The sequence below is a fragment of the Pelodiscus sinensis genome, chromosome 3, assembly GCF_049634645.1.
Source record: "Pelodiscus sinensis isolate JC-2024 chromosome 3, ASM4963464v1, whole genome shotgun sequence".
NCBI classification, from domain to species: Eukaryota; Metazoa; Chordata; order Testudines; family Trionychidae; genus Pelodiscus; species Pelodiscus sinensis.
Genome location: NC_134713.1, coordinates 73,932,155 through 74,004,243, shown reverse-complemented (window position 1 = coordinate 74,004,243; position 72,089 = coordinate 73,932,155). Strand labels below are relative to the sequence as shown.

The 72,089-nt window shown below is 40.3% G+C and overlaps 1 long non-coding RNA gene across 1 annotated transcript; it reads left to right on the top strand.

Annotated features, from left to right (window-relative positions):
- The first annotated feature begins 28,298 nt into the window (after positions 1 to 28,298).
- LOC142827841 (uncharacterized) lies at positions 28,299 to 56,061 on the top strand. Its single transcript, XR_012902611.1, has 3 exons — positions 28,299 to 34,747; positions 41,706 to 41,785; positions 52,434 to 56,061. It is a non-coding gene; the product is annotated as an uncharacterized LOC142827841 (long non-coding RNA).
- Positions 56,062 to 72,089: the final 16,028 nt, after the last annotated feature.

The following is a 72,089-nucleotide window of genomic DNA, read 5'->3' as shown; positions in this document are numbered from 1 at the left end:
TTCAAGCTTTAAGGTTTCTTTGTTTATTAGTTTTCAGGCTTTTATGTTTAACTGAGAGTTTCAAGTTACCGGTAAGTAAAATTCCAAGTTAGCTCTGTAGCTTCTCCTAATCTATGCACTCCTGTTCCAGAATTGAGGATCCTGGACGAGAACCCTTTTAGAATGACAGATGACAGGCTAGTTCTTTGTCTTTTACCACTGGGTTTTCAAGAAAGGGTGAGAGGATATTAATCAAAAGCTTTATAGAATATCACATGTGTCTCTAGAACAATATTATTGCATTTGTAACTCTGATTATTCTACAATTAGTTTACTATTTGAGTTCCAACCCATGTATTTCAGTAAAATCCTTTAAGGACACATTTTTCTCAGTGTGACTATCATCACACCCCCACAGATCCTTGCATGCTCTTTGCTGCATGATTGTCGGACAAAAACTTTATTATCTTCTGATCAAATTACCTGGTGAACTTATAACCCATGCTATCCACATTAATAAAATTAACTTTCTAAAATCAGGCAACAGTTTTCAAATTTCAGAGTTCTTTGGATAAACTTCATGAATTTTTTCCTGTGAGATATATAGTGGCCTGAAAATTTCAGGATAAGAAACAATGTGTGTTTTGAAAAAAAATTGAATGGATGAAAATTACCAAGCAACTTGAGCTGAACAGGAAAATACTTACATCAACTGAAATTCCTTCTTTTATCTACAGTGTAAATTTATGTCTTTAATGAATTTCCCATGTAAGGGGCCCTGTACTGACCTCCTGCAACTATTGTGCAGCATAGAGGCACAATTATTCTGATCGGCTGTAGACAGTGTATGCTGCTGCCTGTGCGAGGCAGTTGTACAGACCTTGCAGCAAGTGTGTGCAAAGACAGCAACTGTTCCTGGCTCCAGCACATAGCCATAAGCATGGAAAGGATACATCCTTCCTTTCTTCCATCTTGCGCAGCCATGCAGGAGTGGGCACCATCTCAGTTTCTTCATCTGTCAACTTGAAGAACCAGGCTATTTTTCTCTTGTAGTTAAGATTGTGTTAAGCTTGAAGTGAAGCATGGCTAGACAGTGGCCGGCTGAAGCAGCACATTGGTAGCAGCAATTCACCCGTGTTTTTTCCATTCAATTAAATAACAAAAGCTGCTTGGTGCCCCATTCGCATTTCACTATACCACAGCCATTTACCACATATGGCACCGTTTGCAAGGGTGACCCTGTGAGCTGGTTATTGTTGGAGGCTTTACAAGTTAGGTTTAAAAAGTGGTTGTGATTGCTATTTCACTCCTGTAGAGTTTATAAATGGATCCTCACAATGTGGAATGTCACATCTTGAGTACTGTGCTTGTAGTTCTTGTGGTGGTGATAGTCACCACAATTGATTTAAGAATGATAAATGCACTTGCAAACTGCTGATTTTGAGTTCTCCTTCAGTGGACAAGATAAATACTTAGAGCATTGTCACAACCTTAATAATATGTACTAAACTGACAGTGGCTAAATGTTTGGATTGCTCCTGTTCCTTCTTTTACCACAGGAATATTTATCACTATTAGCATATATTGGCAAGGTAAAGTGTCTAGTGGAAAATGTTTTATGTGAGTATCGAATACGCTCTTATAGTTGAGGACTTTTATGATTATCTATCAAATCCTACTATGCCTATTACCATGCTATCTGTGGGTATGTCTACACTAGAAAGTTAGTTCGAACTAACGGACGTTAGTTCGAACTAACTTTCCTATGCGCTACACTAGCGCTCCGCTAGTTCGAATTTGAATCGAACTAGCGGAGCGCTTAGTTCGAACTAGGTAAACCTCATTTTACGAGGACTAACGCCTAGTTCGAACTAGCTAGTTCGAACTAAGGGCTGTGTAGCCCTTTAGTTCGAACTAGTGGGAGGCTAGCCCTCCCCAGGTTTCCCTGGTGGCCACTCTGGCCAACACCAGGGAAACTCTATGCCCCCCTCCCGGCCCCGGACCCCTTAAAGGGGCACGGGCTGGCTACGGTGCCCGTGCCAGGTGCAAGCCTGCCAGCACCCAGCTAGCAGACCCTGCACCTGGCACGGCACAGAGCCACCCACCCGATGCCCCCCAGCCCACCCCCTCTTGCCGGGACCAGGCTGGCGGCTCCCGGGAGCTTGCCCTGGACCGCAAGAGGCGGGCACCTTCCTGGGCTAGTGCGGACATCGTGGACCTCGTCCACGATCTCCGCACTAGGCACAGGAAAGTGGCCGTCTAGGGCAGGAGAGCTGCCAGCCTGGCCACCCAGGACCAGGTGTGCATGAAAATCAAGGGGGTCCACTGAGACCCCCGACCCTGAGCCCTGAGCTTACAATGGCCGTCCTGGGTCAGACCAAAGGTCCATCTAGCCCAGTAGCCTGTCTGCCCACAGCGGCCAACCCTAGGGACCCTGGAGGGGATGGACCGAAGACAATGACCAAGCCATTTGTCTCGTGCCATCCCTCTCCAGCCTTCCACAAACTTTGGGCAGGGACACCACTCCTACCCTCTGGCTAATAGGACTCCATGGACCCAACCTCCATGACTTGATCTCACTTCCCTTTAAACTCTGTTCTAGTTGTAGCCTTCACAGCCTCCTGCAGCAAGGAGTTCCACAGGTTAACTATTTGCTTTGTCAAGAACAACTTTCTCTTACTAGTTTGAAGCCTGCTACCCATTCCTTTCCTTTGGTGTCCTCTAGTCCTTCTTTATGGGAACTCAGGAAGAACTTTTCTGAATGCACCCTCTCCATCCAACCCCTGCTTTTAGAGACCTCTATCCTGTCCCCCCTCCGTCTCCTCTTTTCTAAGCTGAACAGTCCCAGTCTCTGTAGCCTCTCTTCATATGGGACCTGTTCCCAACCCCTGATCATGTTAGTTGCCCTCCCCTCTCCCAGCCTTTCTCTTCCCCTCTCCCACCTCCTTTTCCCAGTCTCCCCCAGTTTTTTTCAATAAAGACAGAGTCAATGTTGGAAGAAACGTTATCTTTATTTTGTACATCAATAAGAAGGGGGGCTAGGGAAGGGCAAGTGGAAGGAGGTGAGGGAGGAATGGGGTACGAGCCCCCGATGGGGAGGACTGGGCTGGCTCTGCGGGCTTCTGGGGGTGGAAGCTCTCCTGCAGCCCCCCAATTACTCCCTCTCCCCAGATGGCAGCCTGCGGCAAGTGCAGCCGGGCTGATGGCCGAGTGGTGTGATGTGCCCAGTGTGGGCACTCAGGGCACTCCAAGCCAGAACTTCTTTGCAAGCGGGGCACCCCTTAGAACTGTGTGTCCGGGGTGGGGGTCGGGACCCTTTAAGCGCAGCCCTCGGCTAGCCTGAGACAGTATCTCCATGCTCTAAGTCCTCCTTTTATGCCCTGCCGGCACTGCTTCCGGCCATCATTAAGCCCTGTTCAGAGTCCACTCAATGTGGACTTACTAGTTCGAACTAGCAAAACGCTAGTTCGAACTAGTTTTTAGTTCTAGATGCGTTAGTTCGAACTAGCTTAGTTCGAATTAACTAATTCGAACTAAGTTAGTTCGAACTAGCGCTGTAGTGTAGACGTACCCTGGGTGCTCAATACAAACATCTTTACTACTACGATGGCAATCTTTGCTTTTGTTTACATTACTGCATATCACGAATCATTTGGTATGGCAGACAAATTCCAAGGAAGAATGTTGCGGATCATTTTGCAACATTTCTCACTACTTCCATGAGTTTTGCATTATGTTCTAAATGACTATGTCTAGACTGCAGGCTTCTTTCAGAAGAAGCTTTTTCTGGACTGCATAGGGCAAGGTAGTTTTTGAGGTATTCACAGTGAGGGATAAATCTTGGTGGTTCATTGGATGTGGTTTGGACCTGATGATGTGTTGTTTGGTTATCATGTTATGAATAGACATATGCAATGTTCACATCACAGTAAAATTTATGAATGAATCTGCTTAGTAGGGGTCAGATTGGGAAGAAAAAAAGATTGTGGAGATGTTCAAAATATTCATGCATCTGTCAGAGCTCCACCGGTGTCCTTGGCCTTCTCCTCCCATCAATGATGCTTTAATATGCTCACAGGCTCTGACATTTTCTTTGGCTCTTCTTTATGGAGCCAGGGTCTGAGACTGGAGAGGGAGGAAGCATCACTCTCTCATGGCACCACATGAGATAATGCTCACAGTAAATCTATGATTTGCCCTCTCTTCTCTTTTTCTATATGAGGGATGAAATAGTTAAAATGTTGACATTCATATGATCATGGGGCATCTCAGTTAATGAGTGAATGGGATAGCACATACCTCTCAGAGTTAGTTTTCTAGGATTCTGAAGCTTCACTAATAATTACATTTACATAACTAATATGGTTTTATTTTTAATAGATTAACACTGTACATTGAATAACAAAGTCTACATCAACACTTAAGGAAATTAATATATTTTTCAGGGCGTTTTAGGTGGGAAAAAGACTGTGTGCTGCACTATTGGCATCTCCTCCCATTTTATTAGTGAAAACATATGTGAGCTGATGAACACGGTAGCTGGCTGAAGTGTGCCTCATAAGGAAGTGCTTGACATTTCCAGTTTGGAAACCTATTATTTGAATGTGAATAGGTTTGTTTGCTTCTTAATTTGTCAGCATGGGTTGTGCAATTATGGTTTAGAAACAAATTTTGAAAAGTTGCTTTCTTGCTTCATGTTGTTTAACAAGAATAATTGTTGGTATTTATGCTGGCTGTTTACCACATTGTTTTATTTTAACTATTCCAAATCCAGGCAGAACAGAGCTATTACAGCTGTTAACTGCCATGTGACATATAGGAGTTGATAGATAACCAAACAAGTAAACCACAGCTCTTGGATTGGTGAGCACTATTATACAAATACTGTAAAAATTGTTCCTCTAAAGTATTTTTTATTTTTCATGTTGAATTGCATACTATATTATTATTATTCATTATGTCACATTCAATAGCATATCAAATCTAGTCAATTTGGCTATGTCTAGACTTCAGGTTTTTTCCAGGATACCAGAGGTATCCTGGAAAAACCCTGCCGCATCCAGGGAACATGTCTGCTCTTCTACTTTTTTTTGGAGAAGAACAGATGCACTCTTTCAGAAGCCCTGTCTTCCTCTTCCCACAAGGAAGAAGAGCTCTTCCAAAAGAGGAGGTTTTTCAAAAATTTGTCCCGGTATAGACAGGCCTCTTCTGACAAAACTATTGGAAAAAGGTTAGCAAATTGTGGAGCACAATTTACATACTTTTTTTCGATAAAACATTGTAGTCTAGATGTAGCCTTTGACATGAAAATTCAGCCATAGAATGAGTATTCAACAACATAGCACTTTTTAAATTGAGACTAGATTAGGGATTCTTAGACAGTTTAAGAATATTCACAACATCCTCTGACAAGATCCACAGGTTGACTGTGCATTGTGTAAAGAATTACTTACTTTTGTTTATTTGCTTTAGACCTGCTATCTATCAATTTCATTTCATGACCCCAGATCTTGTGTTATAGGAAGGAGTAAATAACTCTCCTTTTTTGAACCCTGTTAGTGTCTTGGCCTTTATAACATCCTTCGGTAAAGAGTTCCACAAATACCTCCTTTTGCTTGTTTTAAACTTGCTGACTGTTAATGTCATTTGATAACCTCTAGTTCTTGTATTGTGAGAAGGAGTAAATAACAGTTTTTTATTTACTTTTGCCATACCAGTTATTATCTTTCAGACCTCTATCATATCCCCCCTTAATCATTTCATTTACATGCAGAAAAGTCACTGGCTTTTTAATCCCTCCTCATATGGCAGCTGTTCCATGCCACTAATAATTTTTCCAGTTCCGCTATATCATTTTTGAGATGAGGCAACCACATCTGCACACAGTACTCAAGATGTGGGCATACCATGGATTTACATACAGGTAATAAGATTGGAAGGCACCCATGTCCTCTCACTATTCTGTATCCTGGCTCACCGATAGCAGCTGACTGTCCATTTATTTTACTCCCACTGCTGCTCTAAACCACTGGGCCATTTCCCTGCAGCCCTGACCCAACTACGCCATTACCTCAGGGCTCTGCCCTATTTGCAATGAGCTGTCTACAGTGAGCTAACTGCAGAACTGCTGCTCTTCCAGCCAGCCAGTCATCTGAACTTCGTTTCTCGAGCTCCACACAGCAACTAAACTTGCTCTGGCCCAGCAGCTATCCTTATACTAGTTTGCTGGACTTTATCAACTGCTTCCCAGACACACTAGGCAACCCTCTCTACTGCCCTTTTCTGGGGTGTGCTGTGGTAGGACCTCAAGGGGCTTTAGGACCTAATCCACCCCAGCATAAGACCCCATAAGGCAATTTCAATCCCATCCTGTGAGGCCCACAATCACCCACACCAATTCTCATAGAAGAGTCTCTATTTTTGAAACATCATAGTGAGGCCAGGAAGTACTGGTTCTCCTTTGCTTCAAAGTCACAGTTATCTGTCAAAATAAGCAAACAGACTAGAATAATAGTGTCAGGTTTACATTTTTATAACTTTTTTCTTTCAAAGTATACATGAAGCAACTTTTTCTAGGTACTGACATCAGTGTACAAGCAGAAGGGCACAAGGAAAGTTTCTCTGCTGTTCCACAATCATTGAAAAGCTGTGCAATATTTCTCAGTCTGATGCAAGAACAATATAAGGCTGATCTTGCACTTTTGGGGGGTTTAGTCCTTTCATGAACATGAGGCAGTGAAACTGTGACCGAGGGGGTAGAAGCTGCACATTCTTAACAGGTGGTGTAATCATTTCCTTGACCAGCACCTGTGGGAGGCTGTTCAGGTGTTTCATCCTCTCCCCATCCTTCACAGCAGGACTGAACTCAATAGCCAAAGGAGAGTCTTTTAGCTGTCTAACTAATTCTGAAATTTAGTTGTTAAAGCAGAAAGTATAAAATATGTGGGTAGATACAAATAAGAACATAAGAATGGCCATATTGGATCAGACCAAAGGTCCATCCAGCCCAGTATCCTATCTGCTAACAGTGGCCAATGCCAGGTGTCCCAGAGGGAGTGAATCAAACAGGTAATGATCAAGCAATCTCTTTCCTGCTATCCATCTCCACCATCTGACAAACAGAGGCTAGGGACACCATTCCTTACCCATACTGACTAATAGTCATTTATGGACTTAACCTCCATGGATTTATCTAGTCTCTTTTAAACCCTGTTATAATCCTAGCCTTCAGAACCGCCTCGGGCAAGGATTTCCACAGATTGACTATGTGCTGTGTGAAGAAGAACTTCCTTTTATTTGTTTTAAACCTGCTGCCCATTAGTTTATTTGGTGGTCTTTAGTTCTTGTATTATGGGAACAAGTAAATAACTTTTCCTTATTCACTTTCTCCAGATCACTCATGATTTTATATACCTCTATCATATCCCCCCTTAGACTCCTCTTTTCCAAGCTGAAAAGTCCCAGTCTCTTTAATCTCTCTTCATATGGGACCCGTTCCAAGCCCCTAATCATTTTAATTGCCCTTCTCTGAACCTTTTCTAATGTCAGTATATCTTTTTTGGAGATGAGGAGACCACATCTGTATGCAGTATTCAAAATGTGGGCGTACCATGGATTTATATAAGGGCAATAAGATATTCTGCATCTTATTCTCTATCCCTTTTTTAATAATTCCTAACATCTTGTTTGCTTTTTTGACTGCCGCGGCACAACTGCGTGGAAATCTGCAGAGAACTATCCACGATGACTGATTTGTTTGTAGCTAAATTAGCCCCCATCATATTATATGTATAGCTGGGGTTATTTTTTCCAATGTGCAGTACTTTACATTTATCCACATGACATTTCATTTGCCATTTTGTTGCCCAGTCACTTAGATTGGTGAGATCTTTTTGAAGATCTTCACCATCTGCTTTGGTCTTAATTACCTTGAGCAGTTTAGTATTGTCTGCAAACTTTGCCACCGCACTGTTTACCCCTTTCTCCAGATCATTTATGAATATGTTGACTAGGATTGGTTCTAAGACTGACCCTTGGGGAACACCACTAGTTACCCCTCTCCATTCTGAAAATTAACCATTTATTCCTACCCTTTCTTTCCTGTCTTTTAAACAGTTCTCAGTCCCTGAAAGGATCTTCTTTCTTATCCCATAAAAACTTAATTTATACAAGGTAAGGGACCTTGTCAAAAGCTTTCTGGAAATCTAAATACACTATATCTACTGGATCCCCCTTGTCCACATGCTTGTTGACCCCTTCAAAGAACTCTAATAGAGTAATAAGACATGATTTCCCTTTATAGGAACCATGTTGACTTTTGCCCAACAAATTATGTTCTTCTATGTGTCTGACAATTTTATTCTTTACTATTGTTTCAACTAATTTGCCCGGTGCTGACGTTAGACTTACCGGTCTGTAATTGCTGGGATCGCCTTTAGAGCCCTTTTTAAATATTGGAGTTACATTAGCTATCTTCTAGTCATTGGGTACAGAAGCTGATTTAAAGGATAAGTTACAAACTATAGTTAATAGTTTTGCAATTTCACATTTGAGTTCTTTCAGAACTCTTGGGTGAATGCCATCTGGTCCCGTTGACTTGTTACTGTTACGTTTATCAATTAATTCCAAATCCTCTTCTAATGACACTTCAATCTGTGACAAGTCCTCAGATTTCTCACCTACAAAGGACTGGTCAGGTCTGGGAATCTCCCTAACAGCCTCAGCTGTGAAGACTGAAGCAAAGAATTCATTTAGTTTCTCCGCAATGACTTTATCATCTTTTAGTGCTCCTTTTGTATCTCGATTTTCCAGGGGCCTCAATGATTGTTTAGCCGGCTTCCTGCTTCTGATGTTCTTAAAAAACATTTTGTTATTACCTTTTGAGTTTTTGGTTAGCTGTTCTTCAAACTCCTTTTTGGCTTTTCTTATTACATTTTTACACTTAATTTGGCAGTGTTTATGCTCCTTTCTATTTATCTCACTAGGATTTGACTTCCAATTTTTAAAAGATGTCTTTTTATCTCTGATGTTTGTGAAACACTGGGACAGAGGGAGACGTACTTAGCATCACAGCTAAACACAGTTTTCATAAAGACAATATTTTACCAAAAGAAGCAAGTAAATAAGGATCGGAAATGCAATTCAAATGCTAACTTTGGAAGGAAAGTAAATCCATCCATCATCCTTTTCATGTATGTTACCTGTTATAAATTATGTCACTGTTAAATATAATCTGCTATTCCATCCCAACCATTATTTACATATCCCGATTGCTCATTTATAAAAGTCACGTTTATTCGTCACTTTTATTTGAAATGCAATTTAGTCAAAGGCATAAAACACAGATAAGAAGCTAGCTTGAAATATAGGAGTGCTTAAGCTAAATGAATTAGAATTAAAGGGATGAAGAAAAATAAACCCACAACATTTTCTTCACCCTACTCACTTCTGAGACAGCCCAAAAAGTGTTTTAAAAATTCAGATGCAATGTGAATACTAGTGGACATTAGCACTGGGGAACACAGACTTGGACCAGGTGGGGTGGGGCTTTCACTCTGCACTCCTGGAAGAGGAGGAAGAGGTGGGGCTGAGGTAGCCAGCCTTGAGTGCTCCTTGGAGCACATCACTCTGCCCCCTCAAAGCCCTCAGAGCTACCCGGAGTGTGCCATATAAGGTTCCAACAGCAATTTAAAGAAGCATCAGTGACCAGGAGCCTCAGGCTCCTTTGAATCCCTTGGACATGGGATAATTGTCTCCTTTGCCCCAGCCCTACTCATTTTAGCCTTTTCTAAGGAATGACAGACACACTAGGGGTAAGTCTACACAGCAGTGTTATTTCAGAATAACTTTTGTTATTCCAAAATAACACAGTCCATGTCTACACTACAAACAGTTATTTTGACATGACATTGAAATAACGTCGAGCTGGAGGATTTCTTACTCTTGACTCCTGAAACCCTCATTATATGAGGAGTAAGGGAAGTCAGAGGAAGAGAGCTCTTTCTCAGATTTTCTGCTGTGTAGACAGCACAAAACCCAAAATAAGCTATTTCGATTTAAGCTACACAGTTGACGTAGCTAAAGTCGCATAGCTTATATCGGCTTTAGCTCTGCTGTATAGACATGCCCTGGAAAAGCTTTTTTTTTTTTAAAGTGTTTTTTAAGATCACACTTTGGTATAATATTGTACAAAATAAAATTATTTTCAGAACTGAAATCATAACATCCAATGCAACTAAATAAATGTGTTCCTATTATCCAGCTACACATTTAACATTCAGCCCAATCTAGCTCCCAGTGAGAAGACTCTCCTTAGACTTCTGAAAAACCTGGATTTGATTAATAGAATATGCTCCTGAGAGATATTCAGATATCATGGAGTTTAGCATAATAAAACTGAGAGCAAAAGAGATATTGAACAAGTCACTGGGTGTCCATTTTGGAGCCTGTTGTCAATTAAATGTATTATTAGTTTTTCAACAAATTCAAAAACATGGGGTTTGCAGATTCACACTGATCCATACAATCATGTTCATTAACATCTCTTTCCACTACTATCTGTACTTATTTGCCTTCCATACACAGCTTCTAATAATTCATTTCCCCTCTTAGTTTAAACAATTGACAGTCTTGTAAATAGCGTCAGAGGGGTAGCCTAGTTAGTCTGTAACAGGAAAAACTTAAAAAACAATAGACTAGAAGCACCTTGAAGACTAACAAACCATGTATCATGAGCTTTCCTGGGCAGAGTTCATTTCATCAGATGACAAAAGTGTTAGAAGTCCAGATCCAAGAATAAATAACGGAAGGAGGGAAAGGGAGGGGGAGAAGGAAAAAAAGAGAAAGAAAAGGAGGGGAGGAAGAAAAAAGCGATACAGTGAGTAGATAAGCTTCAGAGGGGTAGCTGAGTTAGTCTGTAACAGGAAAAACTTAAAAAACAACAAAAAGGGGTCTTGTTTACATGACAAGGTAGTGCATAGCAAGCCAGGGTCTGAACCTACAACACACTAGTTTGCTGTGCACTAGATTGCCAAGTGAACCCTGTTACCACAACACTACACATTTTATAGTCTGTTTTGATGTACTCAGTCCACTGAGGTAGCTAAATCTCTAAGGATGCAGATAGATGTCTAGTGGATTTTTTGAAAATGCTTAAGTAGAGTAGGTGACAAAGGAGTCCAGCACTTTGCCTACTTAAACACCTAACAGAATTTACATAACCATGCATTTATATGTTTAGGCATCTGACCCCTATGGACTAGCTAAACATTTCTATTTTTTCTATGAGACATGACCAGTGTTTCATTTTTTTACACTCATGTGCAGAATAAAATTTGTTGTGTGCATCGAGGCAAATAGAGGTGTGCACCAACAGTAGACATGTATGCTGCCAGAGGTGGGTGCTGTGGATGCTCTGCTAATCAGCTGGACAGAACCAGAATCTCTTCTAGGTGGCCACCCAAGTACTCATTTTACAGGAAACACTGGATCTGACACTTATACATTTGAAATTGGTGGCAAAACTGTTATGCTATTAATTAAAACTTAAAGAGGCCAGATTTACTCTAGAGAGTCTATGGCTTTAGTATTGCCAACCCCAAGCATTCAAAAGTCTGTCCCCAAAAATCACAAGATTCTTTTTTAATAATAAATGATAAGTCTTTATATGTAGGTCTTTTTATTTGTTTTCTTTCTCTTTTCTTAGCCTTTAGCAGTCACATTTTCATGCTTTTGCTTATGTTTATGCCAGCCTGCTTTCTTCAGGCAAAGCACCTGCTAAGGATTTGAAATAAACACTGCATAATCAGGAGAATGTGAGAGTCATGCTTTTTCTTTTCTTTTGACTTTCATCAGCATGAGTAGCCATGCTGAAAAGAGAACTAAAATTTATTAGTAAATTGTACCCGGTTCTGTGGCCACTGTTAAGTGCCATGTTCTTTTCATTGTGTGCACACTTAGAAATAAATGAATATCAGGATTTCATAGTGGAAAGACAATTATTTTATAGGGTCAATCCAGTTCCCATTTCCATGTAGCTGAGATTCCATCAGTACCCAAACTGCTGCATTTTTGTGGTCAAATGTGGGGGGGCTAGAGGATGCATGTGGTATGCCATAACTAGGCTCAGGGATTCACTGGTGCATAGATTCTCTCATCCTCTCCACCATGGAGATAATTCAAAAGATCATGAAGAGTCTATACCAGCAATTGATTTGAATTGGCTTTTCTGTGCAGCTCCACATCTATCCTGTGGCCTAGGATTCTTCCAATTTGCCTCTTGAGCATCTGTTCAGACCCCAGTCCAACAGTTTGGGCCAGGGACTGGGGTTTGTACAATACATTATAGATAACATTTACAAATTGACTTACCCACCTGCATCCCAATGAAAATCAATAAGACTTGGGTTCCTAAACCACTTAATTTTTTTTTGAAAAATATGTATGCATATGTATGCATGATTCACACAAGTACAGGCAAACACAAATCAGATACCTTCATGTGCAAATGGATAGCTCTTAACATTTTTGATAGGATTCTCAAATACATAAGGAAATAAGGCCAAAAGCCCAGACTCTCAAAAGTATTTAGATGCTTAACTCTCATTGATATCAGTCACATGGGCATTTGAAAAGCCCACCCTACATATTTACATTTCACAGACCTTACCCTTTTGATTATTCTCTCATTGTATATTCAATGTGGTACATTCGGTGGCCTGGTACAAGATGCACAGTTGTAAATCTTGAAAAGATTTCACTGTTTGAATGTGATTTCTAAGTGGGATATTTAAGGATGCTCATTAAGTTAATGATTAGGGAGGGAGAGGAGAATTCTAAATTATCTGTTACCACTAAAAAAAGAGGCCTTGGAGTCACTGTGGACAGAGCTTTGAAAACATCCAGGTTATGTCTACACTACCACCCTAGTTCGAACTAGGGTGGTTAATGTAGTCAATCAAAGTTACAAATGAAGCCAGGGATTTAAATATCCCGGGCTTCATTTGCATCTTGCCGGGTGCCGCCATTTTTAAATCCCAGGTAGTTCGGACTCCGTGCCCGCAGCTACACGTGGCACGGAGTAGGTAGTTCGAATTAGGCTTTCTACCGTTACTCGTGGAATGGAACAAGGTGTAACAGTAGTTCGAATTAGAAAGCCTAATTCGAACTACCTACTCCGTGCCGCGTGTAGCCGCGGGCACGGAGTCCGAACTACCAGGGATTTAAAAATGGCGGCGCCCGGCAAGATGCAAATGAAGCCCGGGATATTTAAATCCCGGGCTTCATTTGTAACTTCGATTGACTACATTAACCACCCTAGTTCGAACTAGGGTGGTAGTGTAGACATACCCTCACTCAATGTACAGCAGCAGTCAAAAAAACAATCAGAAGTTGGGAATCATTTGGAACAGAAAATAGGATATTGCTTCTCTATTAATCAATAGTAAATCCACATCTTGAATACTGTTTGCAGATCTGGTTGCCCCATCTCAAAAAGATATATTGGAATTAGAAAAAGTTCAGAAAAGAACAACAAAAATGATTTTGGATATGGAAAGCTGCCATATGAGGATGGATTAAAAGACAGGAAATTCAGCTTGCCAAAGAGATGACTAAAGGGGATATGATAAGGGTCTATAAAAAAATAACTGGTATGGAGAAAGTAAAGAAGGAACTGTTATTTACTTCTCACAATAAGAACTAGGGGTTATCAAATGACATGAATAGTCAACAAGTTTAAAACAAACAAAAGGAAGTATTTATGGGACTCTTTTCCAGAGGATGTTGTGAAGGCCAAGACACTAACAGCATTCAAAAAAACCCAACAACAACACCTAGATAAATTCAATGGCTATTAGCCAGGGTAGATAGGGAAGCAAAACCATGCTTTGAAATATCCCTAGCCTCTATTTGCTAGAAGTTGGAAATGGATGATTGCCTCTTCTGTTCATTCCCTCTGGAGCACCTGCCACTGCCCACTATCAGAAAACAGAATACTGGGCTAGATGGATCATTAGTCTGACCCAGTATGGCCATTCTTATGTGTATTATACTTTTTCCATTGACTTTACTATGCTAGGGTTAGGCTCATAGGGACTGACACTACGTAGAGATCAAGTGAAGCAGTCACTCTAGGCTATTGGAAATAAAGTCTACGCTAGAAAAAAACGGCTGGAATTGATTGGATTTTGTGTGATTTTGGATTTTTTGTGACCTAAGCTTACTGAATCAATGTAAAACAATTTCTCTTGACTTAAGAGGTCTTTTTAGTTGTTATTTGTTTTATCATAGAACCTAAGAAACTTAATTGTGGACCAGTACCCGATTTTGCAAAGCACTGTACAAACACTGAACAAAGACACAACCCTTGCCATAAACAGCTTACCATCTCATTACAAAACAAGAGACAACAGGCTCTTAGTGTTGGGAAGGGGCTATAATTTGGGGTGGGAAAAGAAAGGAAGGGAACACAGAAAAAATTGAGACAATTTGTAGGAAGAGAATCAAGTGATAACATGGCAAAAGAAACAAGAGTCTCTTTGGGATTTGGTTGTGTGTTTTGTCAGTCAGTTCTTTTGGGTTGGAAGCCCATTTCATATTTTTGAAACTGAAAGGATGAATGTGTTTGCATCTTGACGAAATTAAGGGGACACTTTACTCATTTAGAAACATAGTGTATCAACATATAAACAAACATAGGCAGTATACAATAGTGTTAGGTTATATAGTATGAAACATTTTTATGAAATAGGCCATTTATAACCATTAAACTCCTCGTCCAGACTGCTGACACAATGTGATTTTTACATACTTCTATTTCCTCCAATTTAATGAAGAAGAATGGCAACACGGCTATATCCCTAAAGTAATTCTTTAGCAAGAGTAAGGATAAAATAGCCAACACTCATAATGAGGAAAAATGAGAGGGCATTAGCATTAAATTCATCTCATTATCAGCTCTTACAATGGAGATAAATGATATATATAAGAAAGACATGCATATCATTTTTAATTGTTATCCTGATTAGGACTGAAAGGAGGGTTTGATTCCCATTTTGACTCTGAATTCTAGAAGCCCTGTTACCAACTGGCAAGTATACTGATAACTCAGAGTGATGTTGGGCATACATATGGGTTTGGCCAACAATTCTTTAATTCCACCAGATGACTTAATTGCTTAAAATAATTTTAGATACTTTACCTAAAAATAAAGTTCAACTATACTGTTGGCATTTCCTAGGTTTGCACTAAGGCCTTTCCTTAAATAGCAGCACTTTGGTGGGAATCAATGGGAAACATCCCAGATGTCAAGGATCTCTCCAAAACTACAATGAATGTTCATCTGACATCTTCATGCTCATTGCAAAGGTGCAGGGACAATTCACAACATAGGCTACCAAACTGTATACAGGCAGTCCCCGACTTACGCGGATCCGACTTATGTCGGATCCGCACTTACGAACGGGGCTTTTCTCGCCCCGGAGCTCGCAGGCAGCAGGACCACCCAGAGCGCAGCGGTCCCGCCACCGCATCCTCCGGGGCGAGAAAAGCTGCTCCGGGTCTCCCTGGTGTGCTGCGAGGGACTCCCCAGAGCAGCAGGGAGACCCGAGCAAAGCCACACAGGCGGCAGACCCCGCTGCCCATGAGGCTTTGCTCCTTTGCTGTGCTAGGGGGGGAGACAGGAGCAAAGCCGCAGAGGCGGGGGAACCCGCCGCCTGTGCGGCTTTGCTCCGAGGCAAAGGAGCAAAGCCGCAAGGGCAGTGGGGTCCCGCTGCCTGTGCGGCTTTGCTCGGGTCTCCCTGCTGTGCGGGGGGGGGACTCCCCCAGCACAGAAGGGAGACAGGAGCAAAGACGCAGAGGCGTGGGACCCCGCCGTCTCTGTGGCTTTGCTCCTGGTCTCTCTGGTCTGCTGGGTGGGGAGCGCAGCTAGTACGCCCCCCCCCCCAGCAGACCAGGCTTTTGTTGTGGATGCCTGGGGTAGAGCATCTGGGGTGCTGCCGGGTTGGTCCTGGGGGGACCTACTCGGCAGCGCCCCAGCTGTTCTGTCCCAGGCTCCAGATTCAGCTGCTGTTGAAACTGATCAGTGGCTGATTCCAGGAAGCTGGGGGCAGAGCAACTCTGCCTCGGGCTTCCTGTAGTCAGCCCCTGGTCAGTGTCAGCAGCAGCAGCAGCTGAATCTGGAGCCAGTTCCGAGTTACGTACAAATTCAACTTAAGAACAAACCTATAGTCCCTTTCTTGTACGTAACCCGGGGACTGCCTGTATTGCTAAAATAAAGAGCTTTCCAAATTGTTAGAACAGAATTGTTCTTGCAGATTTAGACTAACTCAGCTAACCCTTTGATACTTCCAAATTGTTGTTTCATCAGAAGATAGAAGTATAAATAGAAGGAGAATAATAATCACCACTCTTAGATTAGTCACAACACATTTATTAAAACACAATGGTTGTAGTAAAATGTTGCATTTACTGGGCCAAATCTTATCGTATTATTACATACACATATGCAGGATATTTATCTCACAGACCTGAATGGTTTCATTGCATGAGATAAGTAGTTTCCAAACTGCTCATTGCAAAAGACAAGTGCATATCAAATATGCTCGTCCTTTTTATGTATGCACACATTTGGAATTTATTTGGAAATTCTTTTAAAAAAGTTTATTATTTTTGCCCTTTTAGAGCCTGGTTCATTACTGTCTTACTCCAGTTATAAGCTGAGGGCACATCAGTGATGTCAGTAAGACCCCAATCATGCAATGAGTTGCTCATGGATTGCTTTCATGTGCAGTCCCATTATACTGTTCTACGTACAAGTTATCTCTCACAAATACATGGAATTTGTCCAGAAGAAAATATTTTGTTGTTTTCTTTATATTCTGAACTAGCCTAGAAATGTAAAGATGTAAATCCAAATAAGCAAAGCAGTATTGCAAATATGATAAGGTTTGAAACAATATGAAATGAAATGTCTGAAAATCTGCAGAAGCTATAAAAGTCTGACTGCAATAGTTCAAAACTATAATCATAATATATGGTGAAGGAAACTGTAATCCTGTAACTCACTGGCCCTCAGTTATTTGGCGCAATGACTAATATGTAGACATTGTAGATTTCAAATGTTATTTTCTGCTCCAATCTCTTTCTCTTTCTAGAGAAAACAGCTAAAGCTCCAGTCTCTTTCCTTTCCCAAGGTTGGCATTAAATGAACATGGATACATGTCAGTGAATTGATGCGTCTCAAGCATTTCTTCCACCATGGTGCATATTATGGCAGCAGCATATTGGCTACCTACCTGCATGACAAGTTCTCAGCAACAGAAAGCATCTTTGCCTCATCTCCCATGCCCGCCCATCTCTTGATGTTATCTACAATCTTCAGATGCCTTTCTGCTGTCTGTCTGATCATTAGCCACCAGTAAAATTACCCAGTGGGTGAGTAATGCCTTCTGTCAGATAAGTTTCTTCAGACAGTCTGCCCCTACTTTTTATTCCACTAGGACTTATTGTGTGTCATCAGTTGTCAGTGGCCGAAATGGAAATGGATCCACTGCAAATAATAACTTGCAGAAACACTCCTGTCACAATGTCTTCCAGGAAACCACTCCAAATTTCATGGCAGGTGTAAAATTAATCTGCCATTCTCTAAAGGTTTTGGTGCTATAAACACACTTGGTCAAATTCAGTGTTCCATTCTTGACAATGGGGTCATACTTTAGGTTGATTTTTGGTCTATAGTACACAACTCCTACCATCACATTTTTCCTGTAAATTCATTAATTGTACTATCAGCACGTTAAAAACAAAACCAAGGGGAAAAATCACTTGAGATTTGCATTTGCAGTGCAATGTATTTTTCATGCTCTTTACTCAAGAAGTATGAGGGGAAGTTTATTATCCTTGAGAAGTTGCCATTTAGTCGGAGCAGTGTCAGAATTTCACCATTTCTATTATAACAGTACAAAATGCTACATATCTTAGGGGAATAGAAAAATATGCTTTGGTCCTCATATTAAGTAACTTTTAGATGTGTAGCGGAATCTGTATTTTAAGCAGTTGCAGCAATCAGTTTATTAGCCAGTACATAATTATGGAATCTTATTAAGGCAAGCACCATTGAATTCTATTGGCCAGTATTTTATCTCTAGGTAACTGACAGAAATTAGCATTCTTATAGTTAATCAAATTACAATTTCTAAAATATCTGCAGTCTAATATGCAGTTCTCATAATCTCACCATGATTTGCTAACAGCTGTGAGGAGCAGACTACAAAATGCAATAGACTCATGTTCTCATTCAGTTATTTCAGTATATAGATATTTCAGTGGTCACAACCAGTAGATTGGAATCTACTGGTAGATCTTGGAGTCTCTCACAGGTGATCCTGACTGGTTTGGCCAGGGAGCTATCAAGCCCTGGCACTTCAGTTGCCCTTCCATCCACTGTCGTGCTGCTCCTACCCTCTGCCTTGGAGCTGCCATCCTGGTGTGGGAGAGAGAAGAAGATGATGCTGATGTCCCTCACTTCTGTATCTATCTCCACACAGAGAGAAGGGGATGGAGGGAGCCTAATCTGTCATGGCTGGAGTACTTATCCCTATGGTAATTGCTGTTCCTGGACGTGGCTGGCATGTCCCTGCAGTCCCTGAGAAAGGCAGAGCAGGGGGTCTCCACATGCTGTCCTTGCCTGCAGACACCACTCCTACAACTCCCATTGAACCATGGCCAGTAGAAGCTGTGGGCTCAGTGCCTGTAGATGAGGGGCAACGTATGGCGCCATGAAGCCTCTGCTGTACGTGCCAGCTACTTTCAGGAGTGGTACAGGGCCAGGGCAGAAGAAGTCTGCCTTAACCCTACCTTTCCACCACCTGGAAGCTGTCTCAGTTAAGTGGTGCCCAGCCAGAGCCTGCATCCTGAAACCCTGTCCCAGCCTTCTCCCTATCCTGACTTTGTAGTGATTTTTGGGTAATATTTTCATAATGCATCTCAGAGAACACACTTCTTGCTTTATTGCTGAAAGTCCCATTTAGAAGAAAATGCAAAGAAAAAATATATACAGGCAGTCCCCGGGTTACGTACAAGATAGGGACTGTAGGTTTGTTCTTAAGCTGAATTTGTATGTAAGTCGGAACTGGTACATATTGTAGGGGAAACTCTAGCCAAACATTTCTCCAGAGCTCAGTTTTATTCTCCCACACTTCACTTCCCTCAGTCCTTTATTCTCAAGCTGAGGTGTCTGCTGAGAAAAGCCGCTCCGCATCTCCCTGGTCTGCTGTGGGGGGGGGGGACGGGCGCTAGCTTCGCGTCTCCCTGGTCTGCTGGAGGGAAGCAGCTAGTGCGGGGTTGCCTCACCCCGTTTGTAAGTAGGGATCCGATGTAAGTCGGATCCATGTAACCCGGGGACTGCCTGTAGTTCAAAATTTCTCAAATATAATATTAGCCCACAAAATGGACTTTGAAACTAAATTCTACCACAATTGAAATCCCAGTTCATAGCCTAATTGTAGATGGTATTAACTGTCTGATTTCTAGCATTTTAAATATAAAAATCAGAAGATAAGTACTGAACATATAAAGTGTAGAATAATCAAAAAGCTTATTTGAAACTCATGATTTTATGCCACAAAACAGCAACTATGTAGCTTGAAGAGAGTGGAATAAAATATGCCTTAAGGATTCTCACTGGAGAATGCACAATATTGTTGGCTAAGGGCGTAGCATAATTATCATGATGAGATTTTTTGGAGCAGAAAAAGATATGTCTATATTTATTAAATTGTATTAAAATATGAATATTAGGTGAAAGCTGAAGAAAATAAGCCTAAAATAACAAAACACTGATAATAAAATAATGAACATGTTCTTGATCCTTACATGTCTTTTCACTATTTAAAACTTTATTTGTAGTACATTCTGTTACAATGTTTATTGTTCACTTTTAAGATATGATGTATAAAATATCAAGCATTCATATACAAAAGCAAAAATGTGCATTCTGTTTTACAGCTACTCTAATTTTCATACAAAATTACTGCAGCTGCACACACAAAACATATGTTTTCACAAAGGTATGTCTCTTAACTTTCTACCAACATGTGCAAATATCTAATTTTCATTTGCAGTCATGACAACGGTTCCTGTAATAACTATGTGTCTCTCCAAAAAACCACACTTTTGTTTGCAAAATTTGTTCCTTGGATAGTTACTGCTATCAAAAAGGAAAAAAAAAATTCCAGTAATGTTATATCCTTTACAATGCATTTCTGTATCCAACTTGAGGGCCATGGCTGAGCATTTAATCTTTCTTTGCAAAATACTCCAAAACCTATTTACTCCTGATAACTCTGAATGAACCTTTAAATCTGCCCTGATCATCCATTCATTTCTCCCAAAAGAATCCCATTAGGCTGATTCAGAAACTGTTCCCAAAACCTTCTCCACCTCTTTAATAAGCTTTAAAACATACTTCCTTTTGTTTATTTTAATTCTGCTGCCTGTTAAGTTCATTTGGTGACCCCAGTTCTACTTTGTGAGGAGTAAATGGCACTTATTTACTTTCTCCCTACAAGCCATGATTTTATAGAACTTAATCATGTGCCTCCTTAGTCATATCTTTTCCAAGCTGAAAAGTCTCAGTCTTATTAATCTCTCTTCATGCATAAACCATTTCATACCCCTAATCATTTTTGTTGCCCTTTTCTAAACATTTTCCAATACCAATATACAGGACCATCCCATCCCTACCGATACACAAACCATACAACTGCTTATGGCATCATGAAACTTGGCTCCAAATTTCATGGTGCCCTAGCAACTATGTGCCATGTATCAGCTCTGGTGGCCAGCCTTGCCTCCTCATCAGCTGTCCCACAGACTGTGTCCAGCTTCTACTCATCAGATGGTGGTGAGCAGCAACCATGCCCCTTCCATAGCCTTCACAGCTGCCTAAAGAGTGCCATTGTGGCACTCCTGCTGCAGTGCAAATGTAGTGGCAACAGCCAGATTCTTGGCTTTTTTGAATCTCTGGTCTGTGGGGCAATTATCCCCTTAGCTCCTCCTGTAGGTGGGTCTGCTCACACTGCTTGCCGCCACCCAGGCCTCCCACATGTTTCTCTCATTTTGCAAGTGAGCTTCCCTGGCCTTCAGTATTCTTGTGCCACACAACTTCTGACCCACAGCCTCCTCCCATTCAAGGTGGTAGTGCTGGGCTGAACAGGGTATCAGACTTGCTACGGATTGCCCTTTTTGTGGGATGGGGGATGGCCACATCTTCACACAATATTCAAGATGTGGGTGTGCCATGGATTTATATAAAATCAATGATATTTTCTGTCTTATTATCTATTACTTTCTTAATTATTCCTAATATTCTGTTGGGTTTCTTTTGACTGCTGCTGCACATTGAGAAGATATGGCTCAGAACTGGAAGCAAAGAAGATGAGTCACTTGGAGAGATCCTGTGATGATGCACGTTGTTGAGATAAGTTGCATATCAACAAGTTTGGCATGTAACAACAGAGTCAATACTTACTAGCCAGAATGGGTAGGAATGGTGTCCCTAGCCTCTGTTTGTCATGGGTTGGAAAGGATGCCAGGAGAGGGATCACTTAATGATTCCCTGTACTATTCACACCCTCTGGGGCATTTGGCATTGGCCACTGTCAGAAGACAGGATACTGGGCTAGATTGGCCTTTGGTCTGATCCTGTATGGCCGTTCTTATGTTCTTATGATGCTACACTAAATAAAGAAACAAAAAATCCAACCCTCCCCCAGAAAAACCAAGGAGTTCTGAGGCTTCTTAAAAACTAACAGATTTATTTGGGCGTACACGTTCATGGGTAAAACCCTTTCATCAAATGCATTCGAGTGGAAATTATAGAGACAGGGATATATACATATCAAAAGGAGAGAATTACTTATCAAATGTAGGACCGGTGATAATGAGGCCAATTCAGTCAGGGAGGATGTGGCTGTCTCCCAGCAGCTGATGGGGAGTTGTGAATACCAAGAGAGGGAAAATTGTCTTTGTAGTGAGACAACCAACCTAAATCCTTATTCGGTCCTTATTTTATTATGTTACATTTGCAAATGAAATTCAGCTCTGCCATTTCTCTTTGTAGTCTGGTTTTGAGGGTTTTTTTTGGGGGGGGGGAGAGTTTTGGGTTTTTTTGTTTTGTTTTGTTTTGTTTTGTTTTGTTGGAGAAAGATGGCTTCTTTTAAATCCATTACAGAATGTCTAGGGAGGTTAAAGTATTCTCCTTCTAGTTTATATATGTTACCTTTCTTGATATCTACTTTGTGTCCATTTATCCTTTGGTATAGAGAATGTTTGGATTGGCCATTATACATGGCAGAGAGGCATTGTTGGCACATGATGGTATATATCGCGTTAGAAGATATGCAGGTTGATAAACCCCTGATGGTGTGACTTATGTAGTTAGGTTCTATGATGGTGTTGCTTGTATAGATATGCAGACAGAGTTGGCAACAAAGTTTGTTGCAAGAATAGTTTCCTGGGTAAGTGTTTCTGTGGCTGCTGATGAGTATTTGCTTCAAGTTAGGGGGCTGTCTTTAAAAGAGGGCTAGCCTGTTTCCCAGGTTCTGTGAGAATGAGGGATATTTCCCAGGATATACTGAAACATAGTGCACTGCTCTTAAGTACAAGATAAAAAGGGCTGCCATCTTTAGGGCTGGAACATCTGCTTCCCATGAAGAACCTGCTGGTTTTCTGAGAAGGCTGTTGCATGTCCTTTGCTTGCTATCTTGATCTTTTGGCTAAGATGCTCAAAATATCTTATAGCTCTTATAGTGTAACTCTTTTTGCTGCTCGAGGCTTGATAATCAGTCCCAGAAGTTCTCCTATTTTACCCTGGGGGAGCCCAGATATGGAATGTGGCCACAACACTGAAACACTCCTTATAATCTGGCATGCCTGCAAACAGCAAACAAGTCATCCAGATAATGTACCATCTGGTGTAAACCAGACTGCTGAACTTCTGTCCATTCCAGCATTGCACTGAATTCTTCAAATACCAAGCAAGAGATGGACAATAAATTAGAAGTGATTTACTGAAAGAAAACTGATTCTCAAACAGAAAAACAAAAGGTTAAAATTAGAAGGATGCACTAGCAACAATCAAAAAGACAATTTGATGCCATATTTTGCCAAAAATAGTCCTTCACCAGAAGTTTTTATCGTACCAGGCACAGCCTTATCAAAGGCAAAATAATGCAGTGTACATTATTAACTGAACTACCCCGTGAGTATGACAGATGCTAGGTAAAGTCATGCCTTCTTAGAAATGAAGCTTGGAGGAGAAACCCAGAGGTTCTTCTTAGGTGAATTACTGAATGGCCCTGGAACTCTATTAGCATTTGTTTCCTATGCAATCCATTGCCCCCCCCCCCCCATACAGAGTATACTAACCCTTCTATTTACTTCAGTTTTTTTGACTTTACCCACATACAGGGAATCCTGTCCCTCAGAGTAAACCCTTCCCATAAATATGTCCCATCTGTCCTGTTTGCATAATCTCAAAGAGTATCTGAAACACAGTGAGCTTGATTGGAGGCAAAGCTCTTTCCCATTATCCCTGCTGCCAGCTCCTCTGCTCTCCTTTCTTGGGCCCTGAACTCCAACCTGCTCTTGTATCTGGAGCAAAGGGGGCTAGGTTTACCTCACCAACTTTTCTATATATTGGGGCCTTTCTTGAAAGCAATCAGAAATGTGGTGTGAGTAGATCCCAAAACACATTTCATAGGCATGATTAAATTTGGAGATGCTCTGAAAACAGCTGTCATCATTCAAAGCCCTGAAAATATTATTCAGAACACTGGGTCTCTATTGGGCTTGATGGGTAATAAATAACGTGGTATTGTCTGTTCTAATCAAAGCGAGTGATACAGGAGGCACCATTGACTCCCAGCCTGTGTTGCAGCTCTACATGGCTAATCATCGTTGAGACAAGCCTTGTCCCCAAATGTATTACATGTCTGTCTGATTATATCTATGCATATTTGAATAATGCTGGTCCTTCTTTCCAGGAACTGACATCTGTGTAAAGCTGCTTCCCAGTTTTCCCAGGTTCTAATAGCATTTGGAGATTTGACATCACTGCTTTGCTTGTCCTGTCCCATCTTACTTTTTGCCATAGCTTCCCTGTGGAGTGATGATAAATATTTCTGTATTCATCTCTCAGTATCTTTATCTTTAGTATTACAGAAAATGTGAATGCCAAAAGAATACCCTCTCCTGCATAACCATATTCCCACTAACCTCCTCACAGAGCCTTCAGTGTACTGAGGCCCCCTGGATATTCTCCAAATGGCATGTTCATCCCATGAACTAATATACTCTGAGGGGATCTGAATTTTACTTCTGCCATATTTAATGATTCCTACACCAATGAGTGGGGACAGCAGCATCTGTCATTGCTGGCAGGCTGCCTGCACATGAAGGTGCTGCCGATGCTAGATGCCTGCAAATCTTTGCTAGTGTTGATATGCCTGCTGGTAGGCTGATCCTGTTCAAGAGAGATCTTTATAGGGCTGCATGGGGTATAAATATTCCCCAGTCTTCTGGTCAAAGCAGTGACCTTGTATTAACCAGGCTCCACCTGATTCCTTCCCTTATCATGTCCATACCTGTTAACTTTCCCCCTTCTTCCCACCTCCTGTGAGGGAGCGCTGAGAGAGGTGACAACTTTCTTCCAGCTAGCCAGCTAAAGACCTGCTTGTCAATATACATGAAGGCTGTATGTGGAACATTGGCCTGATGTTCAGCAGGGCTGAGCAACCTCAGCTCCCTCTGACTGAATCTGGAGGCAGTGGGAGTGCAGGTAATCAGCATATCTGAAAACCTGGTGCTTAATTTTGAATCTAGTTTTAATTCCCAAATAGAACACTTGAAATGTGTCTACATTGACGTGATCTTGCGCCAAAGCGGCCGCTTTAGCGCAAAAACATGCTGCCTGTCTACCCTGGTGGGGAGTTCTTGCGCAAGAACACTGACGTTCTAATGTGATGCTCCCACTCAGGAATAAGCCCTCTTGCACAACTGTTCTTGTGCAAGAGGCCAGTGTACACAGTCAACATGAATTTCTTGCGCAAGAAAGCCCGATGGTTAAAATGGCCATTGGAGCTTTCTTGAGCAAGAGAGCGTCTACACTGGCACGGATGCTCTTGCGCAAAAGCACATATCTTGCGCAAAGGCACATGCCAGTGTAGACGCTCTCTTGAGCAAATACTTTAACTCAGGAACTCTTGCGTTAAAGAGTATTTGCGCAAGATAATGCCAATGTAGACACAGCCTTGGAAGGCTCAGTCCCTGCACTCAGTTAAATGTGGGGGTGTCAACTTTACATTGCCCCCCTTACCCATGTTTAACTGAGTGCAGGGACTGAGCCCTCCAAGTGCCTTCCAAGGTGTAAACCATTTAAAAATATGCTAGGACCATGTATGCTCCCCTGCATGTGTTTTAGGAAAGACCGTGCCCCAATACTGGCAAATGCCTAGCAGTGACTCACTGACTTTTATTGTATAAATAGTGTTTCTTTGATTAAAACTTGAAAGCAGGTACATGGTTATATTAATAATTGTTTTTTAATATAGCTGAATTTAGCTTATTAATAAACACTCAGTACTTACTTCAGATTTATCAAATTGTGCTGTTATCTGCAAATATGTTCATTTCCATGGAAAGACAGAAATTGGATGCCAGTTGCCAATTAGTTCTCCCTACAGCTACTGGTTTGTTATCTGTGTTTGAATATTAATGAATGGGAATTCCATGTATTCATTAATATTCCAGAAGTCAAACACTACTCATTATCTCTTTGATGAATCCAGCCTATTGTGCCTTATAACATCAATCACAAAAAATTCTGCAAGGTAATGAATTACTGAGTGACTGAAGGAAACCATAAGGGATATTAAACCAAACTTAATCTTTTTAACTAATGACATCCTAAAATGAATGAAGAAATTAGAATTTCCATAAATGGGAATGGTGGAAATCTTTAGTTATAAGCTGGCCCTGATGCTTCTGTTGTCTTTTTCCTATATTAAAGGCCAGTTTATTAAAGGAAAATAAAACAAGTTAATTTGATTTTTCTTCAGATATGTACTGAAGTCTAGAGAGAAAGGTTAAAAATGCTAGTGGAAAGAAATTTTATTTACATGGTGTTTTAAAAATACAGTTCTCACAAATTTGTAAATGAATGATATACCTGCTGAATTTCATGTGTAAGCCTATTTATAAGGGCAGAATAGCCAAAGGTGGAGTACAAGTCACTGATTCACCACATGCCACTTGTAGACTTCCCATGACCACCGAAGATGGATGGACCTGTGGTGATGGCTAACTGTACTCCATGTGATTCTGGAAGACGTGGTATCACCTAAAGCCAAGGCCCTTCAGCCTTGGAAACCAGACTGGCTTACTGGTGTACTGGCATTATTAACATACATATTAAATGTGTAAGAATGTGTTTAGTGGTGGCCATGATGACATGTTTGTGAGTTGTCCCAGACATTAATCTCACTTATATCTGTATCCCATATTGTACGGTAACATGTAAGTGTTTGCTTTGTAACTACTGAAGTGTTTTCTATGAAACTGGAAACTCCCACAGTCAGGAGAGAAACATTGCCAAGTGTGAAGTGCTCGTTCATTTCAGGATAGTATCTCCTACCCAACAAAAGAAGGCCTATACATTCCAGACAAACCATTTTGGAACATCAGTTGATATAAGATTTTGTTAATTTCTTTCCCCACTCAAAGTGGGGATGTGCACAAATCTGTGTCCCATCACAGTTTAAACTCTGGAGGAAGAGAATAAAAGTCCTTGACCAGAAGGGAGTGTATCACTACATTCCTTTAAATTTGAGGAAAGCAGTATTTCTAAGCATAAGTAATGGGTTCTCAAACAGTTTACCTTGGGTTAGGTCTAAAGGACAATATTAGCTTGCACATTACAGCAGCTTCTCTTGCTTTTTGGAACTTAAGAGTGTAACTCATTTGCATGTGTATGTTTATCTGTGTTAACCTTATAAACAAATCTCTTGTTTACTATTCTTAGTTATTAACCTTTAGTTATTTCATTACAGAGCAGGCAACAAACACTGTTTTAGATATATGATCTGAGGTGCAATTGGTCTGGAGTAACTGACTGGTCGAACCTAAATATTGTTGAGATTTTTGGGGTAAGGATCAATCTGTCTTTAAGGCAGGGTTGCCTTGGGGCAAGATAGATGGTGGTGACCAAAGGGACTGTTTGTGACTCCATGGGAATGTTGTTACAGTGCTTGAGGAGTTCACAGTTGATACCTGGTGAAATCTATTTACAGACCACACAATCAGCTTGGGGTTCGTTCTCTGATTTTAAACGATCTGCCTGAGGTTGCAATTGACTTTGTTGTGCCTCTCCAGATACCTTAATGCTCCCACTAGTGCAAGCAACATCTGCATCCTTACCCAATAAGGAGGTCCTGGTGTCTTCTGGTACAGGATGTCAAACCAAAGAGCTTTGTCCATGGCTCTAGTAGATAATGCATCTCTTTTTCCTGGAAGTTGTCTGCCAACTAAGAAATATATAACTTCACCAGTAACACCTGAAAAACATCTTCAAACAGAAGGGCCAGACACAATTTCTTTAGACTGACATCTGTAGATGCTGATGCTGTCACATGACTCTGGAAATCTGGGCCTTTGATATGTACCTATGGTGACCAATCCAGCTCAGTTCTCTGGCAAAGACTAATGGAGAGAGGACTAGTAATTATGCTCTATCAGTATTTGGAAGAGAGTATAGGGACAGGAACATGTCAAAGGAAATCTCTTTCAAAGAATCACCCTAGTCCAACAACTAGTAAAATAAACATGTTTTATATGAAAAACTTAAAAAACAACAGAGGGTATGTCTACACTACCCTCCTAGTTCGAACTAGGAGGGTAATGTATGCATACCGCATTTGCTAATGAAGCCCGGGATTTGAATTTCCCGGGCTTCATTAGCATAAGCGGGGAGCCGCCATTTTTAAATCCCCACTGCTTTGAACCCCATGCAGCGCGGCTACACGGGGCTCGAACTAGGTAGTTCGGACTAGGGTGCCTAATCCGAACTACCGATACACCGCGTTTCACGAGGAGTAACGGTAGTTCGGAATAGGCACCTAGTCCGAACTACCTAGTTCGAGCCCCGTGTAGCCGCGCTGCACGGGGTTCGAAGCAGCGGGGATTTAAAAATGGCGGCTCCCCGCTTATGCTAATGAAGCCCGGGAAATTCAAATCCCGGGCTTCATTAGCAAGTGCGGTATGCATACATTACCCCGCTAGTTCGAACTAGCGGGGTAGTGTAGACATACCCAAATAGTTTAGTAGCACTTTATAGACTAACAAAACATATAGTTAGTATCATGAACTTTCGTGGGCACAATCCACTTCTTCAGATGACTGGAGTGTTGGAAGTTCAGATCCAAGAATAAATAAGGGACGGGGAGGGAAGGGAAAGGGAGAAAGAGGGGAAAGAAAAAAAATGGAAGGGGAGGAAGAAAAAAAGACAGTGAGTAGATAAGCTTCAGAGGGATAGCCAAGTTTTATATGGATAGTCAGCTTTGCTATCATTTATTAGCTAAATTATTCCTGGTAGTTCCATACACAATGCATTGTAACAGAAAGTGAAAAGTTTCTTCCGTGAACACACTTATTTTTCTGTAAGTCCTTTGTTTAATAGAGCTTCTTTGTACAAAAAACATGGGCGTTTCAATAAAAAATGTTGCAAATAGTGTAATAGAAATGTGTAATAGGCTGGTATGCAACAGTTTTCCACAGACCTACAAAAAGAAAGATAATAATTAGATTTCCAGAATTCAGTTTGGTTTTAATTATATTGTCTCTTATTATTAAGTACCAGAAATAATGTGCCAGAAACCACCAGTCCAAATCGAATTCTACTATGAGATTTGAAAAGCTTATTTTTGAAGTGTAGAGTTTTAACAGAAATTCTGTACTGCTGTGACTTTTACTTGAATGGAGGCTAACCTGCTGAGTTTATTGAAGGAGGATTAGAGGAAAGTGGCATTAAAAAATCATGAAGCAGTTAAAGTAAACCTCTAGGCTAGCAAAACAACAGCTTGGATACAAAATCAGCAGGACAAAATCCACAAGTTTTACCTCCACAGAGTATGGAATTGAATTAGCGCCTTCCATGCTCAGTGTTGAGATGAACACCTACTGAACTGAAAATGGCTGAAAACCTGAGATTATCTTCAATATGTTTTACAAACCCTCAGGCAGAAACAGAAAAGGCCCCATCCTGTAAGGCACTGAGCACCTTCAAATCCATTACAATCAACATGCATTCGGGCATATAGAGCTTCATAGGAAGTGCTCAGCATCTCATGTAACAGTCCCAGAGTAAGTAAAGTCCAATGGTGACAGCCACAATGTCCATTTCCTCTATATGCCTAAAATAGCAGATAGAGGCTAGTTTGATTGCTATGCTATTTTGAAGTGTAGAATTCAAAGGTAAGTTAAATCAGTAAGAAGGAAACATTTCTGAAGGAAACACAGTTCACAGTGTTTTGTTTTGTTTTGTTTTGGTTTTAGTATTTTGTTTGTTTTTTGGGGGGGGGGAGGAGGAAAGAAAGAAACTAGACTTTGGTATAGCTGTAGTGTTAAAACCTCTTATTTATCACCAGCGTACGCATATCAAATCATGTCTTACTAATATTTAGGTACCAGAAACAGTGGGGGTAAGACGTTCAGGACCATTGTCTACCTAGGGTTACATACATTTCTGTCTCAGAATCCTCTGATAGCACACCACACAAGAAGCCTCCTGACTCCAGGCTTGTGACTGTGCCATGCACACACACAAAGGGAGATAAAAGTGTCATAAGAGGAAAAACATTATGCTATATAATAACTTGCATAAATCAGATCTGCTGACACCAGCTTTCCAGCCCTGTGGGGCAGATTCTGGCTATACAGTGGTAAAGCTATAGGTCATGGGCTACCCTTCTCTCTGCTGCTAGCACAGAAGTCAGGAATAGATAAAGTAGGCGTAGACATGACACTCTTCTGCTGCACTGATCCCTAGCTGTAGTGTTGTTCTCTTGGGGCTGTTAGTGACCGTATATTTTGCAGTAGTCCACATGCAAGGTGATTCTTGTGCAGGTACTGTCCCTGGCATGGTAAAAGTTGCAACTATGAGCCTGATGCTGCAGATTGCAAAAATACAGGTTGAACCTCCCAAAACCAGGACACCTGCATCCTGCAGGACCATGGGTGTTCCTGGACCAGGGAGTTCTGCCTGGGAGCCCCAGAGGCAAGAGGGTTGGTGGCTTGGAGTCCAGCAGGGCTGGGGCTAGGTCTGGGACTGGCACCGGAGCCCTAGTAATGCAGCAGGGCCGCACCAGCCCCAGTAGCAGGGCTGGGAATGTAACAATTGCGGCAGCCACGGTAGCAGAGCTGGAGATGTGGCAACTGCAGCAGACCTCATAGTGGGGCCAGGGCCAGAGACTCAGCAACCACGGCAGCTCTGATAGTGGGGCCAGGACATTCTGGGCTGTCGGGACCTCAGGAGCATGGCAGCTTGGCAGTGGGGGCAGCTGGGGCTGGCAGTCAGGGAGGAAAGGTGGTCTGGGGAGCCGGTAGCAGAGGACTTCCTCTGGTCCAGCAAATTCCCTCATTCGGGACCAGTCAGATCCTGAGGGTGCCAGACCAGAGACGTCCAACCTGTATTCTAAGCGTAGAATTATGAATTGGGATTGAATTCTAGATGAGATTTGAATAAGAGGAGTTGTGACTGAAGTATTCAAACTAATGAATAACATGAAGAAAATCCGGTGGACACTTCTATTTATCCTTTTTGCTACTACATAGGGGAAAGGACTATCCTAGTATGTAAGATTATAGGCTCCTTTTAGAAGGGTTTCTTTTTCTGTCATCTGTGTTCGTACAGTACCTCAGACTATGGGATTCTGGCCTCTTGGTGCTACTATAGAAATAATCATTACTACACCCAATTCTATGTACTTATTATATTTATTTATTTAGCATGTGCATAGTCATCTAGCTAAGCAATGGCATCTGCAGTGCATAATGTATCTCTTCTCGATCATTGCTGAACCTAGTCAACGGTCACCCATCAATAATATGCATTATTGTCTCTTTTGCACTGAAGCTGAACAAAGGGCTATCACAAAGGCCCCAGTAATACTGATTCTCGACACAGAGACCTTATTTAGTCCAGAGCCTGTTCAATAGGGACCACTGGCAAGTCAAAACCATCCAGGCAGTTTATGCAGTTGGTGCTGAGGGACTGGTTGGGGATTACAGCAGATATCTATTCCTCTTGCCTGAGTATTTGTGGGAGTTTCAAGCCTAGCATATTGACATAACTGATGAGACCATAATGGGCAATGTGATGGCAAATGTGCAGCTAGGGTTATAAAAGATCATTTTGCAACGGCAGGCTAGGTGCATATGTACTTTCTCCAGTAACTTGTCAGTGGTAATCTCTCATCTGATAGGAGGAGAAGCAATATTGCTCTGAACTGGAAGCCATGGAAATGGAATCATTCCATAGTATAACATTGGAAAAACAATTCAAACTGAAAATGGAACATTTTGATCTGAAAGGATTAAAAAAATCATTTCATGGATAATTTAAAAATGTTCAAGATTCATACCAAATCAGAACAAAAACAAAATTTGAAGTCTCAAAATCCTCTTTGAAAAATATTTTCATTCCCAGCCCAAGTCTTATCCTAACTATGGTTGCCACAATGATCTTTGAGCAACTAAAGAGGACTTTTTCATGGTAACAACTGTAATTGTAGAAGTGTTTTTTTTTTAAGACTAGACATGTAGTTGAAAAGAAAAATGTTGTTGAATTGCCACCCTGGAAAGTGACTAGCATTACAATATGATTTTATTGCTGTAATGTCAATGGTAAGTGGATGTACATTGGTGGCTGAGGATACTCAACATCTAAGTTTCCATTGAGCCTTGAATGTTGCTTCAGCTTGTCAAATGAGCTTGTAACCTGATATTAACAGTTTCATTTTTATGTCCTTTAATTATGCATTCTAACACGATAAACATCTTTAGTGTTATTATTAAAAAAATAACCCTTTGTATAATAGATGCACTTTGCTGCTTAGAATTAGAGTGCTTAAGTACACTTTTGAAATTATAAAAGGAACAAAGATTGGTAGGACCTGAACATATGCTGCATTCCTTTTTTTATAGTGGAGTGAAATAAATCTAATGTGCTCCATTAAAGCTAATTCTATGAGCATGCCAACATGAGGAGTGTAGAGATAGCTTTCCTTTTCTTGTGATCGTTGCTATGGTTATAGCTTTAACCACCTCTTTAAATTACTGCTTTACTTCTTTAAAATGTTCACTTTTCATTAGATTTATTAATAGAGCAGGATCAGGATCTGATATTTTAATTGGTGTTTAAAGGCAAAGTGAAACCTTGTTTTCTGTTTTATATATTAAATGCATGCAATATTAAACACATATTTAAAAAGGAGTTTAGAGAAGTTACAGTCTATGATCTGTCTTAAAACTAGCATAGTTTCACATATCAAAGATTCTAAATATATGTTTAGGTCTATCACTAAGACATTTTAAAAGAAAAGTCTCCTTGAAGTCATTTCAATCTCATCACAATTATCTTCCATTTTTTTCTTAAAATATCAAGATTCCTGAGCAAAATATTAAAAACAACATTTCTCAAATACACAAGCATTAGAATATTAAAAGCAACATCAGTTGCCAGGAAGCACCTGGTAGTAATTGGAAGAACTTTGTGATCCTTGCTCTGGCTTTGAAATACCTCTAAACCTGTGGAAGCTCCTCTGTTAGCCATCATTTCGAATCTACTCCCATTGAAAGAATTCACCTCCAATTTCTGAAGCTCTAAAATTTTGGGAATTTGTGTTTAAACTACCTTTGTGTATTACAACTGAGGGGACAATCATAAGAATTGGTGAGTCTCACAGTATTTGTTCTTTTAAAGTTATAGATTCTGAAGTCAGGAGATTACATGACATTCTATGGCAAGGGTTCCCAACCTTATTTGGTCCCCGTACCTCTTGGCTTTTAGTAAACCTTCCCGTACCCCCTATTCAATATGAAAGAAAATAAATTCTAGACTCTAGAATCCACAACTTATTTCACTAATACTACTACTTTTGGAACATTTCAATTAGGATAATCTAGTTATTTACCAAATATTCCCCGTACCCCCTTGACAAGCTTCTCGTACCTCCTGGGGGTACGTGTACCCCAGGTTGGGAACCCCTGTTCTACGGGTATGTCTATGTTGCCGAGTTTTTCCAGAAAAACATCTGTTTTTCTGGAAAAACTACACTTATGTCCACACTGCAATTGCATTCTTTCGACAGAAAGTCAAAAGAACGCAGGGATTTTTCCGATAGCAGAAAACGCTGGGGGTTTCCCTCTTTCTATGAAGAAGAAGCCTTTCTTTGAAAGGGAAAAAGTATTGTTTTTCGTTTTGAAAGAAGAGGCCTCCTAAAAAGCACAGGTGCCCTGGAGGCCACTCTATCCATAGTAATCACAACTAAAATGCGAGATAACGTCCAGTCTTTTGAAAGAGCAGATCACTTTTTCGATGTGCTTTTGAGTGTGAAAGCTCTCTTTTGAAAGAAGTTTTTCTGGAAGATCTCTTCCAGAAAAGCTTCTTCCAAAAGAAGCCTGGAGTCTAGACATAGCTTAAGCTTTGATTTATGAGTCAACAGTGTGATGCTGCTGCAAAAAAAGCAAATATGATTCTAGGTTGTATCAATAGGTGTGTTGTAAGCAAAACTCGTGAAGTCATTCTGCTGCTCTATTCTGCACTAGTTAGGCCTCAGCTGGAGTACTGTGTCCAGTTCTGGGCGCCACATTTCAAGAAAGATGTGGAGAAATTGGAAAGGGTAAAGAGAAGAGTGACAAGAATGATTAAAGGTCTAGAGAACATGACCTATGAAGCCAGGTTTCATGAACTGGGCTTGTTTAGTTTGGAAAAAAGAAGATTAAGGGGGGACGTGATAGCGGTTTTCAAATATCTAAAAGGGTGTCACAAGGAGGAAGGAGAAAATTTGTTCCTCTTGGTTTCTGAGGACAGGACAAGGAGTAATGGGCTTAAAGTGCAGCAAGAGAGGTTTAGATTGGACATTAGGAAAAAATTCCTAACTGTCAGGGTGGTCAAATATTGGAATAAATTGCCAAGGAAGGTGGTGGAATCTCCCTCTCTGGAGATATTTAAGAACAGGTTAGATAGACATCTGTCAGGGATGGTGTAGACAGAGCTTGGTCCTGCCTTGAGGGTGGGGGGCTGGACTCGATGACCTTTTGAGGTCCCTTCCAGTCCTATGATTCTATGATTCTAAGTAAGTTCTAGCCTTCATGGCTGTGGAGAAAAGATTGGGAATAAACTTTATAGGCTCAGAAACAAGAACATAAGAACAGCTGTACTGAATCAGACCAAAGGTCCACCTAGCCCGGTATCCTGTCTTTTTGACAGTGCCAATGCCAGATGCACCAGAGGGAGGGAGCAGAACAGGGAATCTTTAAGCAATTCCTCTCCCATCACCCATTCCCAGTCTCTGACAGAGGTTAGGGACACCATTCCTACCCATCCTGGCTAATAGCCATTGATGGACCTAACCTACACAAATCTATCCAGCTCTTTCTTGAACCCTGTTTAAGACCTGGTCTTCACAACCTCCTCTGGCAAGAAGTTCCACAGGTAGACTGTGCGCTGTGTAAAGAAAAACTTCCTTTTGTTTGTTTTAAACCTGTTACCTATTAATTTCATTTGGTGACCCCTAGTTCTTACATTATGGGAACAAGTAAATAACGTTTCCTTATTCAATAACACTGCTCTAAAGCCAAAATGCTTCTGAAATAAATGTAGTCAAACTTTACTAATTCTGGGTCACTGAGAACGAAAATGATGCTTAAAATTGTTGATTGGCTCTAGTTTTCAAGATATGCTATTGGGTCAGTATATACGACCCTTGACTTGCAAATGGCGGAGGATAAGTGAGTTATAAAGGGAAGGGATCTCAATTTAAACCAGAAATGACTAAAATACATCTTTGACTGGATCTATGAATAAATCTATGACTGGGTTTGGACAGTACTTGCTTTTTAGGCAAAACAATGAAGGATGCAATCTGAAGCTGGTATTGCATCATACATGATATGAATTGCATCATGTTATTCCTAGAAGTCGTGGATGATGCAATCATAATGAAGCTTACATCACTCTGCTGAACAAATTGCCCTATATCAGCTCTAGAAATCATACAGTGTCATGCTCTCTTATTTGTCAGTGTTTGATTTTGCAAAGGGACACATTTCTGTTTAGCCAAAGTGAGCAGAGATGCCTCGTACTTGTGTGAACAGCGCAGATAACTTCTGCTATGTTTGTGGTGAAGTGACTTTTGCATCACAAAAGCACAGTATAACCACTATGGTTAAGAAAGCCTATCACCTTTATTTTGGCTGCAAAATTGGAGATCAGGACAAGAGATGGACCCCACACGTATGCTGCAACACTTGTGCAACAAATCTTCGCCAGTTGTTGAACAGGAAAAGGAAATCTATGCCTTTTACAGTGCCAATGATTTGGAGAGCGCCAACAGATCATACCAGCAATTTTTACTTCTGCATGGTGCCTCCAGTTGGGAAAGGTATGTCAAAGAAGAAAAAGACCCAACGGAGAAGGTCTGCCAGTTCCGGATGCACCAGAATCATTCTCACTTGAGTCAGACGAGGAAGAGGATGAAACTTCTGGTCCTGAACCATCAATGGCACAGGACCCACATTTTCTCCCATCCTCCTCTTCTGAACCACACCTCATAACACAAGGTGAACTGAATGACCTTGTCAGGGATTTGGAACTACCCAAGAGTAAAGCAGAGCTGTTGGGCTCCAGACTACAACAGTGGAATCTCCTGGCAGGTGATGTTAGGGTTTCCATGTTCCGTGACCGTCAAAAGGATCTTGTCCAATTCTTCTTCATGGAAGGTGATCTTGTAGCCTGCAACAACATCGATGGTGTGATGGCAGCCCTCAACATCGTTCACGATCCAGATGAGTGGAGACTGTTCATTGATTCATCGAAGACGAGTCTTAAAGCTGTTTTGCTGCATAATGGCAATGTTTTGCCATCAATTCCAGTTGGTCATGCAGTCCATATGAAGGAAACCTATGACAACATGAAACAACTTTTGAAGTGCATAAACTATGACCAACATCAGTGGCAGCTTTGTGGCAATTTGAAGGTTGTTGTTCTCTTGCTTGGTCTGCAGACTGGATACACACAGTACTGCTGTTTTCTCTGCGAATGGGATAGTTGTACAAGAGATTCCCACTACATCAGGATAGATTGGCCACTCCAACAGTCATTGGAGCCACCCTTACACATCAAGCTGGGACTGATGAAGAACTTTGTCAAGGCCATGGACAAAATACAAGCAGATTTCAAGTACCTCCGTGGAAAATTTCCAAAGTTAAGTGAAGCTAAGATAAAGGAAAGTGTCTTTGTTGGTCCTCAGATTCGTGAACTTCTTCGAGATGATGCATTTGACCATGCACTGCGTGGCAAGGAAAAGACGGCATGCAAAGCCTTCCAGTTAGTGGCAATAAATTTTCTTGGAAACAACAAGGCAGACAACTACAGGTTGTTGGTGGAAAACCTCCTCAAGGCATACAAAAGCCTTGGTTGCAACATGTCACTAAAGATAAATTTTTTACACTCTCATCTAGATTTTTTTTCCACCGAACTGTGGAGCAGTGAGCGACGAGCATGGCGAGCGATTTCACCAGGACATTGCAACAATGGAGAAACGCTATCAGGGCAAATGGAACCCATCAATGCTTGCAGACTATTGCTGGACAGTGATAAGAGATGCTCCATTTTTTGAATACAAGAGACAAGCCAAGAAGCGCCGAGTAGACACTGAATAGGACTAAACTATGTACATAATAGTTTTTTGCCTTTTGTTTCATATTAAATTCTATTTATATAACCCTTTTGCTGATTTTTAAAGTGTTACATAAACAGGACCAGTGAAATATTATCATGTAAAGCAACCATAAACACATGAAAAGACCTAGGTGTACAATTTATGATTAAAACTCTACTATCTACACAATATACATAGACGTAAAATGTAAAAACTTAAATATCTTGGAAACAGTAGCCAATCAATTGTTTAATTGTCATATTTGAATTCAGCACATCAAAATACATAATAAATAGCACATTTTATCTCTGAAGCAGATGACTTCTAAAAAATTGTAGACCAGTGTAATTGCTTCTTGTGGGTGAAGCTGCTCCAAGAAGCTATCATTTAAGTTAACAAGAAATTTGATCTCTTCATCCCATCCTGAGGTGACGTGTACCCAGTCAATATGGGGATCCCCCACTATTATTGAGTTTTTTATCTTGATAGCCTTTCTAACCTCCCTTAGCATTTCATAGTCACTATCACTATTCTGGTCAGGTGGTCAATAGTATATCCCTACTGCTATATTCTTATTATTAGAGCATGGAATTCCTATCCATAGAGATTTATTTTGATTGAACATTTGTACATTTTGATTTATTTAAGATTTTTACTTCATTTAATTCTAAATTTTCTTTCAAGTATAGTGCCACTGCCCCACCAGCACAACCTATTCTGTCCTTCTGATATATTTTGTACCCTGGTATGATTGTGTCCCATTGAATGTCCTCATTCCACCAAATTTCTGTGACACCTATTATATCAATATCCTCTTTTAATATGACGCACTCTAGTTCACCCATCTTATTATTTAGTCTTATAGCATTTCTGTGTAGAAGTCCCCTAAGAGATGTCTTTATCTGATCCGTGTGCTCGTCCGCCCCTTTTGGCTTTCCCTCAGTGTAAAAACCACTCTACAACCTTTTAATGTTAAGTGCCAGCAGTCGGGTGCCATTTTGGTTTAGGTGGAGACCATCCTTCCTATAAATAGGCTCCCCTTTTGCCAAAATAATATATCTTATTTCCTTATCTTTCCTAATATATCTTAACCCCTCCTCCCTACACCATCGTCTCATCCACATATTGAGACTCTGAAGTTCTGCCTGTCTACCTGGCCTTGTGCACAGAACTAGAAGCATTTCCGAGAATGCTACCATAGAAAAGCAAGTAAAACAACCCCAAGTGGATTTATTTTTAAAACTCAAGATTTTGGTGATTGGCAATACTGACAATGCCAAGTTAGAATATTCAAATACAAATAATGGGCTCAGTTGTCTCTGATGTTACTAGTTTTTCTCTGTGTGGCACAGAACTGCACTGCACTGTGGGTACACCAGAAACAATGAACTTCAGTGAGAAATAGTGTCTCTTCATGTGCTCGCATACACAGGGAGAATGTGCAAGTTGCTCTAGGCCTCTAAGGCATTCAGAAGGCTTTTCCCTGCATGACAGACCAGAGTAGAGAGTGGGTATGTCCCAGTCTGCTTCCAATCCCTCTTCCTGGCTAAAAGTCATACAATGTGATTACCATTGTGCCTACCTGCTGCAAAAGGGCACAACAAAAGAAGGCTTTTTGTGTCATGTTTCCCTACTAACCACTACTCTTTTTACAACATGGGCCCTTACTGCCACATAGTATGACGAGAACATGGATGTTTGCCATACTTAACCATAGAGAATATTTCATGGCTATACGATAATGTTGTCTTCTCATTATGATTTTTACAGGGGGAATGAGCGAAGGTAGCTTATCTCTGACTTTGCCAATCACTTTGCTATTCTATTACATACATTTTTGGTTTAGAGAGGCTTATTTTCTGATCTTGTGTTTGGTGTTTTTATGTTTTCTTACTCTGTGGCTTATATACACCACTGCCACCTGCTCCCTCACAAAATACAGAGATAGAGCTGGGACCCAGGCCATGGCAAAGAATGACACACAGGTTTTGGAGAGTTATGGAGATGACCATAGATGTAATTAAGGGCTGCTGAAGCTTGAGTAGTCATTACAACAACCTACATTATTTAGAGGGCCATTGTGACTGCCTCCAACTGCCTTGAAATCCGTAGGGGAGGAGAAAGTTGGTTCGAAGCCATCTTTGCCACCTTCTGCTGGCCAGTGTTCACCCAGGCTGGGTCTACACAGTAACATTATTTTGAAATAACACGGTCTGCATCTACACAGCTGGCAGTTATTTTGACATAATGTCAAAATACTGTCAAGCTAGAGAACTTCTTACTCCAACTCCTGTAACTCTCACGCTGTGTCTACACTGCACCCCTTTTCCGGAAAAGGGATGCAGATGAGACAAATTGGAATTGCAAATGAAGCGGGGATTTAAATTTTCTCCACTTCATTTGTAGAAACATGGCTCCGCTTTTTTCCAGCTTGGGATTTTGCCTGATTTTAAGAGGAATAAGGGATCTTTCGGAAAAGGCTTTATTTTCCGAAAGATCCCCGTCTAGACTGGCGCTTTTTTCCGGCAAAGCCCCGAGCCGGAAAAAATGGCAGCCATGTTTATACAAATGAAGCGGGGAAAATTTAAATCCCCGCTTCATTTGTAATTCCTACTTGTCTCATCTGCATCCCTTTTCTGGAAAAGGGATGCAGTGTAGACACAGCCTCATTGCAGGAGGAGTAAAGGAAGTCAGAGGAAGAGTGCTCTATTTTGAAAAGGAGCTGCGTAGACAGCACCAAAACTCGAAATAAAGTATTTCAAAATAAACTACGCACATGACATAGCTCAATTTGCATAGCTTATTTCGAGTTAAGCCCTGCTGTGTACACACACCCTCTCTGTCCATCTGTCTGCATTTGTCTGCATTTGAAAAGTGGCTCATAAGAAGAAAGCAGTGATTAATCTGGCATAAGTTACATTTGTTGTGAAGTTCTGTAAATAAAAAATAATATACCGGGATAGAAGTACATACCCCGCCATTCATCATGAGTAGTTTGCTTATTACTGTCAGACTTATGACTTGCACTGTTAAGTTTATTGTAGCTTTTTAGTTCTAAAGCTGAAAAATGAACACAACCCAGCTAAAGGGGCTGAGATGAAATTATTTTTCTAGCAAATGCAGAGCCAGCAGAGTCCTCTCCTGTAGAAGGCTGATAAGTGCTTACAATTTTTCTACTATGGTAGAAGTTGTGGCCTTTCCCCTTTAGCCTCAATAAAGGTTTGGGATTTTACAAATGCTGTATCTGTATTTTTTGTGATTAGATTGTCCTTGTGCAAACACAGCTAGCCATTTGTTAGGCAGGTCATTGATCAGTCTTACAGAAGAAATGAACAAAAAACAGCAAACATTTGTAATTCATACAGCTCAGACATTTAAAAATGCTCTAGAAGGATCTTTTGGTGGCATGAGGTTATTGTACAGCATTTTTTGTCAAGTTTGATTGTCACGTCAGTCATCACCATTTGCTTTCGCTGTTTTCATATAGCAACATTTTCTGTCTTTGTATCCAGATTCTCATGTTTCAGTTTGACGACATTTATTTGAGGAAAATATTGTTCTTTCAGGCAATGTTCTAAAAGTTAAAGCAATATTTTTTATATAAAAAAATTATGAAGTTGAGACTGAATTGAATATAAACTGCTAAATATTAACAGCACAAATTATTTCCTTTCAAAATTGAAACTTTATTATATGCATTGCAGAACAACTACTGTACTATGTGTTTTGGTTTATGGCTTTTTAAAATATTGCAACAGTTAAGACTCTAGTAAAAAGACGGAGCCTTGTATTTCCTTTTCCACCTCCCCCAAATATTTCTTAAAGTCATTGAAGATATGTCCTTATTCGTCTAGTTCATATGCATGTTCATACTCCATAAGTTAAATCTACCTCTGCACAGAGATCCAAAATGAAGCCTCTGATACATAGGTCCTGCTTTAATCCTTCTATAGGGAGTGTAAAAGTTTCACAGTCTTTATAGCTGTTCTCTATGCAGAAGAATTTCAGCCTGGAGTGAAAGGAATTTTATGGTCTTGGTTTCCTCCTGGTTCTTTGATTGCTCTCAGTATTAATACAACAAGAGCTTTTATTTAACAATTAAATTAGTATTTTATTCAGACATGATATAGAGCTTGTCATGAAAGTATATTATTTTCCACAAATAATTTTGAAGAAAACAAAATGTTTTCATGTTGGTTTTCATTTTTTTCACAAACAAAAAATTGTTGACAGAAATGGAAATGTTCTCATCCAAATGCAATTTTGGTGAAAAAAATGTTTAACCAGCACTGGTGGTATATGATACAGAGCCAGCTGCAGTGCATCACCTAGGTCTGCAATCCTGAGCTCATCCTTCCAGAATGGAGGATGACCTTTCTCCTGTGCAGCCACATGCTGAAGCAGCTGATGTCATGCAGTAAGCAAGAGATACCAACAATCCAGAATGTATGCTTGTTTGTTTTTCCACGTCTGTTTGTCAAAGACAGCATAACTTTTTCTGTGGTCCAGACAATTTCATACTTATCTATGCATTCATCCTCTCTGTTTTGGATTCCTGAAATATGTTCTATTCAGAGTTAAACCTGATATCTACTTAACATCTTCAGCTAATGCAGAATGCTGCATTCATTCATGTAGCTTTGTGCATGGAACATATTACATCTGTGCTCTGTAATCTGCTCTGAATTATAATGTTAAAACAGTCACATGCTAAAAATTGCTTCTTTTCAGACATTCTTTCCCATCACATGAGATGAGGTAAGCTGAGTAATGCAGGTATCCAGACTCATGCTGAAAAAGCCTTTATACAGGTACTACAGCAAACCATCATGCATTTTTTCTATATTGCATGGGGAGGAAGATTAATGTTATAAGAGGTCCGTGAATGTGTATTTTGATGTAGTGCATGTATATTTAATATGTTTTCTCCAGCTTTATTAACAAGATTGCCCCTTTTGACCCGAGCAGCTTGTCAAAGTTAGGGACATTGAGTATATTTCAGAATGCAGTAGAAATTGATGATGGAATCTGGTATTGTCTATGATGCAATATGATTTATTTACAAGGAATGTACAAAGATCTGTATTGCCAGAAAACAGCAGGAACTAAAATCAGGAGCATTACAGGCCCAAATCTCTTTAGTTAGCACCAAACCCAGATGTTCTCTTTCTAGCTTCTTCATCACACTTCACTTACGAGTTATTGCTTAGATTTTTTCCTCCATTCCTACGTTTTTTGCCTGTCTTCCCAGCTAGACTTTTTTCCATACCCACAGATACACCTCACCTGATCAGAACAGTACCTGTCCTGGGGGAAACCTTTCCCATGTGGTGCTAGTTTAAATTCACACATCCATTTTAACCCATAACAGTAATCTTGAAAAAAAAGTGAACGAATTTAGGGGTTTGTTACATAGATGTTTTTCTTCAGTTGTTTAATTAATAGCCATATTTAGGCTTGGTAGGATTAATTTTTATATAATGTTGACAATATTGAAATTTATTTTTAATTATTCCTACTCTCTCCCAATGGAAAGTATGGAGGGGTATGACAATAGGCAGAAGTCAGAAAATAAGTATTTAATAGTAGTAGACCTTGAGATTCAAAAAGTTAAGACTTAACTGTTAAACTATAAATTGTCAATATCACATCAAATACACAATGTAAATATATTTAAATCAAGCAAATAAGCCTGTAAAAATGTTATTTGCCTATCTGTATGTTTTCATTATTATAGATGGAAATATTTTTCACCGGTGTGTGCAGATGATGAAATGTATATTTACCAAAGTTTAGCAATGTCAAATCCTTCCAAGCCTAGCTGTATTAATGACCTCAATGTACATCATAAGTTGCTCAGAGTATTATGAATTAGAGCCATTCTCCATTCCCCACTTCTTTGCTTTAGTATTCATGGATGAGGATATTGGGGAGATTCTCAAACCTGAGCCATTTTTTTTACGTGACGAATTTGAGGAATTGTCACAGATTAAGGTGTCATTAGAGGAGGTTCTGGAACAAATTGATAAACTGAACAATAACAAGTCACTGAGACCAGATGGCATTCACCCAAGAGTTGTGAAAAACCCCAAATGTGAAATTGCAGAATTATTAACTGTGGCTTATTCTTTAAATCAGCTTCCATACCTAATAACTGGAAGATAGCTAACGTGATGCCAATATTTAAAAAGATCGCTAGAGGTGATCCTCGTAATTACAGACCAGTAAGTCTAATGTCTGTACTGGGCAAATTAGTTGAAACTATAGTGTAGAATAAAATTGTCAAACATGTAGATAAACTCAATTTGTACAGGGAAAGTAAACATGGTTTCTGTAAAGGGAAATCATACCTTACTACTCTACTAAAGTTCTTTGATGGGGTCAACAAACATGTGGACAATGAGGATCCAGTGGACATAGTATACTTAGATTTCCAGAAAGCCCAATCACTTAGTTTCATGAGATATTTTTGAAGCTTTTCACAGTCTGATTTGGTCTTAACTATCTTGAGCAGTTTGGTATCACCTGCAAATTTTGCCACCTCACCGTTTACCCCTTTCTCTAGATCATTTATAAATAAGTTGAATAGAATTGGTCCCAGGACCAATCTGAGGAAGTGGGTCTGGCCCACGAAAGCTCATCATCTAATAAACCATCTTGTTAGTCTTTAAAGTGCTACATAGTCCTGTATTTTACTCAAGATAGAGATCTTGGAGTCATTGTGGATGGTTCTCTGAAAATATCCACTCAATGTTCAGCCACAGTCAAAAAAGCAAATAGAATCTTAGGAATCATTAAAAAAGGGATAGAGAATAAGACAGAGCATATCTTATTGCCTCCATATAAAACCATAGTATGCCCACATCTTGAATACTGCGTACAGATGTGGTCACCTCATCTCAAAAAAGATATTTTGGCATTGGAAAATGTTCAGAAAATGATTAGGGGTTTGGAATGGGTCCCATATAAAGAGAGGTTTAAAAGACTTGGACTTTTTAGCTTAGAAAAGAGAAGATCAAGGGGAGATATGATAGTGGTCTATAAAATCTTGACTGGTGTGAAAAAAGTGAACAAAAAAAAAAGAAAGTTTTACCTCATAGAGTGCACAGACAACCTATGGAACTCCTTTCCAGAGGATGTGGTGAAGGCTAGGACTTTAACAGGGTTAAAAAAGAACTAGTTAGATTCATGGAGGTTAGGTCCATCAAGGGTTATTAGCCAGTTTGTATAGGAATGGTGTCCCTAGCCTCTGTTTGTATGGAAATGGGTGACAGGAAAGGGATCACGTGAGGATTACCTGTTGCGTTCCCTCCCTCTGGGGCATCTGGTATTGGCCACTGTTGGCAGACAGAATACTGGGCTAGAGGGACCATTGATCTGACCCAGGATGGCCATTCTTATGATCTTATATTCTTACTTTCTGTTTGTTTAGTGGCAGTTCTATCTCTTCTTCAATCTGTTTTGATGCAGTTAAATAAAGCCACAATTTCTCAGCCTAAAATTGTAAAAAGTGAACTGCTCTAAGTTGCACTGAGTACTACCTTTACAAAATTGATGATGAGGAAAACATAATAATGACAACTTTTGGGGAAACTGAGGAGTATAATACAGAAAATAAGGCTTGCCAGCAATAAAGACTGGACCACTATATATTTTTTCAAATGAAATCTTAGAGAAATACAAGCGAAAAAGGAGTTTTCATCTTTACAAAATTCCCAGCTTTCATTTCTGTGTGTGAAGGGAAGCAAAATGTCTTATGTGACCTTGTCCACTTTGAACTTTTCCTCTATTTTAATCATATAAGAGTAATTAAAGTTTACTTAATAAAAGCTTCTACGCTGAAAGTAGGCAGCAGAATGCTTATAGCTCTAGAATTTATTACTCTAACCTGCTGTGTAAGGGAATCACTTTGGTGTGGTGCAGACAATAGAATAGACTTTCTCTTGCAATTACCATCATTTTCCTCAGTTTCTGATTATTTGCAAAACAATAAACATTTGGGCAGAAGTTAATTGTTCCTATTCAAACATTTGACACATTCTTTATTACTTTTAGAGCATGTGAGTCTTTCACCAAGCCACAGTAATAATTAAGACTGATGAAATCATTAGGCTTGTTATAAACATTCAGTTTATCCAAATAGAGTTTGGCAACATTTTAAAGGTCTTCTGTCAGTTTCATTCAGTGTTTGATTATTTTTTGTTGATACTGAATTCCAGTATGATTGTTGTCATTTGTCATTACACTCTATTTCAGGTGCATCAACTGATTTTATTTATATGGTTTGTGGTTCAAAGAAAGGCTCCATCTATTCCAAATGAGCAATAGAGATACTAATATATCCTAAAAGTTTAAAATTGCTTGGTGGAAGCAAACAGGCTCTGTCTTTTCATGAGTCATGAAGCATGCCAATGAATCATGTCAGTGCTGCACACATAATGTACATCACAGAAAATATATTGGCTTTTCTTGATAGTAATGATTGCAGAAGGAACAAACCAAGTTAAGCTTTTCAGGACTAGAATTCCAATACTTTTTGTATTGAAGGTTTTTAAATATTGAATGACTTGGAAGACACAAGACCGGTTGTCATGGTTAAAAGATGCATACAAATACCTATGGCAAGGTTTCTTCTTTTGCTTTGCTTTAGTTCTGTGAAAAAATATTGTTATATTTTATATTTTAACTGCCTGGTTCCATTAGAGCTGAAGTTCAGATAAAGTAATACTATAAGAACATAATTATATAGAAAATGTATGAGCCACCTATTTCCTCCCTTGTCCTTAATCTCTCAAATATTCCTTAAGGCAAACTGTCCCCTCACCCTCACTACCACCACTGACTGATCATGATCACTGCTTACTGCATCATTCTTCAAGGACTATGTAATGACAATGGACCTCAGAAATACTCATGATTACTAAAACAATTTTTTCAAACAAGATTTGGTAAAAAACTTTCGATTTCTTTAATTTCATTCATTTTCTTTCTAGTAGGAATAGTTATGGAAGGTAGTCACAGTGTTCAGTGCATGATTTACATAAAGCCTGGCATGTCTAAAACTTGGCACATGCTATGCTTATTTATTTTAATTACCATGGATCAGATTTGCCTCTGATAAACACCATTATCACTTCATTGATGTAGATCTTGAGTTACTGAACACTTAAGCTTAGAAATTTATTATTCAAGACAGGGTTCAAAAGCTTTCTGTTAGCATCCCATGTGTCTTTGACTCTCTTAGTTTCCAGCCATGTGGATGGCAAGACAAAGATTTCCTTTCTTCAGCTTCTTCCTTCATTACGGTTCTTCTCATCTTTAAATTGAAAATGGCTTGTGATAGAGTGCCCTTTCCTACAGATATAGCTTGCTCGTTTGCAGAGAATAAAGTCATATCAAGTTGCTCAGATTGGATATTTGAAAAAAATTAAACAGATTTCTGTGTAAGTTTCTTTCTTTCTTTTTTTTTTTTTTTTTTTTTTTTTTTTTTTGGTGATATATGGCTGTCCTTGCAAACCCTTCCAGCTAATGCTTTTGTACTTAAATATAGGGTTACCAGGTGTCCGGTTTTGAACTGGACAGTCCAGTATTTGAGCTTTCTGTTCGGGAAACAAATTGAGAAAATATAAATGAGAAAATGTCCTGGTATTTTCTAAATAAGATGTCATGTAGATTGTGATGTAATGTCAAGTTTGTCCGGTATTTTTGTTGAAACCATCTGGCAACCCTACTTAAATATCTGAGCTCCTGACTACATTTTCAGCAGATTTTTAAAACTTACATATCTGATGTTCATTTACTTACTTCATATAGGTGTTGTGAGACTTAATGCTTGTAAAACACTTTATTATGCTAGGTCTAAAGACTATTGTGGTCACTTAACATCTTGTCACAGACAAATATACAATATTATATCAATATTTAAGGCATTTCCAATAGGCGTACATTGAGGTAATGAGGTAACTTCTGTTTATGACAAAATTGTAAACTGGTAAAAGCAGAGACTTGTTAACAGTAGATCGAGCTGTGTACTGATCATGAGATGAGTTTGAGGATGTGGACTTCAGAGACACATACACTCTATACTTATAACTAGCCAGTTAGCCCGTCATCAGACAGGATTTTCAGGTCTCTCCTCCATGTTGGTCTTCTTTCCTGAGCCTCCGGTCTCTCACTCCGACTCTCTCTCTCTCCTCCTCCTACTGCTTCTCCCTCTCTCTCTCAGCTCTCCTTCGCATTCTGCCTATCTCTCTGTCTTTCTCTTTCTCTTCTCCCCCTCCTGCCTTTCACTCTCTCTCCGCTCTCCTCTGTCTCCGTTGGGGATGCATGCTCGTCCAGGCCCCGCCCCCAGGCATGTACGTCACTGCCCCACCTTCACCTCCTGCCATGGCGCTTGGCTGACTTCTGCGCCACTCAGCCAGGCTGCCATGCAGGAGCAAGTGGTGCAAGCGGTTGTTTGGGCCCCGTGCTCCCCATGCGTGGACCCCAAACGGCCTCTTGCGCCGCTTGCTTCTGTGCGGTGGCCCGGCTGAGCAGCGCAGCAGTCAGCCAAGCGCCACAGCAGGAGGCAACAGCACCGCCCAGAGGGAACAGCCAGTGTTTCAGCATTACAGAGTCACAGACATTGGGCTACTCTCTCTCTCTCTCTCTCTCTCTCTCTCTCTCTCTCTCTCTCTCTCTCTGTATATATATATATGATAGGGAGCTTGGGGTCTGACTTCAGATTTTTTGTTAATTGACAGTGCCCGCATTCATTCACACAGATAGTGAGGAACTTTATTCCACCTGCAGGCTAATTAGGGTTCAGGGGTTCTACAGCGTGTGCTTTTCCTGAGCATATGGGTCACCGAGTGGCAGGTTGGCTTCATAGTCCTCTCTGCCTCACCGACCCCATTCACCATAAACAGTACTGGAAAAACAGAAGTTCTGCAGCCTTTCATTGGTACCAGTTAATTCATTAATCCCAGTTGGAGGCAGGAGCAATGAAGGAATTGCAAATCTGTCATAATTCCTTCTCTAGGTTCCTCCTGTGTAGGTACATATTGCCCTTCTTCCGATGCACAAGCAAAGGCTCTAGCCATGTGTGAGTTTAGCATGCCATTTAATCTCTCTCCCTCAATTTCCCCATCTGGCAAATAATACTTGTCCACTTTTGTAAACTGCCTTGTAATCTTTGGATGGAAGTTTAAGGAGTCACTAAAGAAGTGGGAGTGACATTTTTAAATGCATTTAGGTATTGCAGGGCTGAGTGGAGAAATGCTGACCCACCTAGTATAATTTTCATAGTTGTTTTATGAGGGTGCTTTGCTGACCCTCCAACTATCAGTGGCCTAACTCCTGGCCATTGGCTGTGGGGTGTCACAGAGATCAGGAGCATGGACATGATCAGAGCAAGCCTATGGCCCTCCTGGATGAGACAGGCATACCTCCAACCTAATTTAAGTATCCTGATTCAGGGCCTCTGAGAAGTTTAGGTTGATCTAGGACTCTGAGCAGGTTGTTCTGAGAGTCAGCAGGGCTTAAATTCCTTTGCAAATGCTACCGGTGGAGATTTAGCCACCTAGCAGGATGGAGTAGCACCTGCCCTGCAGCTTTTAAAATGTCAGTGGCACCTCCATTGTGGACTTTGGCTCCCATATGCCCATTTAGGAGCCTAAATCTTAGTGCTTTGTGATTAATTGGAAATAGCAATATCTGGAGCATGCAGTTGTTTGTCCTGGAAGAATGATGTCCTCAGGGGTTATCTGGGTCCTCTCTTCAAAATTATCTTCTCTTTCAAAATTGAAAAAATTTCCACTGAGAATGTATTTCTGTTTTCCTCTGACCTTTTCTTGCACCATCCATTCACATAGCCCTGCTCTCACTGATTATGTGTCATGTTCTCATTACTGATTTAAGACCATCTTCTATAGCATACTAATTATTCTTAAAGAATTATTAATACACTATACTAAAATAGTATGAAAAGATTTCACACCTGTGGTAATAATTATGCTTGCTGATTATGTATTCCATTCCTAGATTAAACTGAACAAAGTCAGAGCCTTCCAAATCTCAATAAATATAGGAATGGCATTGTTTTATTTATATAAAAAAAACTTTAGAACTTTTGTAAAGGATTCCTCATAATTTTATTTCCATATTAATAACCCAAATATAAGATCAGCTATTTTCAAGGGGTAGGGCTGAAAAACAATTCCCTGTGACACATAATAATAGAAACCTGCTACTCAAGTTTAAATATGAATGAGGTTGCCAGCTAAATTGCTATGGTTAGAAATGATTTTTGCTTAACATCCAATAGAATTGTAGTGTGAATTTAGGAGTCTTTGCAAGCAAAAGTCCTTCTTTTCTAAATTTGATACTGTTGAACTATAATCACTTGCTTTTAGACTTTTGACTTACTTTAAATAATGTTTAAACTTTTAATTTCCTGACATTTTGAATATGATAACTTGAAATCATCATTCCCTTTTCAGTGCAAACCAACCCAGGCTATGTCTAGACTGCAGGCTTCTTTCGAAAGAGCCTCTTTCGAAAGAGAGCGTCTAGACTGCACGGAGAAATTTCGAAAAAGCGACTTGCTTTTTTGAAAGAAAGCATCCAGTGAGTCTGGATGCTCTCTTTCGAAGAAGCCCTATTTACATTGAAGAACGCCTTCTTTCGAAAGAGGAACTTTCGAAAGAAGGCGTTCTTCCTCGTAAATTGAGGTTTACCGCCATCGAAAGAAAAGCCGCATTCTTTCGAATTAATTTCGAAAGAACGCGGCTTGAGTCTGGACGCAGGGGAAGTTTTTTCGAAAAAGGGCTACTTTTTTCGAAAAACCCCCTGAGTCTGGACACAGCCCCACAGAAAAGGAAAAGGGAAGTTCCCCTTTCATAAATTCAAGACTTTATAATACAGATTGAACCTCTATGGTCCACGACTCTCTGGTCTGGCAACATCCATGGGACTAGAGAGCTCCAGCCACGGAGGTTGCCAGTTGGTCTATATTGGATGGAAAGCAAAAAAATCATTTCTGAATATAGCAATTTTGTTGGCAACCCCCTCTTCCCACAGGGCTTGTGGATGGGTCATAGCTCTGACTGCATGCCAGGGGCAGCGAAGCCTGGCAGGTAGGCTCAGGCCAGGGAGCTTGCCGGAATCACTGGGCCATGAAGGGAGCCCCAGATCCTGACCTCCAGTGGTCTGGCAAACTCCCTTGTTCTGTATTGAGGTTGCTGGACCAGTATCCATCTGAAATTTCTTTTGTAAGACCTAGGAAATAGCTTCTGTTTGCACTGTTCAGTATACAGCTGACAAAATAATAATATTTTTCTTAACCTGTGCAAAGGAAAAAATAAATTATATTGTTTTGAACTAAAACTGATTTCTGTCCTCTTTGCCCTTCTGTTGTTTTTTTTCAGTAAAATCCAATCCTCCCTGCTTTGGTCAGACAGAAACTGCTGATTATCTTTACCACATTAATCTCACTCATATCGCTGATTACGTTGTTCCTTTTTCAGGTGTTCTTGTCCTACATTTCTCCCTGAAAACATACAAATGATCTTACATCGTCTACCTCTAATCAAAAGCTTAAGTGGCAAAGAAGGATCTTTGGATTTTAAGTTTATTATTTTCCCTGGAAAGCGTATCAGCACCTTTACCTGAGTGGCATTTGGGCAAACTTCCTTATACTCAGGGTTAATTGCTGCTGGAAAAAGCAATCTCAGGGAAACCTTAAAGCTATTGATAACAATTTTCTCCCATTAGGTCATACAATCTCTTCCCTCTGTTGCAGGGAAGTGTAGTGACCAATCAAGATTTGTATTATTCAAAATGATTTCATTACAGGGATGACTTCTTACTAACTCTCTTTAAAAACCAAAGTCTCTGCTGCTTGTCCCTATTTCGTCTTTCTCTTTATTGTACAAATGCCTGACTATTAATCTATCTTCAAACTACTTTTGCCAGACATACCAAGACTATTGTGCCCTTGGGATCCTTGAACTATGACTACAATGCCCCACATATTTCTCAGTGAGGTGAACTTACTTGGCAAATTCATATGATTAATTGGCCTGCTGGTTGAACGTTTGACTATTAATGTCCTGTTAAACAAAGCTGCTACTAGATTTGACAGTGAACACTTACACATTGGTACACATTGGCCTTTTTATTTCAGTGTCACTATTCCTCCCACAATCTTTTGAAACTAAGTATTCAGAGTGGACTGATATTTGACATTAAATATAATTTGGAGTAAGTGGTGGTGTATACAATACACTGCTTTTCATATGGGGCCTAAAAGATAATTTGATTCAGAGCCTAGCTTGCACTCATTCCTGCATGCCTGAACCTAATATACAGGTAACTCTGAGATTTTCTTACTCCCTTTTAAGCTTGTGCAGGTATGTAGTCCAAGAAACAATCTAGTCCTTAGGTAGAACAATGGGATCTGCAACATGTTGCATTAGCCTCACAGATCTCTCAAACATTTTTTAAGTTGTCCTGAGATATTTTTCCTTTCCATATCAAAATGCACAGAAGGGAAGGCCTGACATCAGAAACTCAATAGATTCCGTTTTCCTTACCAGTGCTACAGTGAGGCTGGGCCCTGGTGGTGTGCATTAAGCGACATTAAAAAAAACTAGAGTAAGATCTCTGCATATTGAGTCAGCTACATGAGCTCCCTGCCTCTGAACCCCTCCTAATCCCATCACTAGTAACAGCAGCCTGCCTAGCAAAACCAAACTAATACTATTAGCTGCCCCACCTGCTACCATGTGAACCCATCAATGACACATAACATGAATTGATGCTGCTCAGGGCAGCAATCATTTAAATGGCAGCAGATCGTAAAGTAATCCTATTATGTTTTTTAATGAGACTATAACTTGTAGACTTGAATGTCCCATGGATCCTTTCCCTTTCTTCTTATCTTTTTCTGAACTGCATCCAGTGTATTAGAAAAATGGACAGTGTCCCTGCATGTGGTTACTTTGTCAGAGTACAAGTAGAGGGGATAGAAAACAGCCAGTTTTCGTTCCCTGACCATTTTGCATGATGTTTCCATGCTTCTGTTCACCATGCAGATAATGTAGCAGAAGGGAACACAGAAGTTAATATTCCTGTTGAACAATAGCAGTCTTCTGCCAGTGATTCAAAGTCAGTTTTCTATCACTACAATTTTGGAATTTTGCTTACTGTATTATTTTATTTCCATTACAGACTATGTCCTAAATGCTATTAGCTACCACAGCACAGCCATTAGTATGAAATTCTTCAAGAGACTAAAGATTTCACAGAAATATTTAGATAAACAAATCTCAGTGGATATGAAGACTAAGCCATTTTGTTATGAAAATATTTTAAGAGGCATTGTGAGTGGGATTAAAATGCATTTGACTAAAACCAAATAGAAAGAGCCTATTAAAACATCATCCCCATTATTACTGTTTGCCTTTCTTTCTCAAACAGAAATAAGAAGCAATGAAAGCTTTTCAGAAAGAGGGAGAGAATATTTGCCTTGAAAGAGAATGTACCAGAAGGAGAACAGTAAAGTTTCTGTCTTCAAGAGATTGATTTCATAAGACACTTTCTATGATGAATGAAGCTGAAGGAAATGTAACTGTCTAGTACAGATTTTACACTCATTTCTATAATAGCATTTAGCTTCTGATTGACTCAGTTGGTGGAATTGATGTAAAATGGAATGTAATAAAGAAATAATCGTTTCTCAACATTTCAGTTGCTGTCAAGTAATTTCTGCTTAAACTATAATACTTAGACAACTGTAATTTTTAATTGAACTTGTTGATATGGCTCTTCACCAGAATATTGAAATTGTGTAATTTACATAATAATACTCTAATTAGCATATTTATTAGTTTCATCTGATGTGTCACAAACAAAGTTTTCTAATCTGGTTTTAGTATGATCTAACCTTCCACCATTATTGTTGTTTATGTGAAGATAATCACACACCTGACTTTGTATGAATTTTTTACAATATGAATTATTTGCATATGAATCCCAGGAAAAAAGCATTTAAAACATTTATTGATTTAAAGATAACCATTATTGAACATTTGTGAATAAAGGAAATCTTTTAAATGATCATGTTAACTTTTCTGAGAGAGCTAACTTCTTTATTAGCATTAGAGCTGGCAAAATTATGTGAGGTGAACCATTTATCTGTAAAATTTAAGTTTTTTATTTACAAATATTAATGTACAGATTTTGATTTTTACAAATGTCTTCATACTTTAAAATTATCTGGTTATTGTTTTACAAAAATTCCTTTTCAGCACCTGAATTCATCTCAAAATATTTGCCATAACAATACGGATCTACATCATGTGGAATCTCCTCAGTGGAAATTTTTAAGAGATACTTAGAAAAACACCTGTGAGGGAAGGTTTAGATCAGTCATGGGTAACTGTCAAGGGGGTGGCAAGCCCAGCCTCTCACCCACCCACCCTGAGGCAGGGTGCACAGCCTCTTACACCCCATTTGGGTTGCTCCATTCCATAATTGTTACCATCACTGGGCCAGTAGCAGACTTTGTCAGCAGGGCAATAGGGCCCAGCAGCCAAGTCAGTAGTCCAGGTGTAGTATCCCTCTTGGGGGGTGAATAGAGTGGGGTAGCCACTGATAGGACTCTGTCAGTGGTGGGCACGTCCCACCAATAACTCAGTAGGGAATCTGCCAGAAACATGCTGAGCTCTCGGGGATTCCAATACCTCGCCCTGGGTAACTTCCTACCCTGTCCAGGATTGCTGGCATCTTTTCCACCTGTGTCCTCCAAGCTGTCTGCTGGCTGGTCTCTGCCACAGCATCCATCTGCTGCTTCTCTTCCAGATTGCAAGCCTCCCTGGCTGGTCTCCACTGGCTGGCCTCTGCTGCAGTGTCTGCCTGCTACTCCTGAATCAGCACTCTGCAGCAGCTCCTTCCCCTGGAGTGATCAGCCCTGAGCAAGCTGCTCCCCCAGCTTTTATACTGCTCCTCTAGTTGGAGTATGCCCAGCACATCTGTGGGGGTGGTGCTCCCTCAGCCATATAGGCCTGGTTAACTCTTGCCGGCCCAGTGCAGAGTTGGATTACCCCATCACAGTAACCTGCAGTCCACAGGCTACACATGGATGATCAGGGTAAACCTCTGGCAAGCTGCTAGACAGGTTGTTTACCTTGTGTCTACAAGTACGACTGTCCTCATCTCCCATTGGCATGAAATGGTGAATCGTGGACAATGGGAACTATGAGGGTATGTCTAGACATGAGGATAAATTAGACATACCGAAATTGCTAATGAAGTGGGGATTTAAATATCCCGCGCTTCATTAGAATAAAAATGGCCGCTGCTTTTTGCCAACGTGGCAATTTGCTGGCAAAAAGAGGCAGTCTAGATGGAGATCGGTTGACAAGGAAAGCCCTTTCCGTCCGATCCCTTATGCCTCGTGGCAATAGAGGTATGTAGTCTAAACATACTCTGAGACGGCATGCCTGCAGGTGCAAGGTAAATAACCTGACAGCCTACCAGCAGCTTAACCTGACTAACTTCATGTGTCCTGCAGGCTGCAGGTTACCCTCCACTAGTCTAAATAGTACTTAATCCTGTCATGAATTTAGGCAATTGGACTGGATGACCTCTAAAGATCCCATCCACTCCTACGAGCCTGTGATTCTGATTCTAAATGACTGAACTCTGGAAATAAGGCCTGCAGGAAGTGGACAGTTTTTGTTAAAAAAGAAGATGAGTCAAAAGCTCAATTTTCTGTCAAAAACAGTTTTGAAAGAAAATCTTTGACCAGCAGTACTCACAAACACATACATTCAGAGTGACAATCTTTAGCATCTACCATGAGAAGGCTAGCCCTGTGACTAAGGTTTGGGACTTGGGAGAGCTCCAGTCCATTCTCCTTTTGTGCCACAGACTTCCTGTGTGGCCTTGGGCAAGTCACTTGGGATACATCTAAAGTGGAGCCGAAAGTATAATTGCCAACTCAGCTAGAGATATGCACACTAGCTTTTTGGAATGTTAGCTTAATCAAAGAGAAGAATAGATATGACAGCAAAGGCATTGGGACGAGCTAACCACCTAAGTATATACCTAGGATAGACTCAAAGATTCATAGAATCAAAGATGACTAGAACTGGGAGAGACCTCGAGGGGTCATCAAGTTCATTTCCCTGCCCTCATGGCAGGACCAAGCACCATCTAGATCATCTCTGATAGGGTATGTCTACACTACCCCCCTAGTTCGAACTAGTGGGGTAATGTATGCATACCGAACTTGCTAATGAAGTCCGGGATTTGAATTTCCCGGGTTTCATTAGCATAAAGCCGGCGCCGCCATTTTTAAAAGCCGGCTAGTGCAAACCCTGTGCCGCGCGGCTACACGCGGCACGGGCTAGATAGTTAGGACTAGCAAGCTATTCCGAACTATCTGTACGCCTCTGCTATTCTGAACTATCTGACCGAGAGGCTGCAAGAACTGCCTGTGGCTAGCACTGATATTGATACGATCACACACAAGCGTCCCAGGGAGTAATCTCCTGCTGAGCAAAGAATGTCCAGTTCTCCCAGTTTAGCTCTCTTTCTTACAAGTGTAAATTACATCAAAACTCCTTTGTAAGAACTGGCGTCATAAAGATAAACCAGCACAATTTGGCACCATAGATAAGAAAGAGAATACGTGATCCCACGGGTATAAAGATGGGACCAGCAGCGCACTCACTCTGATCGTCAATCTACCATCTACCTGCTGGTTGGGTTAGGCCTCCCAAGGTCCACATAGGGACGCCCAGCCTTGTATTCGTCTTTCCGAGGAATTGAGGGACTGATCCTGGCCTGACATGCTGGAATTGGGGGATGCAGAAGGGGGTAAAAATTGTACCTGTATGTGTCCTTTTATTTTAGTGCATGCATAGAATAGAGCTCTTTAAAGATTAAGCTGTCACTTGGTACCATTATTTTCTATCTTCCTTTTTTCTTTGTAACCATTTTAAGATCTGTATTTGCTAGTAGTTAAGAAGTAGATCAATAGGCATTGTAACCACATGCTTTTATAAGCCTTTTAATAAACCTGTAACTGTTTAAGCTTTAACCTGACTCCTCCTGTTGCAGTAACAGAACCAAACACAATCAAAAGAACTCCAGCCAATCACAGGGGCAGACGCAGTGAGAGCTGGGTGTTTGGGCTCTGCCGCCTTCATGGGACAGACCCCCTGGGGCATCTGTCAGCCTTCCATAGGCTGCCCGCTGCGAAGGGACTTTGTTACCTAGCAGCTAAAGATTCGGATGTAATAAGCTCTCCCTGCAAACTTTGGGGCGCCCGTCAGCCTTTCGGCTGCTTGTTGTGAAGGGACCCTGTCAGAGCAGTTGAAGACTCAGGTGTATAACACACACACACCACACACTGCCCTGACCATTGGCTAACAGAATTGGTATAGTCGGCAGGATTGTATTATTGGTTCACATACAGCAATATGAAGCCAGTCACGCTGAACATGGATTTTAGCTGTATAGAAAAAGAGTTTGCCCAAGAGGGATGGGGCAACCCTAAATGGGATAAGGAGATGTTAGAGAAAGACTGGGGACAATCAAAGGAAATCTGGCAGCAGTTTTGTAACTGGGAAGCTGCCTGCAAAAGGGAAAAGGGAAAAGCGTTTGCATTTGGCTGTTAAAGGGTGTATGTGGCAAGCAGCCTTCACTAGCTACTGGATCTTAAAAACAGAGCTGATAAGAGTTCAGGGAGAGAGAGACAAGCTGCAAAAACAATGCCAGAACCTGGATACTCGGGTGCGAACGCTAACTAAGGACATAGTTGTGAAATTGAGCAGTTGCAAAAATGCTAAAATGGTGTAGCAAAATCGTGGTTTCTTTGCAGACATTCTGAAGGAAAAATGGGCCCTTTTCCCAAAAGAATGTCTGTAAATAATCCCGGCAAATTTGACTCAAATCCATACATTTGATTATAGCTACTGCTAAAAGAACTTTAAGGGGGTTTCTATCGGAACTTAACTACCCCCAATGAATAAAAGGGAATGTAATTATTGTACAGCTATGTAGAAATAGTGTAAGAAAGGTGCAGAAAGAATGTATGTGTGTGTGTATATATATATATATAGTATAAATAAGTGAGGTTTTCAAGGTCCAGTAATTTTGTTTTGTAGGTTTAAAAAAAATTGGTATGGTTTATTTTCAGTAAGACCATTTCAGTCCAAGTCATTCAATGAAAGTACAGGAAAACTCTGTAAGCATAAAAAAAGTTACACCCTAATCAAAGTTTAACATGACCAAGTAATGTTATAAACAAAGAATGCACATTTTCCTGTAAGATGTATATTGTAAAAGGGGTAAAAACTGCAAACAAATTAAAACCCTGTGAGGGCTCCAGGAGCCACAACAGGTTGCAATTTCCTTTGTGGTACAAATGCCCTAGTTGGCAGTACAAAGAAGATTTGCAGGTAAATAGCTAAGTTTGATCAGCAAACTACCTGAGATTAGAAAGTTCAAATTGTAGCCCTCCAGAAAAAAAGATGTTAGTAAATAAGAGTTAAAAAAAAGGTATAAGCATTGCAATTTTAGTCCCATTAAAAGATTTGGTATACTAGAAAATGTTTAAACATAAGCAGTCTTTTAAGAAGGCTCCCAAAGAGAAGACTAAGAAATTGACATTTGTAAAAGATGTTTCCCCCTTTGAACAAATCTTGCAAAATTTGGACATAGCCCTTGGTCTGATCAAGTGTTAGCTGATGTCCCTACAATTTCAAACCTAGAAGACAAATGGGCTAACTACTTATGGATACATAACCTTCAACTCCAATGAAAAGGAAGCAGCTGCAGTTTGGCTTCTATGAAAAACCTGTAATGAGGTGTTCTTCAAATTCACTGAATATGAAACTGAAAAATGTAAAAGCTTCTGCTGCAGAAGTGGAGAGGTAGAAATGCATGTCCCTCAGTACCCAGGCACAGCTAAAATCCCTTAAGGATGGGTACTGAGAGTTAAAGCAACTCTTAGATTTTTCAGGAATATGCTTAAAAAAAGGACCAGGAGGTGTGGGGCGTAGTAAACAAGGCCACCCTCCTTGCTAAACTGGTAATGGGCACTCTATTTACACCACAGAGTAGGTGGGGCAGACACTGCACAAAACCCCACCATGATTAAAGAGTCCCTATGGAAGGTGGGAATGCCTGAAAAGTACCGCCTGCCTCAGCAGCAGTCCCAGCAGATGCATCTGCTTTACCCCTAACTGCAGACATAAAAAGGTCAGCTCAGCTTGCAGAGACGGCAGCAATCAAACTAGCTTGTGAGACAGGTGCCAGTACCATCTACACTGACTCCTATGCTGTATGGGCCAGAGCCACCCAGTGGATAACTAACTGGAAAAATAATAACTGGAAAATAGGGGGGAAGCCTCTTTGGGGATTGAAATATTGGAAATGGATATACCAGCATGCAACCCAACATGCCTTAAGCATGTGTCAGCTCACCAAAAGAACAACACCCCAGCTGAACAGTTAAATAACCTAGCCAATGCAGCAGCACAGATTTCTACTGCAGGTGGATTAGGAACGCCTGCACATTTGGCTACATGAAACCTTGGGGCACACAGGAAGTGACGAGCTGGTGCAGCAGGCACATGCCAGGTGTGGCCCATCACCCACCAACAGGCCAAAGACCTGGTACAAGCTTGTACCCTCTGTGCTGAACTCGGAAAACATATAACAAAAGGGCAACGGTTTGCCAAACTAAGAAACGGAAAAGTACTATGGGCAACCTGGCAAATCAATGATATTGGCCCACTGCCCATTGGTAAGCAGAGATGGAAATATGTGCTAACTAGAGTGGAAGTTGTTTCAGGAATTGGTTTTGCTTACCCAACTCGAATGGCAACGGGGTTGTCTACAATCATGGGACTAAACCGCTTAATAGCCCTTGTCCCAACACCCCAGGAAATCCAGTCTGACAATGGCTCACATTTTAAGAACAAACTGGTAAAACAGTGGGCCCTCCGCAATGGAGTCCAGTGGACCTTTCACTTCCTATATTGGCCCCAGTCTAATGGCATGGTTGAACACTGGAATGGACTGTTAAAAACCCACTTGAGACTCACAGATGGTAAAAGGGGAAACAGATTAGATACTGTGGTGCAAAGATTAAACAATCGGCAGAACCCTACGGGTAGTCTGATCGGCAAGGGATTCTTTCCTCTGGGGAGAACCCCTCCTAGCACCACTGTACCACCCAAAGATCCTAATATGCACCTGGAGACACTGTAGTAATCAAACACCCCAGTCTGGGAACACAAACACGCGTACTGCACTCCTATAAAGGAAAAGGAGTCTGGACCACTGCAGACGCTGAACTGACGCCAATAACCATTACTGAGGCTTCGATTGTATCCAAGACCGGCTGACCTTATGTTTTACTACAGGAAACTGAGGCAATGATCCCGAACAGTGCTCCAGTGGAATGGACCCTTCCCAATGCTGGCCTGGATCCAGGAAACCACTATGAACTTTTGTTTATATACCACTTGCTGTTGTAGCGCTTTCAATCACTATTGTGGGTTATAGATTGAACCATGTGAAAAGACTTAAGCTGAAACAAGACATGGTACTCCAACTAGCCATGGTCTTCTTCCTCATTTCAACTGTTACTGCTAAACCAGCACATCCGCTCAAAGGCGCTATTCAAACCATCGCCTTTGCCGCTGGTGCCACAAACTGCTGGATGTGTACCCTGCTCAACTCCTCTAGAACTGTAATCATTCTTGTTGCTCTTCTCTGGACCTTCTCGAATTCCTCCACAACTTTCTTGAAATGTGGTGCCTAGAACTGGACACAATACTGAAACCGAGGCCTAATCAGTGCATAGTAGAGCAGAATTAGTTCTCATGTCTTGCTAACAACACTCCTGTTAATGCATCCCAGAATCATGTTTGCATTTTTTACAACAGTGTGACATTGCTAACACATTTAGCCTGTGACCCACTGTGATCCCTAGATCCCTTCTTCAGTACTCCTTCATAGACAGTTGCTTCCCATTCTGATTGTGTGAGACTGATTGTTCCTTTCTAAGTGGAGTACTTTGCACTTGTCCTTATTAAACTTCATCTTATTTACCTCAGACCATTTCTCCAGTTTGTCCAGATCATTTTGAATTATGACCCTATCCTCCAAAGCACTTGCAGCTCCTCCCATCTTGATATCATCTGCAAACTTAAAAAGCGTATTCTCTATGCCAATATCTAAATAGTTGATGAAGATATTGAACAGAACCGGTCCAAAACCAGACCCCTGAGATACCCCACTTGTTATGCCTTCAGGATCTCAGATAGAATTCTACTATGGGCAACTAGTGTAGCATGAGAGCTGGTTACCCCCAAGTATAATTCTGTCTGAGACCCTAGGTACATACTGGCTTAATTGAAGTTAGTAAACATACATCTACCTGAAGTGGAAATTATACCTCCAGGTCCAGTGCAGATGTACTGTTCATCTCTCCATGACACACTTCTCCATCTGTAACATGATTGTTGTGAGTATAGCCCTGTGCTGATACAAACATCTATCTGTGGATGCAGTTATCCACAGATAAAAAATGAGTCACAGGACTATTCCCAGGATACACTGCAACTGAAGGAGAGGAGTGCAGTTCTGCCACTCCCGGGAGCCAGTACTCCATGCCAGCAGCTCCTCTTGGCTGTGTGGCTTTACTATCCCCAACCCTGTTGACAGCAAGGCTGGGAGACCTAAGATAGCACTGCTCTACAGCCAAAATGCTTCTGAAATAAATGTAGTCAAACTTTACTAATTCTGGGTCACTGAGAATAAAAATGATGCTTAAAATTGTCGATTGGCTCTAGTTTTCAAGATATGCTATTGGGTCAGTATATACGACCCTTGACTTGCGAATGGAGGAGGATAAGTGAGTTATAAAGGGAAGGGATCTTAATTTAAACCAGAAATGACTAAAATACATCTTTGACTGGATCTATGAATAAATGTATGACTGGGTTTGGACAGTACTTGCTTTTTAGGCAAAACAATGAAGGATGCAATCTGAAGTTGGTATTGCGTCATACATGATATGAATTGCTGTTTTCTCTGAGAATGGGATAGTCGTGCAAGAGATTTCCCCCAACATCAAGATAGATTGGCCACTCCGACAGTCATTGGAGACTGGGAGGAAAAGTGTTCAGCATCCACCACTTGTTGAATCAAGGAAGATTTTGTTACCACCCTTACACATCAAGCTGGGTCTGATGAAGAACTTTGTCAAGGCCATGGACAAAACACAAGCAGCTTTCAAGTACCTCCGTGGAAAATTTCCAAGGTTTAGTGAAGCTAAGATAAAGGAAGGTGTCTTCGTTGGTCCTCAGATTCGTGAACTTCTTTGAGATGATGCATTTGACCATGCACTGAGTGGCAAGGAAAAGACGGCATGGAAAGCCTTCCAGTTAGTGGCAATAAATTTTCTTGGAAACAACAAGGAAGACAACTACAGGTTGTTGGTGGAAAACCTCCTCAAGGCATACAAAAGCCTTGGTTACAACATGTCACTAAAGATACATTTTTTGCACTCTCATCTAGATTTTTTTCCACCGAACTGCGGAGCAGTGAGCGACGAGCACGGCGAGCGATTTCACCAGGACATTGCAACAATGGAGAAATGATATCAGGGCAAATGGAACCCATCAATGCTTGCAGACTATTGCTGGACAGTGACAAGAGATGCTCCATTTAATGAATACAAGAGACAAGCCAAGAAGCACCGAGTAGACACTGAATAGGACTAAACTATGTACATAACAATTGTTTTGCCTTTTGTTTCATATTAAATTTTATTTATATAACCCTTTTGCTGATTTTTAAAGTGTTACATAAACAGGCCAGGTGAAATATTATCATGTAAAGCAACCATAAACACATGAAAAGACCTAGGTTTACAATTTATGATTAAAATTCTACTATCTACGCAATATACATAGACGTACAATGTAAAAACTTAAATACCTTGGAAACAATAGCCAATCAGTTGTTTATTTTCATATTTGAATTCAGCACATCAAAATACATAATAAATAGCACATTTTATCTCTGAAGCAGACGACTTCTAAAAAATTGTAGACCAGTGTAGGAGGCACAGCTAGGTGCGGGGACAGAGGCAGTACAGCCGCACAGCCACAACGAACTGCTGATGTGGGGCACTGGCTCCTGGGAGTGATGGCACCACACTTTTCCCGTTTGACCACAGCGTCTCCTGGGAGTAGAGTAGATACCTATTTCTATCCATGGATATCTTCATCCCCAGGTAAATTTGTATCTGCACAGGGCACTAGTTGTGAAGATAAATATGATAATGATGTGATATAATCAAATACTACAGTAACCATGTAAGTGCCTTAATAAGGGACAAAGCCCAATGTTCTAATCCTGTCTCCCAGGGGAAAAACTCTAAGAAAAGAGTGAGTGGAAACATGCAGATTATTTGCTCCTGGATTCCAAAATAAAACTATGGGGAAAGAGTGAGATAGCCTTGAAAACATAATGAAAGAAAGATATATCATTTGAACCAGATTACCCTTTTGTGAAAAATATTTACTAGACAAGGGGAGTCTAAATCTGGAAAAAAAACCAAACCTGTTTCTAAACCCTTAACAAGGCAAAAGTAATCTCTTTGGTTAGACTATGTAAATGTATTCTGAGCATTTCTCTGGAAAAAAGTTTTTGAAAAGAAAAATCTCTCTGCATAAATTCATTATGTGTTCAATAACTAAATTAATGTCATGACAAGGACTTCAGATGTCAGGATTTTTTGCAAAGGAAATTATTTTAGCTTCTACCTTGAAATCAAAGGTTAAAATGGGAGACAGTGCAACCTTGATGATTAAAAGAGGATTAAAGTAAAAATTCTCTCTGAACTGAAGTGCAAATTTTCTAATGAAATGACAAGGCTATCTTTTCTTTAGGAAAGCATTTTTGACAAAGTTCCACATTTGAGGTTAATGACATGTCTAAATTTTGGGAGTTTTGGAATAAATGAAAAGTTAGCTCAGGAAACTAAGTACAGGAAAAGAAAACAAGGAATAAAGTAATTATAACACATGCTACTATGTTGGTAGGAGTAATAAATAATAATAAACACTACAGAAAATGGAGTCTTTTAAACATTGTTCACCACATACTGCCTGATCCAAAGCCCATTGAAGCAAATGGAAAGATTCCTACTGATTTCAAAGACTGATTAAAAGATCAGAACTCACAAGATGAGATATATAAAGATGCCGTTTACAGAGAAAATACAGAAGGAGGATGATTAGTAATTCATGGTCTAGCCTTACTGGAGATACTTAATGTAAGGGCTGAAGATATTAAAGGGAATAAGGTGTAACCGCTATTCAGTGCTGATTACGTCAGATAACTGTACGAGAAAGATACCTGTTCACATAAGAAACTAATACACAACTACAGAATGGCTAGGTTAAAAAGGCAGATTTATATGGTACTTGCGGCAAAAATAAATCTTTCCTTGGTCATGCTGAGGACTACTATTGGAAAAATGCCCTAGAAATCTGGGACATTTCCTCCTCTGAAAAAGAAAAAAAAACGTTGCTGGTGTTTCTGGTTTGCAAGGGCTTCGTCAGTGAGCGCGTCTGGATTCAGTAGTATGGATAGTATACTCATTTGTTTGTGGCATATGTCTTTCTACAGAGTGTCTGTGGGTGTGACTTTGACTGGAAATGTGTGGTTCTGTCTTTGAATGTGTGGAAGGTCTTAGAAAGGTAAGTCTCCATGTGGGTGTAAATGCCTTTGTAATGCTTGCAATTAGGTTTTTGTTTTAATGTGGCAGGCAAAAGAATTAATGCTGAGGCAGGTGTTTGAAGTCAGATGCTAAAATCAGATACCACTGATAGAAGGAAAAACTATCTCCTCAGGAAAGGGTCCCATTGATTCCAATGGGCACTAGTTGGAGAGAGTCCACAGCAACTGGATTATGAATAAGCTTCTCCACTTTTCCCCCTTACCCTTTCAGGTTGGTGGGCATCTATCGTTGGGCATTCTTTTCTGATATCTTTATATGTTAATGTAACACGATCGTCCCAAACCTGGCATCAAAGCCCAGCTTTGCCTCAGTTTCCCCACTTGTGCAACTCACTGGATAGCTATATCACTGTAGCTACCACTAGTGTCATTATTTCCTTCCCTTTCACTATGGATGCATTTAACATTCAGACATAATCAATGTTTGACATTAATCAACCCAATCAGGTTCAGCCACCTGGCTCTTTTAATGGCTCTGAGTCAGAGGGCATCTACTGCTGCCTACATAACAGATATCCCCATTCAACTCTTTTACTTAGTTGGTATGGCATGTTCCCTTCCAGATCCTTCCCCTGCCCCAAGAGCCACCATGTAACTGTCCCTGTAAATTGAGCTACTTGCTAATTTTGTGTCTCTCCATATAAAAGGCAGTTTGCTACTGCTTTGAAGCTCTCTAGCCGGATTAGCTGATCATCGGCACAGCGCAGTGGCCATTTTTATTTTAATGAAGCGGGGATTATTTAAATCCCCACTTCTTTGACTATGTCAGGTAAACTATTTTACAAGGCTCTGTCGCCGGAGCCATGTAGGCTAGACATACCCATAGGCTACGTCTACACTGGCCCCTCTTCCGGAAGGGGCATGTAAATTTCAAGAGTCGTCGTAGGGAAATCCGCGGGGGATTTAAATATCCCCCGCGGCATTTAAATAAAAATGTCCGCCGCTTTTTTCCGGCTTTTAAAAAAGCCGGAAAAGAGCGTCTAGACTGGCCCCGATCCTCTGGAAAAAGTGCCCTTTTCCGGAGGCTCTTATTCCTACTTCAAAGTAAGAATAAGAGCCTCCGGAAAAGGGCACTTTTTCCGGAGGATCGGGGCCAGTCTAGACGCTCTTTTCCGGCTTTTAAAAAAGCCGGAAAAAAGCGGCGGACATTTTTATTTAAATGCCGCGGGGGATATTTAAATCCCCCGCGGATTTCCCTACGACGACTCTTGAAATTTACATGCCCCTTCCGGAAGAGGGGCCAGTGTAGACGTAGCCATTGTGTAGAGGCTTTCAGCATCAACAGAAGGGGTTGTCCATCAATATAGTTAATCCAACAATAGGAGAAGCAGTAGCTAGATAGAAGGATAGAATTTTTCCATCCACCAAACTGTGGCTGCAGTGGTGATGTAGTTGACCTGTGTCACATGGGTCATTAAATAATTTGCAGCCCTGAGGGACATAGCTATATCAATAGGTGTAGACCCAGGCCTAAGACAAGGAGAAGCTGAACCTCAAAAGATAAAATTTAGGTGTGAGAGCAATACATCTGAGGACAGATGTCTCTAAATATTCAGGGTGTCTGTCACTATTAGTATAATGATATGTGCACCACTGAAGATTTGGTTCACATGAGCAAGTTTAGATGATTGCCAAAACTTATTCAAACTATTTCAGTCTGTACAATCAGAAATATTAGGATGGAGATGCTGCAAGAGCATGGGCTTTTTTTGTGACAGGAGATGGTAGACATTTTTTTAAAGAAAAAATTCAGTAGAAAATTATTTTTTAATCGGTACTTTTTTTGATCATTAGATTTTTTCTTCATTTCTCCAACAAAAATCGGGAAAAAAGATGTTTAGTTTTCATCTTTTTTGTTATTCCCTTTCTGCTTCTTCCCTTTTGTTCACCTTTTGTAATGTCAAAATGAAAAAAAATGTTTAAAAAGGATGGAAAAAGGAAAAATAGGGAAGAGGAAGGAAAAATGGACACAGAAAAACACTCTAAATCCCGCATAACTTTTCTAAACCTTCGGACCAAAAATATTTAGATTTTTTTTTCATTTTTCCTGTTGACTCTAGGGCTTTATTTCAAAATAACCCCCTTTAGGTCGAAGTTATAAGCAGAGCATCCACACTACCAAGCCCATTATTTCTAAATAAGGGACCACTTATTTTGAAATCTGTACTCGTGCTTCATACTAATTACTACCCAGTGCTTCCTGGGCTGCTAAGTCAAGGTAGTGCATCCACATTAACAAAGCCTGCCTCAGACTAATGTTGAGGTTTCCCCATAGCAGGGACATGCTATTTCAATTTTGTAAAATCGGGAGTATTAAGTTGCATTTAGTTATTTAAAAAAAGTTTCCTAGTGTAGACATGGCCTAATTGTTGGATACACTGCTTTCATTTAAGCCAGAAATACCAGTGGCATTGTATTCAATTAATTAAAACAGCTATAAATACCTTGTACATCCCAAATAAAAAAAGTAGTCCCTTGCATCTATCTTTCTTTTTAGATGGAATCCAGATGACATCTACACTCGCTTTACAACTGAAAAAAAGGTCAGTCATTGACAAGTGTGAATGTGATCAAGCAGACTTTCACTCTATAAGCCCTTCTAACTCCTATCATTGTTAGGAAATATGTACTTGTTTACATTTGGAAAGAATCATATATTTATTTCTGGACATGAGTGGACATGAGATTCCTAATAGCCTTACATGTTCACATACTTGCTTGAACTGTTTTGGATTCATAATTGTGTTCACACTTAGTAACTTTAAGAGGTTTTGGAAACAGTTTTTGTGTCTGAATTTATGCGATGTTCTTTGTTACAATTTATTAACATGTCTGGAAGAGTCCTCTCTCTGTGCAGACTATTCATAACATGGTGTACTACACAGGATACTTTCAACAGTTTCTCAGTTTCTGGCTTATGATTTTTGTTCTCCATTGAACTGGACATGTATGCCTTGATCATATACAAATTTCTTCATTTGTAAAGCCCTACAACCATGCAGATCTGGCAGTGCAAAGAGGACCTTGAATTCACAGTTAAAAGCTATGAAAGATAATATGATTTTCTGATCTTTCTGTAGATCACAGACCATTAATTTGCACCTACTTCCCCCCCCTCAATCTAGTTAACTTGTGTTGAATTTAAACATATCTTGTGACACTAACAGCAATTTTGGGCCCCAGACCAGCACTCAATGGGCCTTCTGGCCAATGTTCCCTCTAATTTTTTCCATTTATGTGCAGAATAAATTTGTATGTGTACCAAGGCAGGTGCAGATGTGCACCTTTAGTAGAAACATATAGTGCCATAGGTGGGCACTGTGGGCACTCTGCTAATCAGCTGGGCAGCATTTGAATCTCTCCTGGGTGGCTGCACTAGTGCACAGCTTACAAGGAACACAGTTTCTGGCCTCCTCCCTCAGCCAGGGCCACAAGACCCTCTCATCCAGAGAAACTCTAAGCACCCACCTTGCTAGAGGAGCCTTGGGCTGGCCCAGTCCCTTCCCACCACCTGCTCAGAGGAGCCCCAGTATAGCTGTACCATGCCTCCCCTTCCTTTCCCAGGATCAAACTGTCTGCCCTGGGGAAAAGCTGCAGCAGCATCTGTTGAGTCAAAGACACTTTTGATGTGCCTCAAACAGGTTCCAGGGGAGGGTTACTGGTCAGCATAAAGTGATTGAAAAGACCCTTTCCCCAGAGCAAGCTGAGCTACTGCTGCAGTGGTCAGAGCTCCAGGGCCTGTTACATTGCCTGGCCCCTGGGCAGTTGTCCTATTTGTCACATGCACCCCATCGGTGGGCCTGTGTTTGACTAAATAATATCCCTGAGAAAGGTACCCAGGCCCTGTTTAGGTTCCTCCCATTCAGGGTTTATCTTTACTATGCACAGACCTTGAAGGAAAAGAGATTTCCTCCTAAATGTTTGAAATATGGACTTGACTGTAAACAGTCAGCAAACAGTAGACTTTGCTTTTTTCATAATGACCCATAGGAGAGCCCCACATCTACTAAAGCCGAAGAAAACTTCAGTCTTATAAATAAGGGCACATGACAAGATTCAAAGAAACAAGCAAATGTTCTCTTGTTGCCAATTTTCCAAATATTTAAAATGGAAAATATCTGTTTTCTCCTGTCAGATTCCCCATCAACCGTATCCTTAAGCACATGCACTGAACAGTAACATGAAAAATAAATAAATAATTAAAGATGAAGCCTAGATCATTCATTGAAAAAAAAAAGGTACACTTTATTCTTCATAGAACACTAAAACTGGACGGGATCTCAAGAGGTCAACGAGTCCAGTCCCCTGCCCTCATGGCAGGACCAGTACCATCTAGACGAGTGTTTCTGAAAGCGCTCCGTGAATCCACTTTGAGAAACACATTAACTGGCCTCTCCAATATTGGTGCTGCGGCCACAAAGCCTCATGGCTCCCATGGCTCCGTTTTGCTCTTTGCAGCCAAGGGGAGCTGCGGGAAGGGGGTGTGGGCTGGGCCTCTGCTTCCCGCTGCTACACTTGGCTGAAAAGAGCGAAACAGATCCAATGAGAGCGACGAGGTTCTGTGGCCATGGCACCAGTAAATAAACAAACTATGGTGGCCAGTTGTTTCACAGAGCACTTTCAGAAACACTGATCAAGATCATCCCTGCTAGATGTCTATCTAACCTGCTCTTAAATATTTCCAGAGATGGAGATTCCACAGCCTCCCTAGGCAACTTATTCCAGTGTTTAACCACCCTGACAGGAAGTTTTTCCAAATGTCTAACCTAGCGTCCCTTGCTGCAGTTTAAGCCCATTGCTGCTTGTCCTACCATCAGAGGCTAAGGAGAACAATTTTCTCTCTCTCCTTGTGACACCCTTTTAGTTATTCTTAGATGCTATATGATTTCATATTTACTGAACATAATTAAGCAGTAAAACTATGCATAATGATAATGCATATGAATATCAAGTGAGTTAATGGCAAAATCATTTCTGTTCCTTCTTCATATTCTCGATAAATTTGCAATCACAGATCAGAGATTCCTGCATCATATGAAAATTATAGGAGTTCTTTATGTAATGGCTCCTGATTTCCTGGCATTCCAGAGGTTATGAGTCATGACAGTGAAAGATTTTAGAGAGTTGTACATAATTATAGGTTTGATTTCTGACTGCCTGTCTGAACTGTCTTATCCTTATACTTCTTTTTTTCAACCTATCTTTTAACGAGAAATAGCTGCTATTTTATCTAAAAGTGTAGAAAATCTTGAAAGCACCATTTTTATATGGGGTTTGATATTATAGAAGGAAAAATTCCCTTTGCTTGTCTGCAGAATGTTTTAATACCGTTCAGTACATTACTAGTCTTCACATTAAACACTCCTCTTTCTCACAAGTACTCTAAGGAACCTGCTAAGATGGTTATTATATTTCTTACCAAGCAGAAATAGTTGTATATTCATCTCTGATTCGAAAGAAGTAAACATTTAACCAACACATCCCCCTGCAATTCTCATGCCAGAGAAATTCAGATGATATATTTTTATGAATTCATAAAATCACTGGATTAGAATGACAGCGAGTAAAGAGAGAGGAAAATAAACTTAGTTACAGAATGTACAACCAACTATATAAAATGGGTAAGACAAATTAAAAGATTTCATTCAACAACATTTCTATAGTGCACAATAAAATGTACAAGGCTATTATAATCAATGCCCTGTTCCACTTGTATGCAATATCTAGTCTGCTGTGATGGAGTTGTCTTCCTTCAATGAGTAAACCACTGAGCCACCCTCTTTTAAACGAAGCAGTACTGAATACATTACTGATGGAAAACAATAAAGAAAGCAAGTCAAAACAGCATATGCAGTGGCAACGTACTTTGATTCCTATTTTTCACTATTTCCCTCAGTTGGGATCAAAAGCAAGCTACCCAGTAGCAGAATGATCAATATTTCATATTTCATTTATGTACCAAAAATAACTAGTGAGAATTTATACAAATATAAATAATTACATATTGTTTGGAAAATCCTGGCATCATACATCAGGGCTTGTAAAATGTAAACTGCCTATTGTTTGCTAAAATGTAAACTGCACACTTGTATATAAGGGTATATCTAGACTGCATTGCTATTTTAGGATACTGGAAGTATCCTGGAATAGCCAGGCTGCATCTTTAAAAGCACCACATTTCAAAATAAGTACTTTTGATTTAAACTTGGAATAAACTACGCAATTTGCATAGCACTTCCAACAGAGGAGTGCTGTCTAGACACACCCTATGTGGGCTGATTCACTCCTGCATTAGAGTACTACTCAGTGAACAATACTGGGAGGATCCCATGATGATCCTTATGGCTCCCTGATCAGCAGGACCAATTAACTGCAGGCAATTCTTGAAGCTGCTGCTAAAAATCACAAGGCAAGTCCAAAATATAATGATTTATGCCTAGAATATTATGAAAGTATTTTTAAAAATCATGAGATTATAAAAGTAATTAATTTGGGGTCTTTTTATTTGTCATCTAGTTTTTGAGTCTTAAGGGTTCACATATTCAAACTTTTCTCTGCAATCATGAAAGCTAGAAACTTACTTTTTATGATTGAAAACTGGGACTCTCATATAATACCATGCCTCCATGCTGAGTTTAAGAAAAATACCAGGTATCACAAGACTTGTGATAATATTGCATGATGTTAGCCACACTTCGTAATGCTTATCTCATAGGAATGTCTAGACAAGCCCACAGTATTACACACCGTAAACCCAAATCTTGAAGTTTGTAATAGGAAAACTTAAAAAAATTAGTTTTACTATGGAGAAGTTTGAGTCATGGTGTGTTATGTGGTTTGTTTGCAGCATATGTGATTTATTATTATTTATTTGGAAAAGGAAAAGTGTAATTCTTTAGTTTATGAGATTTTGCGTCAACCTATCCTAGAAGAGGGATGATTGTCACAGCTAGATAACCAATAATAGTTTATTTTTGTATTTTGCTATAATTTTTTCACTTAACCTTTTAAAATGGAGATTTTTCTTTTCATAACTAACTTTTTTAGGTTTCTCCAGTGAGATATTCCAATCAGTCAGGGTTCATCTACACTGCACCAATAGGTTGAAATAAGATACTTAATTTGAGCTACACAAAATTTCAATCTAATTTTGATACACCTTATTTCAAAATTTGGCAATGTCTACATAGCACTGAATTTCGAAATAAAGCACTATTCTGAAACATCCCTTAACCCTCATGGAAAGAGGGCTACAGGGAAGCTGGAATAGCACACCTGTTATTTTGAAATCTATTTTGAAATAACGGGAGCCTTGAAAGATGTGGAATAACTGTTTCAGGATACTTCCAGTATCCCGATATAGCATCGCTGTCTAAACATAGCCTCATAATCCTTGGTAATGTTAAATCTGAGAGCTAGTCAACAAGGAATGATGAGACTGCAACCTGCAATTTTACTCTGAAAACTCAAACCACACCTACAGTTCTCATGTTCAAGCCTTTTATTATAGAACTGACTTTTGGGCAGTTCAAATATAAAAACACTTTAAGAACTACAAAATGGAATTTGGATACATCAGATCTTGTTTCCTTATTTTTTTAAAAATTATTTGTATAGTAACCAATTGTAAGTTTATTTTACCACGTTTAACTGTTCAACAAAGAAAAGACTAAAGGTGGCTTGATTACAGTTTGTAAGTACCATGAGGAATTTAATTGTGGGTTCTTCAATCTAGCAATGAAAGTTATAACAACGTCCAATGACTGGAAGTTGAAGCTAGATAAATTCAGATGGAAAATGAGACACATTGTCAAGGCTGTTCTCCACTCTGGCACTTCAAGTACAGAAATAGGGGGACTGCAAGATTCCTTAAACAGCCATTCCACTAAAGGCTTCTGTTGGAAAAAAAAAAAAACCTCCCCAAGGTCACAGATTCCCTGACCTTAGATGGGTACATTGCTACCACACAAATGCAAAAATCCCTTAAGAGTCTAGGAAGATGCACTTCAGAATTTCTTCTTGTGAGGTAACGCCAAACTTTTTAACCCTTTCTCAGGAGAGAGCTTTAAAATCAACCATAATTTCTTAACAGCTCACCTTCAGTCTCAGGCACATGGAACCTCCTGCCTTCTAGGAAACAGGAATCAGATTACAGTCTTAAAAAGGTGATTTTTATTAACAAAAGATATGTTTGGTAAAGCATATTTAGTTGGTAGGTGTTACACAGTAATTGAAAAAAGCCAATTAAAAGCACAGATAATAGTTTCCCTGGGATTCAGTTTCAGTTACAGTGTTCACAGT